Here is a 71620-nt window from a genome sequence, read left to right as displayed (position 1 = left end):
AATCATCGTCCGCACTGACATCTCCTTTGGCCGCGTTTGGAACTTTCCCTTCAACTTTGGAAAGAACGTCTTCAGCCGGCAGGTTGGTCAGGTCCAACCTCTCCACCCAGGGGAGGTCTTTACGGAAGTCAGCTAGACACTGTTTCAAACCCTCCTGCATCACAACACACACCCAAGATAGTGTATGTCCATATGTTAACTAAATATTAATGTAACAATGTAACATTTGTTCCGTAATTACCTCTTACGTTTTCACGAGGGCATCACAAAACTCTGATTAGATCATACCATAAGTGTTTTCTGTCCTACATTTCCTACATGTCATAACTAAGCACACCAAAGCTGGACATGAATTCTGACATTCAAGGTTTGTTTTTCTGAGTCCACTCACCACATTGTTGACACACTTTTTGGGTTTATCCACCAGAACGTTCATCCCTGGTTTCAACAACCCCTTTGAAAAGGCTTCTTGAAGCTAAAGAAAACAGAAAGTATGTACTCATATATCTCGCTCTACATCCAAACACACTTACTGCCCATGTAGAGGCACATCCAGAACATGCAAAACTAAAGCAACAGTAAAATCAAAAGTAGCGTTGTGGCAATAGCACAACAATTTCCCAATAATTCTGTACGAACAAAAAGTACTTTTTTGAGTCCGACACAGTAGTTTTACAGTTGTTAGCTTTAGCTGGCTAACGTTAGCCATGATAACAGTTAACTCACCTCATTATCTGATAATTCGCTGTTTTCCTCCTCTGACTCCTCCGCGAACAGCGCCTCCTCCTCTACGGACTCCATAGTCCTGCTATCGATAATCATAAGATGAGAATATGTGATGTACGAGCCTTTAAACGTGAAGAAACCAGCTGTGAATGGATGTAGTCACTGTTCTTCACATGTATGGAGCGCTTCACGTGGGGAGGAAGTGACGACGTTGAATGTTCTAACAACACAGTCCGCCGGTGGAAAGAATGTGTAGGATTCAAAGGTTCCTACATGGGAGCAACAACGTTTTGAGGAACTTAACCATCCTATTAGTTGTTATTATATTGAAGCTCTTCTTTCACTCCTGGACATATCACAGTTATTGAAGGACTGCAAACTTGACATATCTCACTTAGAAAAAAGAGATTATATACCGAAATATATAACATAAATTAGTCAAAATAACTTCACTTCAGGTATGTAATGTCAAGAGATTCCTCCTGGAGGTGCTGTCGTGCGTCTGAGAGGATTGTAGCGATAGACTGACGTTCAGTAATATGTAATGTAATACAGACAGACAGACAGACAGATAGATAGATAGATAGATAGATAGATAGATAGGATTCTAATTTGCAAAGGAGCAGCCAAGACCTTGTCAGATTTGCCAAGAGCACTATACAGATCAAAGTCTGGGCAGAATCTACCTATAAATCTTTGTAAATGAAGCCTCGTGAGTTTTACTTGCCACCTCATCAGGAAAGAAACTATCGATATCCCTTTTCCAAAGCTCTCTCTGTGAGTCAATGTCTGTCACATTGACATAGCACGATTGAGAGAAATATCTGCAGTAGTGGCCCAGTGTCACTGTAGATTTGGCCTGTAGGAGAGATCAAGACAGGAGAGACAGATGACCTGCACTGCTTTCACTAATAGTCATTTCTGCACACATCTACCTTTGTTTCATAAGCGATTCTGCTGATCGAATGTTTACTTTTTTTCTAGCAGCAGAACGGCCCTCACTTGTGTGTCTAGTGTGTGTGTGTGGGATAGCTCTTTCTTTATTCCATACTGATCCTGTGAATGTCATTGACCATTGAGAAGTGGAGTCAAGGTATATATGCAAAGACCATCCACCCCAAATGTCCCAACAGTAAGAAGATCAGAGTTACTGTGTACAATCTGCAGCATCATCACCGTACACTGTTTCAAGAGGAAGGATGGGAATCACAATCATTCACTTTCATCTTGCATAAAGACAGTTTGTATTCATCATTTGTAGTCACGTAGCAGTCGTGTGTAGAGGACTTGCAGTTAGAGCCAGAGTGTGCACATGCTGAATGCTAATGGTGTGCTTTGGCCAGTGCCAATGAAAGTAACTTGATCTCATATGAAATGTCACTTGAAAGGGATTCATCTCAAGTGGTCAAGCCAGGATCTCAACTCTACCAAGGGCTGTATCAACCATTCAGAGTTGTCAGCCTTGATAGTGTACATCTATCCACTTGGCACATTAAACATCAATGATTGTGGCTAGCACAGTCAATATGTTCTGACATTTATTGTGAGAGTCACCATGTAATACAAGACAAAAAATGCACAGCAGTGTAAAACTGTATAAGAGGCCATTTAAAGGGAAAATCTAAAGCCAAATTTCAACAAGCTTTTTATCATTACAATGTGACTAGTATACACATATGAACAATGTTAAACTTCTCTCCATTTTACCTACAGAGCCCCTGCTCATTTTCAAACCAGAGCTGCTGATCATTGAAACAGTGGAAAGACTATCCAAGATGGTTTTGTTGAGTTTTATTTTGATTCTGTCGGGTTTGAATGAAGCGTGTTTGACATGAGTTAATAGGGTAGTTAAGCTTGTATTAGTTCAGTTAAAGAGAGAAACTTGAATTCAGAAGGTGTGTAGTTGTATTTTTCAGTTTAATAAGGTGAGAAGGTGTGAGTAAACAAAGCTAAGAGAGCTTGAGGAGTGCAGAATCAAAACAGTCATTCATGAGTCGCTTTTGGCCGGTGAACAAAGTGATCCAGATTACTGAAAAGAACCGGTCTTCTCATTGCAAATGTGGGTACTTCCTCGCCCCCCACAAACACACATACACACACACACACCTGCACAAATATATCAGTAACTGCTGGTTGTTGGGCTGACGGTGGCAAACTCTCAAACAGAAAATGATCTTTTCACCTCTCTTCAACATGAGAGACATTTGGTTTGGTATTACAACATGCAAATTTCATTGATCTTCGAGCTGAATGGGCTGGAGAAGTTCCTCTCACATTAATATCACGTAGACACAAGAGAGACAGAAGACTGGGGACTTCTGTGCTGGGTACCATTGTTCATTTGAGATGTCATCAGTCTTTTCTGTGGTTTATCCTCCTGGTCCTCAAAGCAGAAAGCTGACTGATCCCCTGAGAGTGACTTTCTCTCTATTCTAATGGAAATCAATATTTACGATTTGTACTTCACTACCCTTAATTCCTCCATTCTCTGCATGGTCAGATCCTCACTCTGAGACATCTTCAAAAGGAAATATACCGTAATTTCCATTTCTGTCATTATAATCGTCTGAGCCAGACAGTAATGCAGTCAATTGAATTCACATCTTGCTGTCACTCTTCATCTCAGAGCGACAGACGGCTTCCTGACAGCGGATTGAAAATAAGTTGGATTCACACTGTCAAGCTCCTCTCTTGGAGTTATTCCTGGCTGCTGGAGCTTGGGACAAAAAAAGAACACAGTCATGAATGTCTGGGCCTAAGTTGGATGAGCGGTTGAGCTCTTATGGCACTCAATCAGCCTGAGGATTTTTGCTGATGTGCAAGTACACAATAGTAACACAAATTAATGGGAATACTGTGTCAGGTCATCTTGTCCCTATCTTGAGTGGATGTTCGTTCCCTCTGCCGCCATCAAAACATCCCTGACATGACTACTGAAGAGTTTGCCCGTGCATATCACTCTGTCCCTCATTAGCCATATGCTGCTGTCATCAACGGGCCGCAAACAAAGCCATTAGGCATCCAATGTCCATCACCTCCGAGCACTGGGCTGAGTGAAAAGCTCACACCATGGCTGTCTGACGTCGCTTGTGGGAGTCATATGAATATTATGAGTGCTGGGCTTTATTTCACAATGGTATGATTGGCATGTTTTGGCACACTGCCAGGTTGTTGTGTAGGGGGACATCTGTACTGGCTGTTTTTTTCTTCTTTTTTTTCTATGCTTATCAAACCAACAAAATGAATATGTTTGTTAAGGTTGGAGGCAAAGCTACCTTAAAATCTCATTGGACATTGAGACTTAGAGGGGTTTCTGCTGATTTTTGCTCTTGAGGATTATGTATAATGGATTATGTAGTAAGTTATCTCTGGTGCTATTACCACAGAGTCAAGGAGAGGTAAAATGAGTATATTTAGTCAAATCAGCGTTCATGAATGGCCTTCCTGATGGTTTTTGGTGGTCTTCTCTGAGAGTGCTTAATGCTACTGCCATGGCAACTGACAGTAAGTGAACAATAGTGAAGATGAGCGGAAGAGACAAGAGGGGACAGTTAATGTTCATGTCACAGTCTCCTGCTCTCCTCTTTGAAATGAATCCACCTGGGCTCCATCAAGGACTCCTCCTCACGGCTCCACGTTTGGCTACTTCTGTTTTAGACCAAAACTAATGGGTGAAAGTGAAGCATCCGAGTACAGTATGAATATGCTAGTGATGTTGCAGTTTGATTAGTGTGAATTACCTTTGCTCCTTTGTAAATTTCATTTCTGCTGCTATCAGGGAACTCTCTGCAGTCAGTAGAGTCATTGAAAGAAATTGCTTTCTAGAAATAGCTTTATCTAATCTATTGTGACATTCTCCAACCTTCCATTAAAGCAGTGGACAAGTGTGATATGCGGTGAGGACATGCAAAGTACATCTGTGCAAAGATATTAACATATTGGAGGTTCAAACCCCGTTTCAAATAGTCCTTACAGCAACCACATTATCCCTGGCCAGGTGACAAAGTGCTTTATAATTCAGCCTATAGACCATCAGGTGCATACTGCCTAATCATTAAGTGCTTTGTGGAAACCTTGTCCACAGAGCCACCGAGTGTCAAAAGGAGAGCGAGTGGCCCCTACGTGGGCATGCAGCCCAATGTGTTCCTCCCTTCCTGCAAATTAAATGCAGCCTAGTGTTCAACTCATATCCGAGTCAGATGCTATGTCTCAACTTCCTTTGGCCCAGCCTCAGCCTGAGTCCCAGAAAGCAGCTGTGCAGCCAAGAGGCTGAATGAGAATGAATGATCAGGGTGAAGGGGAGACAAGAAGATAAGCGAGGTGTTTATTACCAAATCACAAGCAATTAGCTGTAGAAAGCCGCACTGTTTCGACTTAAAAATACTTAAAATACCAATACCAATCTCAGTGCCAGTCACATCCTACCACGCTGTAGGGAGGGAGGCAGGAGAGAAATGTCCATAGTCAAATACATAGACTCTGTGTAATTCTTATCATTGGAAAAAAGTAATTTATGCATTGAATTCAGTCAAATCACAAGAGACAGCATTTTTATTTATCAGAGGTTCTCCAGATGCTCTCCTTTTTGGCATTTCGAACATTCCCTGGCAAAGTTTGCACTTCATCAAAAATCTATTATTAGGCTACATTCAAATAGCAAAATCCTACTTATTAGCAACCAGCCTCCAAGATTTGTAAACAGGATTTTTTTTTGTGTGTGTGTGTGTGCTTTTTGCTGTGCTAAGCCACTATTCCTCTCCTCGCCTCTCTAGATGGAATATTATATCCACAGCATTTCACAGTGCCCTTGGTGGAAACAGTGTGGGGGGGCTCATGTTGTTCCTAATGAAACATCTGCATTTGAAAAGAGTGGCTGGAAAAATGAAAAAGCAAAAAATGTAATAGAAATGGGATTTTTTCCGACACTTCATTTATAAAGTGCATTAAAACAGCACTCAAGTTAAAACATAAGCAGAGCGGTGTTTGCTGTGAGCTATGGGGGTCTGCATTATATGCACATGGTGAGCTGCTCCTCTGAAGCTGGACGTGATAAGAGAGCCCTTCAATCAATAATGGAAATTCAACAAAAAGGCGACAGTTGTGCAAGCTGACCACAGCTAGTGAGTTGCAAACACGTCCACAGAAAAAGATCCACTTTTCTTGATAAGAAAACCGATGAAGATAGAAATTAAGGACCACTAGCATCCCCTAAAGGCTAAAATGTTTATTACACCCCACAATACAAACCATCATCATGATCATGCCACTGATGTTGATTATGGTCTTGCTGGAGCAAAATCAGTCCACAAATCAGTCTGTCCAGTCAAGCTCTTTGCTTTATTCACCCCTTCATAAAGAAACACATACTGTACGGATGGAAGATGTTACATTTAGCTGAATATTTTTAGCAGTATTTTTGAATCATTCAAAGCAGCTTGTATTCTGTAGCAATGCCATGTATATATTGTCTTAACCACATATCTGTTCTTCTAATGCTTTATATAAGCTGTAATATAACTATACAGCATGGGAAATAATAGGCTTCATAAGGCTGCATGATTTGCTTTCATGGGAGTATTTGACTCTCCAGCCAATCAGTGTGTTATTCCCCCATATGGCCAGGTGTTCTATTGCCCAACTGAGGCATTTAATGTATCAGCACTTCTCTGAGACTTTCTTTATTCGTTCCCCTCCCATCATATTCTGTATCCTTGTTTAAATGAAGTGAAAATTGCACACTTGCAGTGCAGTGTCCTGGTGCATCACTGGGATAGGACACACGCTGAATACAGTGCAAAATAACACCCCCCCTCTGTGTCCCAGCAGTGAGCTTCCTGCATATCTCTTGCCTTTTCTCATTGTCACTTCTGTTTTTCTCTGCCTTTTCTTTCCACAACCAAACATTCTTTTGTAAAGGGTACACAAGCCTCTATCAAATTCAGCTGGTTGGGAGTTTTAGTTTTTGAGGAGAATGGCCTGTTTTTCAGTTATGTGAACATGTATACTAAAACTATTCGTGATGATGTGATAATTCAACACTCTGCACTCTCAAGAAATAAGTCCACCAGGATGAGGGTCTCATTCAGAAGAAAACATTTTAATAAAATCTTCAAGGACAGATACAGGTTGTTTGATAGATACAGCACAGGACTTGGGTTTCCTTGTTGGATCAAAAAACTGTGGGAAAAGTTTAGGTTCTTCTTTTGCTGTTTTCAGGTAATCAAGTGCAAAATTTTTCTACATTTTCTTTAACTCATTGTGACTGAGTCATGTTCCTTGTATATGTACACATACTTGGCTAAGGAAGCTGATTGTTATATTTAACATGAAATAGTCATAAAAGCATGAAAGCTTATTTCTGGCCCTTGGAAAAGTAAAATATCCACAGCCTTCAACCGCATCTCATGACCTCAGCAAAACCCCATCAGCTTATACGACAGTGACACGTGGCTGAATGCTTTAAAAAAGCAAAATGATCATGATCTACCCTTTGAACGTGATAGTTCATCTTTACAATCAGTGTAATAATCCCATTACAGTGTAATAGAAATACCAGGATATTTCCTGTCAATGGACTTTGAACCTATAGTTATGAAGCTAAATATTAGCATAAGGCAATCAATCATCAAGCGCAAAGGAAATGATGTGTTAAGTGTGCACCACATGCCATTTGACCAACACACCAATCTTGCAGGACTGGGTGTACTCTTTTAGGACAAAGGTATTCCACGTGGGTAAAGAAGTGCAGGAAGTAGCTGCTGAACTGCAACAATGGAGGTCGTTCCTGTTGGAATTCAGCGGTGTGTGGAGCTTTTGGGATTTGATCTAAAGAGCTCTCCTGGTGGACTCTAATCAAACGTTTAGAGGCGCCTTCGCTCCCTGCTTTCCTCTCTGCTGGCTACCTCCTCTCCCTCTTACCAACATCTCTGCGTCCTTCCTCTATCCTGACACTGATTAGAAGCGAAGAGACAAATTAATCGGGGGAGCGCCAGGTTGCCAGCTTTCTCTGACGGAGGACATCCACAGAATTTTTAAGGGAAATGCGACGTCAACTTCCATCAATGCTAAAGGGGCAGGGTGTGTGTATGTGTGTGTGTCCAAGTATAGGCAGGAGCAGCGCAAGGCCCATGCATAATCACCTTATCATATCCCTGTGAATGGAATAGTGAATTGATCTGATTAGAGGCTGGATGAGAAGAGAAGGCGAGGGGAGAAGCCTGGCATGTAGAGCAGCTCCCTCTGAAAGAGGAGGAAAGAGAAGTGAAGGAAGGAAAGGGAGGAAGAGGAGCAGGACAACAGAGGAGGAGGAGGGAGAACAGGAAGATGAGGGAGAGGAAGGTAGAACAAGCTGAGCATAAGTAAGTGAGGATGACAGAGGACATGAGGAGAATAGAGGCTAAAAGAGGAGATGAGAAAGTGGATGAGGATTAAAACAGATATTGGGTGAATAAGAAAGGCAGGAAGGAGCAAGAAGCAGAAGAGGAGAGAGGACTTTTATCTGGCTGCTTTGTAATTTTACCCATTGGTCAGTAATGTCACTCTCCATATTTTCATCTGTTTTTCAAACTGCTTCAGCCAAACAGTAATCACCACCGCTAACTGTTGGAGCTGATAAGACAGCGGCGAAAACACAGTGGCGAACTCAGCCTGTCTGAGGGTCGAGGGCTTAACGGATAAAAAGGCACCACCCTGCATGTGGTGGGGCTCCAGTGTGCAGGAAGTTGTCATTTATTTATGGTGAAACAGTTCCTCTAACCTATATGGCACCCATTAGTGAACTACATTGCATCTTCTCCACTGGACAGCACCTGAGAGGCACTCTATCACATTTTCTTACACATTTGGCCACACAGAGAGCACTTCATATGTCATGTTTTATCCAGCAAAGGAGCATCTGAGAGGGGCACTGTTGCTGCATTTTCATCAGTGTCACCAAACAATCTCTCCTCATGTTCCATTTAGGTGCTGTCTGGAGTTACTGATTGGATCACATGATCTTAATCAGCAGGTGGAGTTTCCCTCCTTGCAGTGGAATTTTAGATGCCAGGGCTCATTGCCATGTAGGATCAAAAGTTGAGTTCAGAGTTAAAATTCAAAGTGGGATGAACTGAGGAAGATTATGTGATGCTTGATTTTATCAAAAAACTAAACGGACTTTGAGGTGAGATTGGTTTAACTACTACAGTCTCCGAGAACAAGAATGAAACTCAACTTTTAAATCAACTAAAAGAAACATTCATTTTGTGTGGGTTTTGGCGACCCCTGTGGACAAAAGCAGTATGAGTACCACCGCGCAGTGTCATCTTTGACCTTGATCTACATTTGTTTTGGAAGAGAGTGAAAGAAAGATACAACTGGTACTATTTTTCTTTTTTAAACACAGCTGTTTCCTGGATGCATAGAGATGAGGTAGCTATGTGTGGCTTTGTAAGATTAATAACTGTAACATGACGACGGTCAAACTACAAAAAACTTTGTTTTAATATCATTCATGCACTAAGGTTACATCAAAGTCAGATTCAGTTGAGAACAATAGTTATCAACATTCCCTTGTAACGTTATATTTGCACAATAATAAGCCAGCAGCAAGATAATAACTCAGTAGCAAGGCCAACGTAAAATGTTACGTTATACTTTATATTGTTTCAGGACTGAGGTTGACTCATGTTTTTGTTCATGCTCTATCACTGTCACTTTTCATTTTTCTTTTTTTTTATTCTTCGGTCAATTACTGTCTTTTTCTCTTTGTGATCCTGCCCCAGTGTCAACCATAACCACACAATATGAAGTGAAAAATAAGATTCTAAAGAAAAATCTCCTTAAACTGAACTGTTAGCATCTACAATTCTATGACAACAAAGATCGTGTGATATCCTTTCCATGTCATATGCACAGCACTTTGAATTGCACTGGTATTGAAAGATGCTACACAAAAAAATTGCCTTGCATTGCCTTGATACGATCATAAGCTCCAGAACAGCGACGAACGCGGAGTTTGAGATGAGTGCTGTTTGCAAGATGAAACATGACCTTTGAAAGTACATTAAGATGCAGTTCTTCCAACGGCTGCTGGACACTGGCTCAAGATCAGATTCACACTTGAAAGTCAATGTAAAGGCACATATGGAAATGTCTCTGGCTGTTTCACGTAGCCATGGTGACTGCAACTTGCTCGCTCAGCTCGAGCCAAGATCCGAGGTCCACCTTGAGGTCAGAGTTTGGATTTTCCAAACCCATTTTATCATCACAGACATTACGTCCATGTTTTTCTATACAGTCTACGGTTTCACACCCTTCATCTTTTTTCATCGTGCTCAAAAGCAGTGAAATAGGTGTTTCATTACTTAAATTCAGCACCTTGCCTCATTATGTTTCCCCCTTTCCTCCGTGATTATATCTCTGACAGCACACAGCTGCAGCCTGCAGTGTCATTGGAAAACGAGCGAGGGAGGGAAAAGAAGCAGCACCATTTTAACCCCCATAAGTCGGAAAAACACACATCATCGTGCATATTTATGTCAGCTTTTTGCATCATTCCATCAAAAGGAAATGCTCACAATGTCCTTCTCATTTTATACACATACACACACAATTCAGCCTGACATATTTAGTGTCTTTTGAAACGCTGGCATCTTCACTAGAATTTAAAATAAAGGTTTGTGAGTTTGAACAATGTTCGGGAGCTCGGCATGAGTTTGTAATGAGTGATCCATCCTCCACTGCTGTTTCCAAGGTCAACAGTGACCTTCATGTGATGTAAATACATGAACACGGCGAGACAGAGCTGTCTTAATTTACATCCCTGAAATGTTTCATCTCTGGACAGTTATTATTATTTAGAGCGAGGAAGCGCTGTGGTGTGGAGCAGGAACTTTGCTGAGACGCTTCAGATAGTTGTGTTACCATATGGCCAGTCTTCACGTCAACACAAACTCTTGTTTATCAGCTTAACATCTTAGCTTGTCCTATTTTCCCTCTGAAAACTCTGGATCCACCACAGACGGGTGTGTGCGCGCACACGTACAACACACATCACCCAGTCAGCAATTCTCTGGGAGGCACGGCAGTAGATCATAATTAGAGCCAATCAAAAAGAAGCGTACAGCCTGTTACTTCCTGCCAGCCAGCCAGTTAGTCCATCTGGCCATACTTAGGCCTTCTGTGCTCTGCTAACTCTCTCACAACAGCTAATAGATGGCTTTCATTCACTGGGAATAACTTGAATGCATGTCCTGGCAGCAAATTTAACACACACACAGGGACTTGACACCACACTCGAGCACAAATCGCTGTGTGTGTGGGGTTGTTTTTTCTTTATTGCTACCATTTCATTCCCATTCATTTGGCATTTCTACCATCTGTATGTATGTTATGTATGTGTGTGTGTGTGTGTGTGTGTGTGTGTGTGTGTGTGTGTGTGTGTGTGTGTGTGTGTGGGTTTGGGTGGGTGTGGATGTGTGTGAGAGGTGTTTATTGCAGATCAGAATGAAATGTATTTCTGATACTGTATGTGGACCTCTGACAGTGTGACTTATGGCTGCGGCCGACAACATATTTCCTCTCACACCTCTTTTCTCTGGTCTCTTCCTCCTTTCTCTGTATCTGTCCCTCCATTTGTCCCTCCCTCTCTCTTTCTTTGTTTTCCTCCTCTCTGCACCTTCTGTCTCTGTCTGTTGTCCTCTCCTTGCCCACTCTTCTCCATCCCATCTCTCCTCCCTTCAGTGTGTTCCTCCCCGCAAATAATTGCCTTCCACACTAAATCACTGTCCACTCATTTATCTCCCGTCTGCCTATTTTTCTGATTATCGCTCTGCAAATCTGGTTCCTCCATCCCTTCATGCCTCCCTACCTCTTGCTCCTGCTACTGTGTTACTGTATATCTGTATATGTTACTGTATACACAGTGTATATCTGACATATATCTGACAGTATATCATTGTGTTGGTCAGACCTGTGAGGGACTTAACACTTAGAATATTATATGCTTTTTAACTGTATGTTGGCATTTACAGTGCAAATTGTATCACAAATGCAGTACATGTAAATGTAGCTGTAAAACACAAATCCATGCTCATAATAATAATCCCTGTAAACCTGTAAATACCTCTCCCTACTTTAGCTTATCTTTTGGGCCACTTGCCTTCATTTTATAAACATTTTCTGTATCAGCCTAGAGTGTGTTTTTAATCTGTCTTTGTCAAAAGCAGAAAAAAAGGTGTCTTCTGTTTGTAAAGTAATTGTTGTAATCATTCTTGAACACTATTCAGGAACTCACACAGGCGCTTTCACTCAAGTTGATTTGACTTCTTCTCAGGATTGTGTGGGTGTGTACACACTGTGCTTGACTGACATCGTCTTCACCGTCCTGTTTGATTTGTTGCAGCAGGAGGGGCGGGAACATTAACACCTTGATTATCTAAACCTTGATCATTCTTAGTAGTTCATGAAGCTTAGAGACCTCAGCATCACTCCTCCCAACTTCAGCCTCAGCAGAGGTTTAATGAGGCAGGGTAAATGAAAACACCTGTGTGGATGTCCAGGCCCTTTAAAATGACCAGGTGCTATCACTTCACTCCCATAGTAGTGGCTTTGCCAGTGTGGACAGAAAACCTAATGCAATATTTCTGCTTTTCAGGCATTTTTTTTTAAAATGTTTCAGCCAATTATAGCAACACTGTGGTCATTAAGGTCTACATTTACTCAGCGGCATTTAAGGCTGTCTATCACTCTACCAACTTTTAAAAAAAAAAAAAAAAAAAAGGGCAGTAAATAAGCTCTCTAGTGACCCATTGTTGCTTGATTTGACCAATAATGTGTGGGTTTGCCTCTTTTCCTGTCTGCTGACAGACACACAAAGTTTAACAAAGTTATGAGAGTCCCTTTGGAAGTTATCCCTTTTTGTAAAGAGTGTATACCATTTTCTGCCAAACGAGCAGACAGAATGATGTAATATAACACAAAGTCTGTCCCGTTCTCTGAATAAATCTGTGTATGTTTGTGCCTACAGGAAACGGATTGTGTATGGAACGCGCACACAGAACGCACAGCTACAGAATGTGCCAGAAATGGAGAAACCACATAATTAACAAAAACAAATGCAGACAATACTTGAAGCACTTTGTTTTTAGATTTTAGAGGAGGGCATCATTTGCATGATGTGATGAGCATTTTTCCCGCTGGGCTTGAAAGCTCAGATGTGAGGATGAAAGTGTAAATGAACATTAATGTAATGGTAGAAAAATCCATATCTGTAATTATCAGTCCCAGGTAAATGCCAGGCTGCAGTGCCAGCTGTGGTGCTAATGAAGATCTCTTACCATGGACAATATGAGCTTACATCAACACTCCCTAAAGCCCAAAATAGCTTTGCTTTAAGCAAATGACGCAGGTGTCGAAAATAGTGGAAGAAAAGGTTTTTTATCTTATTCAGATGAAAATAATGGTGAAATTATCCCATTTTCACTCCACAAGTCTTGACTGAACACTTTGAGAGCCTCTGCCTTACTTTGCCTTGAAACAACAAAAGCTTTTGTTCGGCCATTTGTATCTGAATCATACCGACATGAGCTTTGTCCATTCCTCAGCTTAGCAGTCTGAAAAAGGACATTGAGGATCGAAAGCTGGACACTGACAAGATGAAGGCTGAGCAGCAAAATATCAGACAGTCTCTGGAGAGAAGCATCCAGACTCTGATGAAAAAGGTCCCTGAGGCAGTTGAGACCTTTTATGACAGTGCGAGTAAAGTTTCAGAATTCTTTACAATTACGTGAACACCTGCAGAAATTCCTCCTGAAGCATTGAATCACAGGTATGCCTCTAAAGTGCTGTGACACTGTTAGTGCAATACCATAATGTCTAATGAACAGAGAGACATTGGAGGCTGAGGAATGTTTGACGATGATTTGCTTTATGGCTCCTTTTTGTGACAAAGAATACTAATCAAAAATATGCTAATCAAGGTGGCTTTACCCCCCCACCCCTTCTTTTCTGTCAGATCAAGTTGCTTGGGATGCAAGTCATCATTTTTTTCTAAAAGAAAAAACGACTGGAAAGAACTATCTCATCTCATCACATCTCATCTCATCGGATCATCTCATCATCAATCATATTTGCACAAGCCTTTCTAAATTCTCCATAAAGTCTTCTCCTTGTTTGTGCCCAATGAGCCACAGTCTCATACATCACAGCAGGCAAGGTGACTGAGCTGCAGTCTGGGTCATGAATGATCACACTGAATCAGCAGCACACAAAGACAGACAGAAGTGGAAGCGAATGCATGCAAAACATGCCCTATTTTCTGTGCACCCTACTGTGTTCATTATGGATTTATTGTAAACAAATCTGTGTTCTTTGCACCTTTTCTATTTGTTAAGCTTTGCGAGCAAAAACTTAAGAGAAATAGTGGAAACACTGAAATACAGGTTGCCAGATATATCCAAAAACTTTATGCAAAGTGAAAGGCTATCTGACTTGAGGGGAAAAAAATGAGGTAAAAAGAGAGAAAGAAAAAAAAAAACACTGAAAAGGTTAAAATTGATTCTGGCATCAAGAAGTCTATTTAATCAAACTCTTTTTGCAATGCAATCGTGTTGTTCAGGCTCAGTGCTCGATACAGCTCATTAATATTGTCCCAAAACTTTACCCATTCATCACAAGCTTTGTAGAAGTCAGATCCTCTGTAACAAAGCTCACTGCTGTCTGTCTTAGCAGTGTGTGTGACAGTCTGGCATTTGCCCTCCCTGGAAAGAGCAAGTCCATATTTCATCACCACCACGGTACCGTCCAGCAGACGGACAGAAATTTACATCCCATCTGTGGTCCCTGTGTGTCTGCGGGTTCCTTTGTGAGCCAGTAAAGGTGGAGGCAGGAGAGGAGTGCGGGGGTCATTGATAAGTTGCTTTTTGTGTAAATGTCACAGATGCTGAGTATATGAAAATATTAGACCAACAGTGAGGTTGTGTATCTGAAAACTAATTGGAAGAATAAATAAATTTGACTCTGAATATGAAGAGCAAGAATGTCTGTGTATGAGAGAGAGAGAGTTTGTACACTCGCCGGCCATTCATGAATAAAGATTTGCTTGGAGTGCAGCAGCTGCTGTTCACATGCTCTGTTGTCACACTGGTTTGTGGCTGTCTCTAATTATAATCCATTTGAACACCACTGCTTACATTTCAATTGGGTTGCATTTGATCATATCACTGGATTTGGAACTGCCGAGAGCTGTGTTGGTAAAACTGAAGTGATATTCATTCTCTTTCATGACATATCAAAGCCTTATCTTAGCAGGAGAGCAACCAAAAACACAACTGAACTTTCATAGGATAGATACACAAAATAGTGTACGGTATGCCTGTTTTAAATGGAGATTAACTATTGGACATGGAGCTAATATTCAGTTGCCGTCCTCTTGATTTGATGTATGTTTGCTCATTGTAACTTCTAAAATGTTAAAGAAAACACAGCGAGTATGACAAGCACAAAGAGATGGCTATATGTGTGTACATTTACATCTGTTTTGTTTTTTTTTTGTCCTCACTGCACACAACCGAGGTGATGTGACTGATTCCTACTTACAGGAGAGGTGTGATTCTGATTCATAATAAAAGAAAAGGGAGCACAGTGTTTCGAGGCTGGACCGGTGTACAAGAAGACACAAAGAAAAAAGAAAAAGAAAAAAATATGTGCGATCCCGAGAGAATTACATCAAAGAGATAAAAAACACAGAGAGAGTGATTTAAAAAAGCCTTTCAGGTGCATCAATCCTCACTTTGTGATGGTGAAAGCGAGTTTTGGTGGACATTAAGAGGTTTTTCTCAAGTGAAACAAGACTATCTGCTATGTAGTTTATTGGCCTGCTGACTTTATGAACTCACAAAAACTTAATTTAGTTTTACTCAAAAGCTGAGCTGAGCCTGAAAACTCTTGATTTGCAGTCAATCTACGTTCCTCTGCTCACCACCTCATGAGCTTTGTTTAATGACTGAAAGAATGAAGATAATGAATACAAGCAGCTGATGGAACTTTAGTTTGTAGGCTGGCTGGACTCACCTTTAGGCCAGGTTCAGATCAACCAATGCCCAGTGTCAAAAAACACACTTATTATTGCTTTGAATTGGACCAGTCCAGCAACACAGAGGACAAAAAAGTTAACCCTGGCTCAAGTTTTTCCAGACTACAACTGGATGCCATTCAACAAAGTGTCGCAGTGACCAGTCAAATATTTGAAAGCACACAAAGGAAGAGCTGGGGTGCGTAGCTCGGAAGAAGGAAGACGGTATGAGTTACCATCACGACCCAGATAACTGGCAGGAAATGCACCAACGGATTATTTAATGTCAAGGTTCCATTTAATTTGCACTCTTTCAGGGTATGAAAGTATTAACTATATAAAAATGAAAAAACTAAATGCTGTAATAGAACCAAACTGATAATGTATCAGGAATTCACGTTATAACTTTTGCTTCATTTTCCAGGTCACATCTGTGCCACAGGTTGCACAGCATTGATCCAAAGTTTTTCGCTGTGTCATCGTCTTTACATATACTATAAGCTACTTGGAATGAGTGTTTTCTTAAAAGTCTTAAACTGATAATAATCTAGATTCATCGTGAAAGAATTTTTCTCTCCCACTGCTGAAAAAGGTGCTTATAGATTCTTGGCAAACATCTGTCTGATCGTTAGGTAGAACAAAAACAAACTATTATTGATCAAAAGAGCTCATTTTGCAGCTCTTATTGGGCAAAATAAACCTTCTGCTCCCCTCATCATTGGTGATAGTTTTTAGTGTCCTGCCAACTTGGGCACCTTTAATTTAAATGGAAATGAGACACTGGTCTGTATAGATCGAGGATCAGGTGCATGATCAGTCCTTGATCAGCCTGTGTGTGTGTGTGTGAGTGTGTGTGTGTGTGTGTGTGTGTGTGTGCGTGAGCACACTCTTGTGCCTGTCTTTAAAAAGTAGGGACCTTCTTGGAGGACATTTTGGCCAGTTCTCTCTTCAAAGTGGTGTAGTTTAGTGTACAGCGTTTAGGGCAAGGTCGGATGATTTGTCAGCTACTGCAGAAAAAGTTAAGTTGGTACGGATCAATAAAAAGGGCTGCAACAAATAAAGAATCAAATTACATCAAGACGATGTTTGTTACCAAATGCGAGTTTCATTTGCAAACAGAGGGTGGGGGTGTGTGTGCAGGTGCATGGGTGTGAATCTGGGTGCATTCATGTGTGTGAAATGAAGAGTTATTGAAGTGACGATATTCATTCCTGCGTGCATCACTAACCTCTTTCATACATCAGTGGCAATGTCCCAGGTCATCTCCCATCTTCTGCTCTCCTCTCCTTTCTCTGTTTTATCACCTGAACAAACTTAACATAAACTAAATTACCCTCCAGCGCAGGACATTCCTTCAGCCGTCTTAAAAGTTCAATACTACATCTACAACTGCTAATTGACTATTTTTTGCGACGACAAAACATCTTTTCCTTGCATTACAGGGAGAAAATGTGATGTTTTCTTACAGCAGTGTCACCACTATTAACAGATTGCAGTACATCTGCTCACGACAACACTCCCCTTTTCTCTCAGGTAGTGATATAATAAACACAGATGGAGTTTTCCTGCCACGGGGAGCACCTGGAGAGAAACATGGTGGCTCTGAAGAGGAACATGATGAAAAACAAGTTGACACTCAGAAAATGTCAACCTCTTGGCACTTAGGCACCGTGCAGGCAACAGTGAGAAGCTCCACTTGATATACACATGAGTCAGTTTTAATAATTTCAAAACCTGCCTTGCCTTGCGTTTCAGTGACATTATCAAGGTTCTGCTTTAGAAAGAGCTGATCACAATTGAGTGAAGGTCTTGAAGAGTTGAGACAGGTTTTCTGTTAATTATTTATGTTTTATAGTAAATGAACTTGACTTGATGTTAGTGAGATCTGAAGCACAAGTTATCAAATGCTAACAGCTTTGCAGTGCTGGAATGATCATGCAATGATCAATATAATGCACCAAAATGACAAGTGTGTGTAGTCTGCAGTCTAATCACTATGATCTATGTGAGAAGCATTTTAAAGAATACATGACCTTTTTGCAATTTAATATTACTTTGAATAAAACACGGTATACTGCTGTGAGAATACATCAGCCTCCCTCTTTGGGGCCATTTGATGGCAGCCACTTTAAATTCATTCACTGTTCATATTTGGTTTAGTTCAGCAGGGGGCCACATAATGCAACTGGAACATTTTTATTTTAATCACAAAAACAAACAAACAAGTCAGATGCTAATGTAACCAAATGACGGACTGTTTTCGTCAGTCACAACCCACTACAGCCCCCTTTGCCTCCCTGAGTGAGTTTGCTGGTTGGATCGACAGAAGCCGTCGCTGTGCTGTGCCCCAGCAAGGCTGAAAGGGACGAGTGTATCATCCAGTACCACCAGCTGTAGATGCAATAACATTAACAGCGACATTAACTGATGTTTTGGTGCTAAACCAGCGCAGTAAGTCGCTCTTCAGAGCCTCCTCAAAATCAGATATTCAATCACAACATGCAGCACAAGAGGCAGTGAACTGTCATCTGAGACACAGACTGAGACTGGAGGCTGGGGTATACTCCAAAAGAATTAGTTCGTACAATGTGTTTCTGAGACCACTTCAGAAGGTAAAAGTGTTTATAGCTGTTCCAAACGGCCACACTCGAAGTCAGAATGAAGAGCCTGCCATCATCGAGACGGGTGAGACGTGATACTCATTTGAGTATGAGGATAATGGTCCACATTTTCAGGCAGTCTCCCCCAGAAATTCATCGTGTTGCACTCCTTAAACACATCATGATGTTTGTGGACTACAGTCTTGAAGCCTCAAGTTTGGAGTTCTAAGTTTTCCTGTAATTATCCCCGAAGAGAAATTCATTCTCCTCATTTAACCCCTCCTCGGTATCAGCAGCAGTGGGCCTGGGACACTGGCACTGGCAGTAGAATTAACCTAACATACATGTTTTTGATAGGGGGGGAAACCAGAGCACCCAGAGGACAGCCACACAAACACGGGGAGAACGTGTAAACTCGACACAGAAAGACCCTGCCCTGGCCAGGAATCCAGTTCAGGACCTTCTTGCTGTGAGTCGAGAGCTGCTATGGATACACATTACTATGCCTCTATCCTGATTCCATCTGACTGAGAACCTGAGGATACATTGTGGAAGTGACGTGTCAATCACAAAATAGTCATACCCTAAACCTGGCCTACCCTGCTTTGTGGTCTATTTTACTCTAAATGGGAAAACAATTTACAAAATGAACATCATGCTGTAATGAAGAAGACTTGGAACTAGTGATTGAGACCCTAAACTCATTGGGAAACTGTCTACAAGGTTATAAATCAAGTGAGAAGTAGGGTCATATTCTCATAATCTTACGTACAAGACAAGACACAAGACTTTTTTGCCATGAGTGGAGTCGCCCTGCTGGCTATTGGAAAGAATGCAGCTTTAAGGCTCTTCCGCATTGACTCCACTGTTCAGAGGGGGAGTAACAGTCTGTGCTTTCTACATGTAAAAAATGATTATGATGATTTGTGCACAGTGTCAGACAGAATAAACAATTGGTGTGAACGGCTGTTCTATTCAACAACTTGTTTTGCAGCTATATTTACATATCAAACATTGTGAACTGCATCAAAGACAGACATTAAAAATAGATAGAAAAGTAGGGGACAAGCTGAGGATAGTATGGAGTTAAATCAGAATAGTGCTCTCATATAGGAGATCTAAATACATCACAACACACTCGTCCATATTCTGAGCATAAGAGGGACCGATACCCTTCATCCTGTTAATGTTGGAGCCTTGTTCCTTTTTTCATTTTTTGAATAAAACATATTGGAATCTACTCTATAGGACACTAAAGGCATAAAATGTTATTTTACATTCGGTCGGTGTGGTGCATCTCCAGGCTACAGAGGTAATTGAATGTGAGGTACTCCTGGCACAGCCAAAACAAATCAATCAATAACAGCCATTGTGTCAGAGATGCCATGTTTGATGTGTTATGCCACATTGAGACTACTTATTAGAAGAAACAATTAACTGTGAAGCCATTGTTTCTCTGAAATGATGAAATGGCTTACATGTTATGTGTCAGATACACAGATTGGTGTATAATCTAGGAATAAAAACGTGGGGTTCTGTCATCCAGCTACAGTTCAGACACAGTCGTGCTCTCTCATTCTCTGTCACATACACAGTATTATACCCAACACAACTACACTGATTACTTTTTGTTCTTTGGTCTATAAATAAGACTTCTCTGTCTGTATTTGCCATTCTGTGGTAGCACCACAATGTGCAAGTGACTAACTGTGAATCAAGCACTTGATCTAATTTTGGATCGTGGCCATGGTGAGGATGAAAATATCAAACCTGAAGATGTGGTGGAGGAGGAAGCAATTCTGAGTACAATCCAGATCTACAAGAATCAACAGATGACGAGGAATGTGCCAACACATCAGCTCAACACAACAACGGTCTGAAACTATTTGATAATCGATTGAGAGTCATTAAACATTTCCAAATTCCATGATAAAGAAAACAACATGTGTGTGGGTTAAGTCAGACAAAGCAAGACATTTGATGACTCACTTAAAGGACCAGTGAGGAGGATTTACTGACATCTAGTGGTGAGGTTGCAGATTGCAACCAACTGAATACCCCTCACCTCACCATCCCCTTCATGTGTCCTGCCTGAAAATCACAAGAAAAGAAAGAAGAAGAAATGGCAGTGCAACATGGCGGACTCTGTGGAAGAGAGATCAGTTTTGCCATATTCTGCCAATGGATCCCCCTAAATGTTATGCACTGGACCTTTAAGGAAAATCATGAAATGGAAAGCATCCCCCCCCCCCCCACACACACCTTTTCTGGCATTTCATACACCAAATAATTAACTGATTAATTGAGAAAATGGATCAGTCATGAAAACAATCATTAGCTGTGGCCCTAATCGCATTCCGCAGCTCATGTCCATGAATACCCCTCCAACATCACCATGCATACATACATCAACATCTTTATTCTCCCTATTCAACAAAATGAGATGCATAAAAATATATATCCATAATACTAAACAGCATATTAGGAATATAGATCGTATGATTATGATCTCATGGAAGCACAGAGGTTGAATAGACATTGAATAGGACAGACTCTATCTATAGATGAGAATAGCACTGATACAGTTGACAAAGAAATCTCTAAAAGTGCTCAGATTTTAAAATCTACACTTCTGTCACAACTGGGTCCACTCCATCTGAAGCCGAAGAAGATCATGATGCATTGAAAAGCTCCAGAGCAGCCACTACACGGACCTTGTTCTGTCAGCTTCTGTTTCCAAGGTCAAGAATGAACTTCGAGTCTTCAAATCACAAATAAAGTTTACATAAGTGTGGAGGGACTAATGGCAGAAAAACAATAAGGTCACCACGTGTTTCGACCTTACTGATTATATTAATATCATATCACTCAATCGGTAATGACTGTAGGCGTTATTGATGAGCTTTGCGCGGAGACAAATTGCGTCTCTTCCCTCGGAGACAGGATGGGTTAAATGACTTCTGCTCCGTAGAACAGATGAGCATTCAGCCCCATCGGCGGATATCATCATCACAGTGTGGCTTTTATATATTAGAGCTGTCATACTCCGTGTCATGCGCTGCGGTTCCCCACGGGGACCCACGGCGGTGCGAAGGTCGATCCACCGACTCTCTGTCCCCTCCCATCGGCGTCCCCTGCCGCCGTGCGCGGCCACACCTGCATTAAACGGGGGAAGTCCGTCCGGTGGAGAGCGAGAGAGAGACTGAAGGGAGCAGAGAGCGGAGGCAGGAAGCGGAGCACCTCCGGCGGCCCCCATCGCTTCACTGTGGACCCCTGATCCGAAAAGGAAAGGGGGTAAAGGCATGAAGGCAGTGACCGGTGGCACTGAGATCTTGCAAGCGTGGACGCAGGCTGGGAGTGGGATTACAGGCGAAACAGTCCGGCACAGTTCGGCACAGAAGAGACCGAGTCTGAGCAGCTGAGCGCACAGGTAAGATATGCCTCTGATCAACTAGGCACACACAAACAGAAAGAAAGAAGCCTCGTTCCAACTTTTCTTTAAATCAAACAGCTTTTCCTCTCATTTATTTGCTTTCTTCACTGTTAATTTAAACTTATTTTAAGGTGCTAAATTATCCCCGTTCCTCTTACTCTCCCATGAAAAAACTATAATAAACAATATATGTAATATAATGGCAAACCAATTACTGAATTATAAGAAAGCATTCTCCCATGAATGCATGCAGCCTATATTTGGGCATATCCATAACCTACTTAGAGTGGAAAAAAAAAAAAAAAAGCTATTGTGGCATAATATCATTCAAATAACTATGGCTAAAACATAATCACCTACAGCTCAATATGTGTGGGTGTCTTCCCATTTTTGCATTTTGTTTTATTCGTTTAGCTATTATCTATTTTTCAGTGCAGACAGATGATCTGGTTATGTGTATTTGTTCCTGTTTTCATGTGTTATTATTTGTGTTCTTGTTACTTTTTTGTTTAACCCACGTCTTACACCATCATGATCTTCAAAGTCACCCAAAGTTTCCGGATGAAAAAGCGACCTCTGTTATTTGTAAGGGCTTGCTGGAAGGCTCAACTGTGACAAAAACTGATAAAAATGTTCAAATGCAAAAGCCACATTTTGTTCACCAATCATTGTGCAATGTTCTTACCCCTCATTCTCATTTGCAGCTGAACAGTAAATCATTATTTAAGCAACACACAAGCAGACTAGGCTGCAGATTCACAAGCATTAACCTCTAAACACATCTTTTCTTAATGAATTTAACCGTGGCTTCCGGGAGTATCTATGAACGACAGGAATCTGCTTTGTGCTGGCACTTCTTCCCAAGCAGGGTAATATAATGTATGTTCTGGACTTTCCTGAAAATATGAATTGCCTGTTTTACTTTCATTGAAAACAAGGAAGTAAAACATTTTGACATTGTATCACACTCTAACCTTTGCACCGGCGAGATGGTGAGAGCCCATGATATGCACTGTAGATCATCAGGACAGTGTCATATAGTCTGAGGTCATGGTGGAAAATTCATAAACCGAAGAGAGAGGAAGTGTTGCCGATGCTGTATTCAACAGATCAATACACTGACCAGGCGCAACCCTCTGTGCCACTTTCCTTGTCTAGATCTGTTGTAACTAATCTAAAGACCACAGATGAATCACGACAGACCGTCTGAAGTAGGTAACATGCTGAATATACTTTTCTTTTAAGATGAGGTCTAACTCTTAAAAACAAGTCAGGGTGAAATCATGTGACAGACCACATTAGAAAAGAGCCTGGAGTCAACACAGAGCAGAGAAAACGGGAGGAGGAAAATAAAGTGATGATTGCTGATTGTGTGTGTGGATGACCGTGCAAAGTGAAGGAGTTATATGAGAGCTCGGTAAGTGAGGTGTGTGTTTGTGTGTGTGTGTGACATGGATCCCAGACAAAGAGTGGAGCGGAGAGTAGGCCAGAATCTTAAATATCCCCAAGAGGCGTTTTGTTTCACAGTCAGCAGATACACAGTCAGGTAGCCTATGTAGTGTGTCATCAATAGCAGCTGTACTGACTGCGTCCACCTCTGTCCCCGTCTGTAAAATGTGTCCACCTATCAGCACAATCAGTTTGGTTCAACCGATTCAGTGTAGAGAGAGTTGGTGGAATATTACGTGGATCTTTATGTTCAGGAAAGTCATTCTCTCTTGCAGCCTACCCATCTCAAAATGCTAAACTAAACTGCAGGCTGCTTTTTGTAGTTTATTTTAGAGTCTACAGCCACACAAGCAGCTTTAGAGGCTGTACTGTGCTAAATCACTAGGCTAACATTTACAACGCCATGCTGAAATTTAGCTGCTATAATGTTTGCCATGTTCTCTATTTTAGTTTAGCTCTTGAGAAAGCTAACGTTTGCTAAGTAAGTAGAATGAAGGCTGATTGGAAAGTCATCAGTTTTGCAGGTATTTGGCTGGCCAGGACCAGTTGCTAAGCAACCAGGAAGCTACAGATCTATAGGCAAAGTAATAGTCTGGCACTATGACCCCTTGGCGATCCAGTTGATAGTTGCTGAGATATTTCACATGAAGCCACAAATATCAACCTCATGGTGGCACAAGAGAAAGACACAGGGGATCACCGAAGCTAGTAGGCTTGTAGGCTTTAATTTCTCTGGAACACGAATGTACAAAGTTTCATAGGAATCCATGTGGATGCAAATATCAAAGCGCCAGTCTCTCCACCTAAATCATAAGATGCTGCTGCAGTATAAAGACGTCAATTCAGGTAATCAACAAAATAAGATGGACAGCCAAACATCGAGATAGCCATCTCATTCATTAAAATCATTATCACCAGACAGCCAATATCAAATTAGAATATGCTGAATATCACTTCTGAACCCACAAGAGGAAAGGAGGAGGGTTACAAAAAAAAAAAAGAAAAGGTAGCCCCTTTCCCATCGTCAGCAGGAGTGAAGCAGAAGGGGACCAGCATGTTAATTGGTGATTTGATTAGCGCTTTAATATTGCAGCTGTGCACGACAGACGAAAGCAGCCGGCTGTCCAGAGGTTTTTCTTTCTGAATCAACAGTCACTCCTCTGATCCAGGGACCAACACATCTTAGTCATTATGCACGTCATTCAGTTAATTTCCTCCAACTCCCCCCTAAAAAAACCCCCCCAAATTTGCTCTTGTTTGGTAATAGAGACTATTGGATAGAAGCAGAAACATTCAAGACATTTTGAGTTGGGCCCAGCATTTAAGAGCCCCATTTGGCTCCTGCCATTGTAAACGGGCTGAATGGGGCCCAAAGCTTGTGCTAAACTCAACTAAATTGGGCTGGGCTACATTTTTGCCAGCAGCAGCGTGAGAGGAGGAAGCTCTATTCAAATGCGCTAAATGCCAACAGATGGAAAATGTTTTCTGTGCATTTTCATGAATCATATTTTGATTATCTGGGCCTATATTGTTAATGTGTGTTTGTGTCAGTTAATAATACCGAGGAATCCTACTGAGGATGATGAACAGGTGGATTTCTGATGCTGGGAATGATGGGGAGTAGATGTAAGAGGAAATGAGGGGGTAATGACACAACCATCTCGCTGAGAACACAGTGCAAACAGCACAGCATGAAAACAGGTGCAGCACGCTGTGTATATGTGTGTGCTTGCATGCATTATGCCACAGGGGCTTTTGAGTCAGGCAGCATTACCTGGAGCCAGAGGGAAATCTGTGACAAAGACGAGTAATCCCTCCCCCCCACCCCCCCACCCCATACGCACATCTCTCTCTCCGACACCAAAACGCCAGAGCAGACAGCAGACGGGAGAGATAAGAAGTTACCCAGATAAAGGAGCACTGGTGGTGAGACAGATGAGGAGAGGAGAGAGGTAGAACAAAGTAAGGAAGGTGTGGAAGGCTGAGGAGATAAGGAGGGAAAACAAATGGCGATGAGAGAGTGTGTTTGGATGTGGATAAGGTGTCGGGGGGCAGGTCTTGGCTGGTCGTGCCGGTTGGGGTGATGCTGTGCCATAAGCAGAGAAATGAGCTCTCTCTGAATGAAATCAGGAGCCAGAGCATAAGAGGGAGAGGTTTGTTAAAAGTCTCCAGAAATGTCATTGGCCGTCTTCAGCCAAGCTAGCATGCAGCATGCTAACATGCTCACAATGACAACACAGATGCAGGTGTGATGTTTACCGTAATTATTTTAGCATCTACTAATTAGCACTACAAAACACAAAGGACAAGTGAGGCTGATGGGGATGTTTAGATCTAGCCATAAACCGAAGTAGATGTAACCTGATGATGGCGGTTAGTGAAGAGTCAGAGGATCCCAAAAAAAAGGATCAGAATTCACCCCGAGGGGGACATGCCTTTTCCAGTTTTCTCTGCAATCATCCCATAGTTGTCCAGCCATTTCACTCAAAAGCACCAATGTGAACCTCATGGTGGCACTAAAGAAAAAGTCAGAGAGTCACCAAAGTCATTAGGTTACATCCTTTGGGGACCATGAACGCCTCAGCAAAATTTAATGGCAATCCATCCGATATCTGTCGAGAGATTTAGACCAAAGTAGTGGATCAATCAGCTGGCCAGCCAGTGTTGTCATTTGCAGAGTCATGCTGCTAACATGGCTAAAAATAAATTACTGGTTTGTGACGAAAATGGCTATGGCTGCAACATTTAAATGATTCCAGCTGAGGGGCACATCTGTGCATCCCCTCCCTTCTTAGAATTTAAATGGCTCTCATTTTGATTGGGCTTGTAATTCGGACAATATGCTAAAAAACTATAATCAGACATCAGTTTCTGGAGGTGAAGCATCTTTGAGATTGGAACAAAGTTGACATTGAAGCTGTAATTCACTGGCAGAACAGGTGAAGACTAAATACAGAAGCCCTGCTATAGAGAGCCATAGGGGTGAGTTTACAGTATGTGCAGCTGATGTAAAGGTCTTCCTTTCTCTCTTTCTGTCTTAGGTTTTCCCTTGTGATCCCTGACAGAGTGAGGACAGTGACACTGACTCGGCCATTGTCTCCTCAATGTTTCCGGACAGAGTGAGGCTGCCTGGGTGCCTCTGCTGTCCATTGTGACTGTACAGAAGAAAGAAAGGTCCAGCTTGTCTGCATAAAGACCTATTCAGCATAATTTCTCTTTGCCAGCCACGCTTGCAACCCCAAGAACAGCAATGAAGCCTCAGCACTATCCCTAGCCCCAAGCCTACCCCTCTCCTCTAACCTCCTTATCCCTATCCCACTCTCTCAGCCCATTCCCTATCCCCAGCCCCAGCTTCAGCCTCAGCCCTCTGCCCCAGTCGGAGTCCCAGATGACAGCTCAGAAACATCCGTTACCCTCCCACTCCACACGAGCCTTCTTTCCTCTCCCTCCAGCCCCTGTGGCGCTTGGCACCAATGCCCATCACATAGACAGATGGAGCCAACCCTGACCCCTCTCCTCGCCCGTGGGGACGCCAAGAGATTCAACGCCTGACTAGAGGAGGGGGTGTGTGTGTGTGTGTGTGAGTGTGTGTGGGGGGAGACAGGAAGGAGAGCGGAGGAGAGTATTGCTTTGTCACCACGGCAACACATCGCCTTGTCTCCCATGGAGTCCCCTTCAGCCTAACCCGAGGCCCGCGGATGAAAACGCACGCAGCAGGAAATTCAGCAGCAGGACCAGAAGGACCTCTTTTTTCTCCCCCTAAATTGCGCCTGACATATTTTTGCTTTGATTATTTGGCAGAGATATCTTGTTCCACATTTGTGTGGAGAGAAGATGCGAACATTGACAAAATTCTGAATACCGGAAACATCATTTGAAAGAAACAGGAAACCACAAGAAGACTGATGTCAAAATTCGGAAGGAAAGCCTGCTCCACAGCCTGAAGTGTTGGCTAAGTTTTTCTGAATGCCACAAAAGTTTCTTTCTGAGCCGCCCACTTCCTTTTCCCTCTGGCCTCTGTGATCTAAATGAATTACAGTAAGAAGAACTGCAATCGCCTGGTAAAAATATTGCCATTTTTACTTGCAAATCAACACATGGGAGGGATTTTTTTACAGTAAGAAAGACTTTTTTTATTGGGCTTTCCAAACGCGAATAAAGCAGAGCAAACGTTTCCCTACCAGCGAAAAGGAAATACATGTGGGACTCCAGTCAGAGCCTTGCTGGGTGCGCATGCATGTCTTTATCTAAGCTGTAACATTCAACATTACACCTCTGCTACCTGGTCCAACATCCACTTCATGTCAAGGCATTTGCAGATTCATTCTCCTGACTAAAAATCCCACCACAAACCCTGCAACTTTTATGAGAAGCAAGATATTGGCTCCTCCATTTTCACTGGATGTTGTTGCGGTCTTCTAAGCTACTCTGCTGACCAGCATTCTGATTAGCATATAATGTGAGACAACCAATTTTAAAAGAACCACGAATCAACAATAAAATGAGACACTAATGGCCGGTGAAATGAGTTCAGCGGGCTGACATAACAGAGGGGGGAATACCGGAGTCCCAAAGCTTCCCAGGTAATTGGAGTGCAGTATACTGTTTTTTACTCCAAAGCACAGCTCCTCTGGTGACCTTGCAGGCTGAAAACCTAGATGAGGCAGACACAGAGAGAGGAAGAGAGAGAATGATACTCAATGTCCAAGGTTTCCGATTATCTTGGGATTTTCATCATTACTCTCTGTGCATTTGCACAACATACAATGTTTGGACCGTTAGCGTCAACCTGTCGTCAGTCGTTTTAGTTTTCGACTGCAGGGCCGAGCACACAGGACACACTTATTATTCCTGTCACTTAAAAGGAACCCATTTAGGCTTTTCCTCAGATATAGTATCTGTTTCAAATAAATTGTGATAATGATCACTGGTGCAGCTTTCTATAGCCACTGTGAGCTACTTCAGATGGTGAAATAAGCAGATAGTACTGTCGGTTTTTGATGGGTACGTTACTGTCAGACTCAATTGTCAATCCAAAATGCCCTAATTGGGCCAAATGAAGGTATAAAGTGGATCATCAATAATGCTGCTTCTCAGTCGGATACAGTGGCACATCAACAGATCCATGTTTTATGAATATGCAAAAACACTGAGGGAGTTGTGTGAAAATTCACAGCTGAGGTGTGAAGATTCATCGTTAGACATAATGTACAGGAGGTTTTTAATGCACAGGTGTAGAGGACTGAGATGTTTCATTCTTGACTAAAAGGCACCTTTAGATGGTGCGACAACAGCTATCGTACCAGTTTATCGCCTCAGCTCCTAATCAGCCTCACAGTGCAAAGTAAGACCATCATTTTTGATTCACAACCAGGTTTCTCTCAGACTGTCAATCCAAAGTCGCGCAATCTAAAGGTGCCTTTAGCGACTTTAATTCCAGATGACCAGAGCGCCGTGGCCCCTGAAAAGACTGAGTCATGTGGAAAAGTGTAAATTGTTCGTCTCTGTACCTGTTTTCTGTTATTTAAAAGGAAGCCAGTGGAGAGTGAAGCTGTGAGTCAGTGCTTTTGTAAAGATATTTATGAGGCCAATATGACACGGATGATATGACGGAGTCTAGAGGTCATACAAGTGATAAAGAGGAAAAGCAGACACAGTTCAGCGTGTCTGTGTGTGTGTGTGTTTGTGTCCGTATGGATCAGAGTGTTAGCAAAACAACATGGATTAAGACACGTGTGTTGTTGAGGGTACGATTTCATCTTCTGGTCTTTGTTGCGTGCCATCGCCTTTTGCTCGATAACCCGTTTGCGTCCCTGCTTCACTTTGCTGTGAGCTGCCTAATGAAACAGAAAATAATCTTTCATGAACTTGTATTGTATGAGGGGAGATGATATTTCCAAAACCTTAATAAGACAGAGAGGTGGATAGTGGTGGAGTATCGCATGTATTGTTTTTGTCGCCTTAACACCTTTTGGCGCCTCAACTTCAGACACAAAAAGCATATGAACACACACCTCAATTACTGTGCTATTTCTGTGGTGCTACCTGTCAGTGACACTGAGCTCAAACCAGCTGGGATTAATTAGTGACTCAACAAACACACACACACACACGTGCACACGCACATATACAAATGCACCTTCATCTCAGTCTTTGTGTGTGAAATTTACACAATCACACCACAAGTGACTAAACACACATGCCAACACATTCCCTTTTCATATGTTCACCTTTTACTACTCATTTACAACTGTTCGCCCCTGCACAACACACACACAGACACACAGACACACACACACAGACACACACACACACACATACACACACACACACACACACACAAACACACGTGATCTCCCATCAGATACAGGATGTGAAAAGCTTCCAGAACAGCATGTCGCCAATAAACACCCCTCCTTCTCTGCTGTAATTACCTCAGTCTTGATTTCACACCTTGTGTATGTGCTTCATATCTCCCTGTCAGTGTTGTTGCTCTGCTTCAGCACGAGGCAACACCAGTCCATACTAATAGGAAATGTGATCTTACATTTAGTTTGTAGTCTTTTTGAAACAGGCAGGAAAAACCTTACAGAAATTTATGTCAGTTGCTGCCTGTAAACTTGTGTCTAGAGGTGCCACAAGTAAAGCAACAACAACAAGATTTTCTATTCTGAATGTGAGATCATGTTCTGCTTGTTCAGATTGACATTTTTTTCTTTTCTTTTTTCGCAAAGCAGTGTTTGTGTTAGCAAAATCCACGACCAGCGAGGACAAGCTGTAACTCCTGTCAGCGAGTGTTGGGACGCGTGGGCTTGTGCCGCGCACTGCTGACTTTGATAGAAATAAAGCCGCTGACAGGTTTTAAAAGACAAGCTGTCGACAGCCATAACCTTGAGGATTGTTGTTTGTGTGTGTGCATCTGCTGTATATGTTTACATGAGTGTGTTACGGGGATGTGACGTGGTTACAAACTACGGTGGGGAGATTAAATATGCTGAGGTAAGGTAAAGACTGAAGGAGCAGAAGAGGGGGAATAAAATAGGATATATATGCAAAGAAAGAAATTGGCAGGTAGAATGAGAGTTTTTAATAGTTATGTGGCAAAACATATAACAGTGCAACAGTACAGCATGGACAAGGCACATATTTGAGAGAAAAGAAAATTAAATGGACCCAAAGCCCTGGAGAGTTCAAATAGGAGGATTCATTGAGTGAGCTGGTGTGGGTGTGTGTTTGGGAGGATGAGAGACAGAAAATTTACATTTGTGCATTAGCAGTTTGAGAGAGAGTGTGTGTGTGTGTGTGTGTGTGTGTGTGTGTGTGTGTGTGTGTGTGTGTGTGTGTGTGTGTGTGTGTGCATGCGTGCATGTGGATGGGTATTGTTTATTCTATCGGCAGCTGATGCCTGTTTTATCCAGCCACCTCGGTAGTGGCAACTCATTAGCATAGTGATAATGAGAGATGGAAAAGGTTGCCAGTGTCAGCACACCAAGTGTTTTACACAGTCAAAACAGCAAGTTTGGATGTTTGGAGAAACTCTGTGTGTGTGTGTGTGTGTGTGTGTGTGTGTGTGTGTGTGTGTGTGTGTGAATCTTTGATTTGATTTTTATTTACCGTGTACCTTTAGCGCACAATCACCAAGCTGAGAATTACCATTGCACTGACCTCTGTAGGATGTCTCACCACACCCAGCATCACTGTAGGGTGTGGTCTGTTGCACCTGTCACCACACCTTGAGGGTACAGTCACACATTCATGAAATTAGTTTAACTTCAGTGAACTCTGATATGAATTTCACCTCAGCAAGCGATGGTCATTTGCCTGCATTCGCGCATGTCTGACCATACCCTGATGACAAGGTGCGCTGAACAAATCCTCTGGGTGCACTTCTGCCTCGCTATAGTGAACTGAGAACTTCTATCACTGGGAATTAGCACAACAGGACTTTTAGCTGGAGTGAAGTTACTCTTTAACTCGTCTTGCACAGATCAGACCTTTCAAGGTATGTAAGACAAACAGAAATTAAAGCTGCACTCTTTGTTCAGAGAGCCTTGAACGGTCAAAACAAAGAGGGTTTAAAGTCCAGATTTTGTCTTTGTGTAACTTGATGTAACCAAGCTCAGCTTGACACCAGAGAAACTGGCTGGTTAAACAACCATAGAGTCTGCATTGTGCTCGGTGTGGGAATGATGGACAGGAAGACTGAGTTTATTTCTGTGTTGTCATTTCCTGCCTGCTTAATAACAGAATATATGTGCTGATCCGTTGTATAGTTAGCTTGCCAGGGTTGACTCAGACGCACATGATAAAAGATCAAGTTATTTTAGCACAACTGCCAGCTAGCTTGTTTGCCATGTTATGTGACCAATTTAGCATCATGACATGCATTACATCCTTTTATTACAATTCTTAGCAGCATTTCAAAAAGTCAAAAAAAAGCAGCATGTTCATAGATGGGACATATTGGCATGGACTTGTTAAATTTGTGCATCCTACCTTGGACATATCTCTCTCTTACACAGCTGCCAGTGACAGATAGGCAACTGATTAAATAAAACTACACTACTTTATGTATATGGCAGATGGATTTACGTACAATACAAACCCTGTTACAGCTACATCTGTCTTCTCTTCCAGATGACTGCTGCTCCCCTGCAAAACCAGACTGGATTCTTTGCTTTGGATGTCAAGGCTGTACGGAAGGCCTGGACAGATAAAACTACAATACACTGAGCTCAGTCGAGTGTTTAAGTACATTTCATGTATTACTTTCCTTTCTTCTGTATATTTGCCACCAACTCCAGCCACCTTTGAGTTTTTCAGGATAATATACGGAGCAACCCCGTAAAACTTGCTGAACTCTCTGTGGGTCCTGACACACTTGTAATTGTTGGTGAATGAAATAAGGACTGAAAGGATTATCACGTGGATTCTGTCTTCTCTGTGGTGGCTGCGACCTTATTCAGAAGGGTGGGACTTCAATCAGGATGCCTGAACTGGACAACTTTGCCCCCCTGAGGGGTCCCAGAGGCCCTGAGCTAGGCCTAAATGGTCCTGCAGACCCACTTCAGATTCAGCACAGCATCCTGGAGGAGCAGGTGGAGCTGTGGTGGTTTAGAGATCCTGGGAAGTCTCTGCTGTGCTACTGCGTGTCTGTACTTCTAATCCTGGGATGCGGGCTGGGCGGCGTCGGCCTTCTGTCCACCACCACCAGCGTTTCAAGCGAATGGCGGCTGGGAGCTGGCACTGCGCTCTGTCTGCTTGCCCTGGGAGTCCTGCTCAAACAGCTGCTCAGCTCGGCTGTGCAGGACATGAACTGCATTCGAAGCCGACGGCGGATCGACATGCTAAAAAGTGGTGGTTTATCGGACCTCCTTGTGGTCTTGATTACCGGGCTGTCACTGCTGATTTGTGGAGGGGTTCTACTACGTCTGGCCCTGGCTAACCACATGCCGAAGCCTGGCCAAGCCCTTAATGACATGTACATCTCTGGAGTGGTTTTGCTTGCTGGAGGGGGGGCAGCAGTTGTGGGCGTTGGGATATACTCTGTTGTGGTGGTCCTGCTTGAAAGGACAAGGCACGGACGAAGGTTGGTGGATAGGGTTTTGAATATCTTCACTGTTTCTGGACACATGGACCGTCAGGCTCGCAGAGAGACTACCTCCAGTCTGGCTAATCTCATATGAGATGTAACCCCGCTAGAACTGTGCATTTTGGCCCTTTGCTCTTCATGTCAGAACATTTAGCCTCAACTAAATTAGAGCAGCAAATATTACAAGACATCATCCCTTACATGCCTCAGCTTTGTCACTAGCTGATAAGACTGTGTGAGGCAGAATGAGTTTGTAATATGTGCTTGGTGAAGATGTTAGCAATAAGCAATCAAATCTAAGGTTCAAAGAACTGATGAGTAACACACTGACAAAGAATCACTGCATGGCTATGCTCACAATACAGAAAATGTTCCAATGCAGATTTTTTCTCAACCAGTCACCAGATGCAAATTCAGATGCTATGGCATATAATTTACATGTGAGAGGTATTTGAAAGCTGAAATCAGCATTTTATGAATGTTCTATAAGTCTTACTCCATTCACAACAGTACAAATGCCAAATTGTTGGCAGTTTGGCAGAGGCAGTGTTAGTGGGCAGGACACCAATGTGAAAGCATAGAAAAGAAGTAAGAACAAAAATGTGCTCAAGTGGTGTTTAGGGAGATTCCGTGGATTTAAAAGCACACATAGCAGCTGAAATACACCTGAAACTGGAGGGAAAAGTGTTGGCTCCCAAGAAGAGAAGAGAAATCTTTTGATGTAATTGTCATTTGATGGGTGCAGCAGGCTGGAAGTGAACACAAAGGCCTGTGGTGTGAGCATAGCCTACAATGAAATGGGTATTTTTATTTTTTAAGCTCTTCTCCACATGTTTAAACTCAAAGTTGTAAGAGGATTATGTCTACACAGATACTGTAGAGAGACAGAAACCTATTTTATCGAAGGTGACACAAGGTAGTCGTTAAAGGGGTCATACAGAAATTGGACTGTCGCACATCCAAGATAATGTATTTGTCAAAGTGTCCTTGGGCCACACATCTGACCACTACCTGCTCAATTATTGTAAGATTTATGGATAAGAGCACCAGCAGAAAGGCTAAAATGTAAATGGGGGATTCGAATGACTGATAGATGGGACAACATAAATATGAAATGAAAATCATCTTTTTACATTTTCTCTGTGATTGATGCTCTGCGCTCACTCTGTCCACGTTAGCTTGACGTGAAAATATTCAGCTGACAAATCTGAGGATTCTTTGACTGTGGGTCAGACTGAGGATGTCAGCGGGTGAGACGCTGAACTGAACAGCTAATTGGAATGACTTCTCCCTGTGATTCCATTTCTTTCCTCATTTTAATAATAATTTAACATCACACATGAAGTCGGACTGTGATCTGTTTGTGACAGACCCTGTCAAAACCTCACGAACATTTGTCGACGTGTACATGAGACAAGACAACATGATTGTTGGAAAATTATATCACAGCACTTTAGAATGTATGAATAATTTGTGTTTTTGTGCGTCAACAACACATATTTTCAAGATTAATTGTTAATCTTACAGCACATTGTTTTCTTTAAACCAGCTTTAATCTATATTTTTGATATTAATACTGAATCAAATTACCCTGTAATGTTAAATTTTAGCCTGTTGTTTTTATTATACAGGATGTTTGAGTCTCATTGTTCTCATCAATTCTGGTTAGCAAACATTTTCAGGCATAAAGCTCTGATAAACCCCACTGTACACCACCTACAACACCACCAACGGGCAAACAAAGGTACAAAGTGGCTGATGAACTGGCTAGCACCCTGCTAGCAAATGATCCAAATATTTTCCTCATGAGTCGGTTGGTACCAAATCAGAGCTAAAGAATCAATGAAGAGCTACTGGACTTAGCATTCGACAGAAACAGAGCTCTGTATAAATGCCAATGTGTCTGCTAATGGTCGTGGTCTATGAGGGCAGTTTTATGACATCTAGTTTGCTCCCCGTGGCAGTGGATGGACATCATTGTCTACTCCAATGAGTAGAAGATACCCAGGGCTGCACTGGGCTGCAAGCAGTGGACAGTCATAAACTAAAGAAAGCAAATAAATGTATTTCCCAAAGCCAACAATTTCTTTAAATTTGCATCATTTTTGAAAGGCAAAAAGTTTTGCTCCAAACCAGAACTTGCCCACTGGTAAGCTAAGAGTACCCTCTGGAGCATTCAGTGCGTGGCGGTCTTTCTTTTTGTGTGTTTGGTGTGATTCAACATGTCCACGAACTGTGGCCAAGGCAACAGAAGTTCGTTGAGAGAGCAGGTTGCAGTTGTGTGATAGTGTCCAGAGGGTTGTTTCTCGATGGAGCCTGTACTTAAGGCATTGTTGGACAAGTCTGGGGGGACTTCAAATATATGACATCAAATCGTCTTAATGAACCTTTGCAACAGCTGTGTTTGTCAACAAATTCACCATAAATAAGATGACATGGTGCTACTGTAGCTATAACTCAGCTCCATGTGGCTAAAATTTATTTGTGCAGCTTTAAGATGGCTAGCAAGAGTGAAATGAAGGATAGTTGCAATGTAGCCATGAAAACGTTTGGACAGTATTTCTGCCAATTTTGTGAAGATGTGACATAGGCTTACATTAAAAAAACTGGGATCCTTTTACAACAGGTTTTTTCGGGAAATCTGAAACCAGGGCCAAATTTATAGAAGGAGTAAGATGATGAATCAGCAGTGCAATTCCTTTGACTTGGGTTAGATTGGTATGCTTTTAATGAGAGCAACGTCAAGTTATTTGAATCCCTGAAGCACTTCTTGAAAGAAAGAAGGGTGCACGTTATTTGATTTTCATAAATCTGATTTATTCCAGCATCAAGTTGAATAATCTCAGTGCACTTCTCTGAATATGACTCATGGTTCACAAACAATTTGTCTTTAAGCATGAGGCTGTAGTTGGGGGTGACAATTGTAGTCCCAGCACTTCTGATTTATTAGATGCATTGCTGGCTCAGATAACAAGTCATTATCATTCCTCACAAAGCAGAATGGGGGAAATAACTGTTGGGGGAGAAACTCAGTGAAATTAAATCCATTACATCAACATGGCCAGTCATAGAATTTCAATGCACTTGCAAAAGTTTGAACTGGGCTTTCAATATGCTTCATCATTTTCACTCCTATAAGTGACTGTACAGTATGCTGATATTGCTGCATTGATATTACTGAGTCTCATTTGATTCCAGAAGTGTTAGAACATTCAATTTCAGAGCAAAAAAGGTCCTTTTCCGTGGGGAAAAAAGCCTTTGAGAATCATTCCTCACATCGCCTCGCAGAGGAACCTCAGAAAAGGTCCTGCATTGTGTCTCATTTGTGTGTGTGTGTGTGTGAGTGAGTCAGTCACGCCTCTTTATCTGGCTGCACATACGCACAGCCTATTGCCTTGAGACAAAAGGGGTCACACAGTTAAACATTGTTGGAGTGATGACGGACAGCAAACTGAAGGCACAATGCACAAGGCAGCGGCCTGTAGGGGCTGGCATAGACTAGCACCACTCTCTCTCTCTCTCTCTCTCTCTCTCTCTCTCTCTCTCTCTCTCTCTCTCTCTCTCTCTCTCTCTCTCTCTCTCTCTATCTGTCCCTTTAACACACACACATAGACACACACAGATAAAAGGAAGTCTCACACTGTGTTTTTATTACAACACGTGCAGAAATCCTGTAATCCTTACTTACATGAATCTTTTTAGTTGACCTACAGTATAAAGTAGCAGCAGCAGGTTGTGTATTCATGCATGACAGCAAGAGGTGTGCAGGGAGGCAGGTCTGATCCTGAGGAGAGAGGAGTGTGTGGGAGGAGAGGATCCTGTCAGGCGAAAACAACGAAAATATTTCAACTCAAACTATTTAAACCAGATGAACTGTGTTCTGATAGAACTTACTGTCAGTCCTAGTGAAAATGGATATATTTTCCTTAAGCAAAAATATATTTTTTTAGTATTTGAAGAGTATTTAAAATGTGTATGAGTGTATGTCTACTTGTATCACAGTGTGCTTGTGTTTTTAAAGTGATCTGCTCGTGCTGCTGTGACCCCGTTTGACAGCGACATCTCTCACAGTCATGGATGTGAAAGGATTTTGTGCAAATGAAGTCTGCTCTCATTTTAAGGCATATTGATCAGTATGTAAGAACTGGCCACCTGTCGAGGTCACTCCAGACAAATAGGGGGCAGCATATCATCAGAATATCCACTAACTGCTGCTCACTACACTCTTTGGTGTCCTGTACCAGGACCAAACACAGACTCTGAAACTGAAGATTTGTGACTATGTAACATTGAAAACTGTAAAAATGATGATGGTGAAACAAAGAAAACTTTGTTTTAGTACTGCTCATACACCAAGGTTACATGTAAGCTGACAACTAACAGATTCAGTTGGTGTAATTGTAACTTGAAGTTATCATAGAGGGTCAGTTCAGGATCGGTTTTGATCTCTCTCCATCTGAATGAATGACCATGGCTGACCAGGTTTTCTCAATGCCCCTTACAGTTTTGTTGTTCTTCGGTCAATTCTTGTCTTTTTCTCCGTGCACATCCTTGTTCAGTATCAGCCCTATCTAACTAACTTTTGACTAAAGCATGAATGAACTTCCCAAAATTTCCTTTAAAAGCATTGCACTCACCAAACTTGCAGCTCCTCAATCTTTAAAGACCTTGAAGTGAATAGTTTTTAATCAAACCCTGTTCCTGTATGTGACATCTGGGGTTAAATGAGCTCAAAGCACATCTGTCCACCAATAAGTTAAAATGATGATCTGCCTCATTCCAATGCTTCAGTTCATATTACTCATCTGTCATAATTTGCTCAGTCAAGTTCTGAACTACATAAAAAAATGCAACAGTATTCTTAAACAAGATACAAAAAAATGTTTATTTCCAAATATATCCCTTTGCTTCCTATCGACACACAGTATTTGATAAATTAATGACAACACATGACAACACACACTCATTAACAATCCTCATTGGTGCCTGAAAAATGTCCCGACACAAGATAATGGAATGATTGTAATGGGAGGTTTTGGACTTAAGAGCAGAGATGCAATAAATGGACACAGGCCTGTTTTGCTGGTGGCAGTGCAGCTGAACCGATGTGCTGCAGTGCATGCACAACAGAGGGAGTGAATTACACCACAGACTGCTTTGAAGACATATAGGGGCCTGCAGAGGTCGACAAAAAGAGTCAAGGAGAAACAATTACCTCAACATATTGTCAATATTCTCAGACTCTGCAAAGAAATCCATTCAGGTTATTTTACCTCTCCCCCCCTCAACCCCCTGTTCTGTCCTTCAGACATTTTCCACAGGGGACTAACTAGTACAGTATAAACAACAGATAAAAATATGACAAAAAATTCTGCACCGTGCTCATTCCTTCAGTCTCCGCCTCGTAGCTGCAAGCTGATTTCCAGCACAAGGACAAGGTTACAGGCCCCGTGGGAATGCGTCGATGGTATTATGTTACACTGCCAACGCCTCCGACAATATTGTGCCTTATTAATCATTGATCTGGTCGCTGGTGTTAGTTTCAGTGCACTGGGGATTATATTCACAGTGCAAAAGGTGGTGATACGTAGGCATTTTTTTAAGGCAATGAACACTTAATATAGAGGTTCAAGCAAAACATGTATGTCATTGAGCGAGACGAAGATTAACAACTTGTACTATAAAGTGGAAATTAGGGACAAAACAGGATGAATAAAAACCTGTACAGTAAAAGACGCTGACGATGTCGAGATGCGGTGTAGTGGTTAAAATCCAGCATGGAGCGACATGTAACTTTCTCGAAACTTGCAATTTAGAAAAGTCACCCCTGTGCAATGTTATGGCCCTTTGAGAAATAAAAAAACTGGTAATGAACAATCACAGTTACTGTATATTGGCACTACATAATCTGTTAAATGACATGTTACACAGTAGAAAGCTACATGTCCAAGAGGACAAGCCAAGCACCAAAAAAGATAAAGCTTCAAATTCATAACAGTTCAAAGTTTTCTCTGTCTGAGGAAAATGTGTTTAAAAGTGACGCCTTGCTCCCCAAACTCTGCTCTAAATTAACCTCGAGGGATATGACATTAAAAGCAAAGGAAATGAGAGCTCGGCAGAACCAGACGGTGTCACAAAGTCATCAGTTCATTATTCACGTATTCTAACATATTACTGGAGTCCTGAGGAATCCTTAAAAAAAAAAAAAAATCACAGGTCAGAGGTGATGCAACAGCCTTTCCTGTCGGCGCTGAGGGTGTCTTAGAGGAAGAGATGATGTCTTATTTCCGTTCAGAACGGGGAAAAATGTCAAGTCTTCCTGCACTTGTCCTCTGCTGTCCGTTGCAGACAGGGAGCCGGAGAAACGGAGAGGAAGACATGAACAGAGAGAAAATATCCATTCGTCTAGCAGCATCTGTGCCCTTTAGTTTGTCCGGAGCTGGTAATCTGCCAAGAAATGTAACAGCGGAGCATTAACACAGCTTTCTTCCCCTCATCACCTCTGCACGTCACATCACTGCCAATTTAAGCCCTATGAAAGCCCCAAACAAGATCTGCACCAATACGAGCATTCTGTGAAAGCAGATCACCAACATTTAACACATTCCTTCCTTCATTCTGTCTCAGACTTTGAAGAGTCTTGTCAGTATTTGCAAAATCTCAATCTTCAATGGACAATATCTGATTTACTGAGTTATTATGTTGCATATCCAGGACTGGCTAATAAGGAGATAACACTACATGGTCAAAGGTATGTGGTCAAACCCGTGCACGTGTTTTTGTGTACTCATGGTGTGGGGCTGTTTTTCATCCTTCTGTTACAATTAATAGAAAAGCACAATGATATTTGAGACAACAGCGGGTTTTCAGCTTTGTGGTTCTGGGAGAGAACGTTCTGTGCTGGGTTCTTTTCCAGGTAAGAAAACCTCATTTGAACTCACATTGACATTGCTAATAAAACAAATAGCTAAAAGTCCATCCTTAGAACATCACTCTAGTCAACAGTGTGTTGTGTCTTACACATTTACTCAGTGTTTCTAGTAAGAAGTGCTGTGGTGGATGCCAATTCGATTTAGAATATGAACAGTAAACCCCAGGAAAACATTCATTTTTTTCAGAAAGAGATTGGATTGAGTTAGAGAAGCTGGTGGAGGTCGGTCCTGAGATGACGTCAGGTCTCTGTGGAGAAATGGTTTTTGCAGCTTGTGTTGGAAGAACCTGACAGGCCTGCGCAGAGCCCTGACCTTAAACCCATTCATCAGCACACGGACCACCTTCAAAGATTTGTGGTCAGTGAATGTGCAGTTTGTTCACTTTTTTCCTAATCAAAGTGATCAATCACGTTCAAATGGATTTGAGTACGTACGTCATACGTCATCACGTCACCGTTCAAATGCACTTCAGTTCAGTACAAAACCAGCCTGTACAAGCACTGCACATAAGACTTACAGCTCAGCAGCCTCTTATTAATGACTGACCTATCAGATTGTTTCGGTGGCTTTCGCAGTCTTTTAAATAGGTTTAACAAGAGCTGACAGCGAGAGAAGAGCTTCACTGCTAAAAGCTGCTGATTCGGTCAGTGATAATGATGATTCAGTCTGGTCAGTTCACTTTGAAAATTCAGCAATAAGGATTGATTTGCACATGTACTGAACACCTCTGCAGCCATCAGTGGCCAACCTCACTGATGCTCTTGTGTTTTAATGGGATCAAATACCTGCGGCCAGGTTCCAAAATTTTAGAGAGCACCTTTCCAGAAGAGAGGAGGCCGCTGCAGCAGCACGTCAGAGTCCGTGGGTTTAACATAGCTGTGTAATGTTTGGGCGTCCACAAACTTTTGGCCATATACTGTCCTCAACAGTTACTTCATTACAGTACACTGCAGCGCAATACAACGCGTAACTTCAGGTTATGCAACACCGATCCAAAATTGCATTTCTTACAGATTTCTGCAAAAACTGCATTTTCATTTCAGGACATCAGCTGAAAGGTGCAGCTGCAGTGTGATGCTGCCTGATCATATTCTGACCACTGACAGTCTGATGTTCTTACTGCTGTACCGTGCGGCTTCTAAATGCCTGTTCATCACTCATTAATAAGTCAGCACAGTCAGTGTACAGTATCGGGGTATTGTTTAATCAGTGTGAGTGTGTCTGCATGTAGTGCTGAGTGAAACCTGATCATCACCGTCTTCTCTCCCCCGCCCTCCCCAGGTTGCTGATGGTAACGGTGAGAGAAAGGTGATAGCTTTCTCTCCGGTGGCCCAAACTTCATCACTCTCCTTTCTCTCACTCTTACTCATCTCCGGTTCTCGTCCTCCTCTTTTATATTCGTCCATCTCCTTTGTTTCCTTGCTGATGTTACAGCAAGGCAACAGTAACCTTGGCATCAGGTGAGAGCCACCCTGGGAGCCTCCTGGCACTCTGTGGCATCGTTCAACCTCTGCAGCCTCTGATTCCTACCTGACACATCCAGGTAATGAATATGATGGATGTTATAGAGCCAGGTTCATTCTTAGGGCGGACGGCAGGTATGAAACTTAAGGATTTCTGGCTGTAGTCCAGTGGAGGCTGTGGGCTTCCATCTCCATATCATTGAAACCACTGAGCTAGTACAGAGCATTTGCTGCAGTCTCATCAACATACTGTAGCTTTAATGTGGCAATATGCAATGATCTGTCCAACAATCAAGCATATGTTTCAGGTAAAATGTCTCGTTGGCAGGTTGATAAAAGTTCAAAGCTCCCAAAAACTGAAACATCTTTTGAGGTTTGTATGCCATGGTGTCACCCTTGAGTGTGACAGATGTGATGCAGAAGGGTTCACTCCCAGGGCAGCGCTTGCATCTACAGATCCCAGGTGCCAGCTTTGTAAAACAAGTTTTACTGCATTCTCTCGACTTTGCAGTAGCCCTGTTCAAATGTGGACAACCGAGACACAAAGAATTTCACGCCACAAGCTATCAGGCTTGTAAAATTTCTATCACTGGCATCCTGTGTGGTGTCAGTCTGAGCCCCTGAGGCCATGGCTCATGGTGATGGAGCCCGGTAATGGATATGATGGATGTTTTACTGCTGGGTTCACTCCTAGGGCACACACTGAATAGTGTTGCAGAGAGACTGATCCCGACACTGCTCTCGTGAGGAAAACATCAAATTTAACCTCGTGGCAACCTTCGATTTGCTAATGGGTTTGGAATTTGGACAGAAAAAAGGAACAGCTAAACTGGAGTTCGTAAGTCAGACACACTGGTGAAACTGGGTATTCCTTGTTAACGGTCGACTCTTCATAAATAACACCTGAGAATGCTTCTTTTTCTGAACTTTGACTTGTGTTGGAGAAATGTTCTTATTAGGAAACAGGGTTTTAAGGGGTTTAAAACAAAGTCACAAAAAATACTAAGTTGGCAAACTTAGTATTTTAGCACCACAGTCCTTGACCTCTTGTTAGGTAACATAAAAAATGCTATGCAGATTTTAAGTTTTGGAAGAAGAGAGTTATCAGAATTGATTGTGTGTGTGTGTGTGTGTGTGTGTGTGTGTGTGTGTGTGTGTGTATGTGTTGTTACCTCCACTTTGCGTGATGTAGCGCACCCATGGTAATGCCTGGTAACCACTCTTCTCTATGATCTTTAGGTAACGCACCTAGTGAACACGGACAGGTTAAATATAATTATTTCACTGTTTCACACACAAACGCACATCAACATCTACTGTACATAGCCTGTATGCGTCACTGTGCTCATGGCAGCCCATGATCTTTAATTTTTCAACAAATTGATGGACTATCTGTGGCTTTATAGCTTGAGGAAATGCTCCTCCTTCTAAAGCTAACTTAACCATTTAAGAATGATGACTTGATGAATTACAGGAAATAACGCTGTCTGCTTTGTCTCTGGGTTAAGCACTTGAAAAACATTTACTTAACTTGCTTGAAAAAGGGTTGTACAATAAGATGAGGAATAGGTTTTCGATTGTGGAGAGTGAGTTGTGATTTGAAACTACAGAAGTGTCCCACATGGACAGGACTTAAGAAGTTATTTATTTGGTCTGGCATGGGTGACAGTCATTTCCAGTGACTCTGAAGTGCGATCATGCATGAATGTCAAGCAGTGCATTGTTGAAACAGTGAAAAAACAAGGAAGTAGGAAAGAAAGGACTGTGTTCCAGGTGTTAATAAAGAGTCTGACCTGAATCCCCGACACAGTGAAATAGGGGATCTCAAAGTTAACTGTGATTGGTCTCTTCGCATCCAGCTCCTCACTCTCCACACTGGGTAGCCCAAAGTGCGCCCGCATCATGTACTCCTTACCACCCTAAACATGCAAAAACACACACGAGAAATGGCTGCAAAACATCTGTAAAACCTTTCATTCAGAGTGTGTTCACAAAGCCTTTCAGATAAGAGCGTTCAGACTGTTTGATGAGTTCTGCTCCCAGCTCTCTCACTCTAATTAACACAGGGTTGCTTTGTCCAAAAACAAAACAGACTTCTATTCACTGCAACATGAGACAAGTCCCGTGTCATACTAAGGTGAATCAGTTATCAATTTATGGGATTTAGCATCCAGCAAACATCTAGGCTATAAACACAAAAACAACTGGTTAATCATTGCTCATAACAGTGTACCACATCATCCGAGCGGAGCCTGTTAGTTTGTAAATCACGTTCCCATTTCGACTGTAAAGACCCTGAAACAAAGCAGGCGACATCACCTTTTTCCAGCTGAGCTGTGTGTACAGATGTACACATTCATACCATGACAATCGCTAATGGACTTCTTTCTAAAAGCTTAACATGCAGATACAGGAGGGGGCTGTTTGTCAATCAGGGTTGTCAGTAACTGTACAAAGCTGGATTGTGGATTAGGGTGTTTTGTCAGTCTCTTATCACAACAAGCCACTGCTCCATCTTTGTTTCCTTGAACCTCCATCAAACATTACAAGTGAGGTGTGGTTTCCTGAGAGAATATGCAGTTTAATAGTGTCCAGAGGTCAACGGAGAAACATGTACTGTCGAATCATACATGAGCTGGATAACAATACGTCACCAGTGATGGCAATTTTTAACCCTCCTTGACAGCCTGAAGGTGTAATGAATTAATGAGGGGATATGAGAGTGTGACAGATAAAAGGAACCACAGCTGAATTAATGCTCTACAAGCTTTTTAAATTCCCTTTTGAAGAGTTTATAGTTTGGTGACAGCAGAGACTGACGACGAAACTGTGAAAGGAACAGCAGAAAACGGAGAGATAAGATGTGAGCCTGAGTGTTTGTGTGTGTGTGTGTGTGTGTGTGTGTGTGTGTGTGTGGCGAGGCTGAACTTAATGTGACAAATAGCTGCTGTCTAATATTTGTCAGTGTCAAAAAACAACTTCATTTTTTGACACTGGGGCTGGTTCAAGCTTATGTACATATCAGGTGTCAAGCGCGATGGGAGAAGTGCTCTGATCTTTTTAAGTGAATGCTGCAGTGCAGAGATACTCAAAGAAAGCTACAAAGAAAAGTCCTGCATTCAGAATCTCTCTTCCATAAAAGTACCCATGATGACTAGACAGAAAGGTCCATTTCAGAATAATGTAAATATTACTACTGGATCATACATGAGTTTAATGTACCCAGTTACCTTCCACCACTGTGCATTATACTGACGCTGCTGTGTCTGTAAAACCAGATCATGGTGGAACAAGATACAAGCCTGATTGTGATGCTGTGAAAACTGAAATAGAAACAGAATTTTTGTACATCCCACAGTTTTCCCAGTCTTAAGTTGCTCCTATCCCAACTTGTCTGAAACATGCTGCTGGCATAAGCAGTAAGCAATAAGCAGATATTTAGAAAAATCAATGAAGCTGATGAGGTCAAACATGAAATATACTGTCTTTGTACTGTTTTCAGGTGAGTATAGGTCAAAAAGGAGGAGCAAATGATCACATATTTATCTTTTAAACAGCATCTCAGCTCTTTTGGAATCAGCATCAACATCCACTAAGTGCATCTCAGGTTATAAACTGTGACATGTCGTTGATTTGCCGCACTAACGGGGAAAGACTTGATGTTCCACTGCACCGCGCTCTTCTCGGGCACCCACTTGGTGCTGCCTGTGCTGGTCTTGAACTTGGGTGAGTCAGCATCACTGGGCACTGGCACCAGAATGGACACATTGTTGGCGGTGGACCGACTCTTAAACTGACTCCGAGCCTGTGGAAGGTGACAGAGGACAGAGTTTAAATGTCACCTGAGGCTTTTAGCTTTAAAAAAATAAAAGCATGCACATCCAAATTCAAATCAAGCAGGTCTTTATGATTATGCACAGCTTGTTATTTTGAGTCTGCGCGGCCGTCACTGCCTCAAACAGATGGTAAGCGGTAATCCACCTGAGAAGCATGCGTCATAAATACTAAATAAGTTTCAGTGAAAGGACTAGATGAGCGGATAAGGACATGGTGCTGTGCGTGTGTGTGTGTGTGTGTGTTTATGTTTGCGTGCCACTCATCATTACCTTCACCTTGATCTCCACACGGCTGTGAGAGAACTTCTCAATCACGCTCTCGATCCATATGAGAGGCTTCACCTGTCAGACGGAGAGAGGGAGCGGACAAGGTCAGAGGGGCGAGCGCAGAGCTGGACTGCATCACTACGACACACATCACCAGAGTGACACAGTGGAAAGGACAGAGAGAGATTGTGTTTGTACAAGGGAGACGATAACTGTTAAGAGGGCTCACAGCTCACATATATTTCAGGCACAGCAGCCCCACTCGAGTATACTGGACACAAGGTCAGTGGACAGCATGTGTACGAGTGGATCAGGACGAGTGGCGACATGGGCCAGTCTTAGCTCACTGAACTGCTATTTATCTTCAAACATGAGCTGTCACTGTAACTGTCCACTTCACTCTCTTAGCAGACTGATCATATCTGATGCTGTATTGACACCCTGTGGACAAAGAGTTATATTATAGTTCATTATTGTGATATTTATGGTTTTCTCTGCTCGAAACCACACAACAAGTGTAAACCTGCTCAGTCTTCCAGCAAAGACTCCCACTGACATTAAGCCAACAAGCCAGTTTCTCGTGTTGAATGTGTGTGTACTGTGTGCATGGATGCAGGAATATGAACATTCTGGGCTGTGATTATATTTGTGTGCACACCGGACTGTGAGACAAATAGGGAGTGTGCTCCTGGTGTTGTTGGTATGTATGTGGTATGAGTGTGTGTGTGTGTGTGTGTGTGTGTTCAGGAGACACACTGGTTGGCATGTCCTACTCACTGTCGTGTTGAGGCGGTACGACATGAGCTCGCTCTCGCCGTCGGGGGGGATGAAAGAGATGGTGCGGTCGTTCTCGAAGCGTGACAGGCGGACACACTGATGAAACTTCACATCCTCCAGCTCCACCGTCTTACTCTTCTCTCCTGACACAAACACACAAACAACACACACACACACACACCCACACACACACACACACACACACACACAGATACACAAAAAAGACTGAGAACCTTCCAAGCAGTCTTGGGGGAAATCAAGGTCAAGGTAATGATGACTGACAAACATTCACTCAGTCGCTCTCTCTCTCTCTCTCTCTCTCTCTCTCTCTCTCTCTCACACACACACACACACACACACACACACACACACATACACACACACTGTACACACAGTATGCTACCAGATCCATCTGCCCTCTTCTTGTCCCCTACTGAACAGTTATTTAGCTGCCACACATAAACAGGTACACACACACACACACACACACACACACACACACACACACACACACACACAAACACTGCCTGTCTTCAAAACCTGCTGCCATCATCTTGTCCCCCACTGAAGCCCATTCAGCCGCCTCACAAACACATCCACACCTGCACTAACACAACAAGTAGATAAAGACTGTAAAAACACACATCTGTTACTGAAGTTAAGGGGGACTCTGCCAAAAAAAGAAACATCTGGGTTGTCATCAAAGCTTCCGATTTATTTTTTGTGAAATTAATCTACCGATTATTCATATAGGCTTATTGTTATGGTCTTATTTCATGAAATGCACCCCCAAGAAAGTCTTTATGCCACTGGGAGATGTCACATCATTTTCCCCACTTTATTGTTAGTAATATGACTCGTGAAGAACACAACCAGTTATGTCAGCTGAGGTGTTTCAAACGGGGGACATATTAATCCTTGGTCTAGAAAATGACAGAAAATTGTGAAAAATGGCCATCATCATTCAGCACAGCTACCATCTTCAAACAAATCTGCAATATTTTACAATTTATTGGTTTAAAAAAAAACAGAAAAGCAACAAACCCTCCATCTGAAAAGCTGAAACAAGTAAATATTTGGCCTTCTTGCTTGATAAATAACTATAAATTTGTTGCTCATTAATGCTATCTTGATTAATCAATGGACACAGAATTAGTCCAGTTACCAAAACGATTACCAGAGTGAGGCTGGTGCTTTACTCTTCATCTCACTCATATTTCTAAAACTCTGCTGGAGTACCACAGAAGCACAGAAGAACCATATACAACACTCAGCAGACTGTGTCAAGTAGATCCTTTTCTTCGTGAACAAAATTAGACTTTTCCGGACAATTCCCCTCAAAGGTGGAGCAAGAGTGCAGTGCTGGTGCAACGGGCAGTTAAAAGCGTGACCTCCTTAATGGTGGCATCTGTAGTCTGCTGGAGAGCGGCTGATGTTCTCCTCCTCTGTGGTTAATGGAGGGTGCTGAGTGGTGGAAAACTGCTGTAATGACTGTGGGCCTGTGGGCCTTCAACTAAATCCCCCATTCAACAGTCAGCTAGAGCCCGCCTCACCTGCTCTGAATGCAACCCTGGACCTAAGGCCTGTCGGAGAGAATGCCTGTGTGTGACTGTGCATGCGTGTGCGCACGTGTGCGTGTGTGTGCATGCATTTGTGTGCAGCTTCCTTGTTCATTGTTCAGTCTCTTAAGCGTGTGTGCATTACGTGAATGGGTTTATGTATGCTTGCTCGCAACTTACTCGTTTCTCTATTGATTTTGCCTTTGTGTGTGTGTTTGTGTGTGTGTGTGTGCTTGTGTGTGCGTGAGACACTTCCTCATGCATGAGAGGGAACTGGTCGAGGTGAGGTCTTAGGAGAACACAACAGTCTTGGATAAGTAGAACAGGGAAGCCCTTTGGAACATCTTCTGTCTTTCTATTTCTGTTTGTTTTTATGCCAGTAAGACACACGCACGCATGCACGAACATGCATGTGCACGCGCGCCCACACACGCACACACATAAACAGGTGCATGCTGTGTTATCAAGACAAGAAAGAAAGGTCATATGGGACACTCTCTGTCATTGCTAGGACCTCAGGGGCTTGAAGATAGGACAGAGTGTGTGTGTGTGGATGTGTATTACTCACGTTGTGGGCACATAAATCTGTTTACACAGTCACCTTGTGGGGATTCTTCCTTGTGGGGAAAAAAGGCGAGTCCCCGTAACGTAAATCATCCCATTTCAGGGTGAAGACTTGGGTTAAGGTTAGGGTAAGTCTCCAGGAAATGAATGTAAGTCTATGTAATGTCCCCAAGAGCGATGGAAACACGATGCGCGTGTGTGTGTGCACAGGTGTGTACACGCCAGGTGAGGATTGAAGATACGGCAGCCTCCCCTGTGATTCACCTTTACAGCTGCTCTCACCTGCTTCTGTGCTTTTAATACACAGCAGGAGGGACCTCATCTGTTTTCTGTCTGCTGTCGCACAGTGAAAAAAGAGACACAGGGAACCATTTTGTAAACGTTTCCGTCCAGGCCATCTTAGAGGGTTGTGATATCACTGAGACGGGCAGTCTAAGAGACACTTCAACAAAAACGTCCTAACATGGAAAGGCTGAAGGGACAGAACACGACTTAATTTAACTTCTTGATGGTCGATTCGTCATTGAAGTCACCTAATTTGGTGATTTCTCTTTTAGGACAATTAATTAGAAAATAATAAGATTAATCAGCACTAAGAATAATTGTTAATAGTCCTCAAATGTCCTCATAACAGACAACTCTGAAAAGTAATTAGGATTCAAATTTGTTGTCACTCAGGTGTTACATATGACCTGATCTTTCAGAGAAAAAGTCATTTGTCATGACTTACTGATGTCTAAAACAACTGGCTTTTTGCACGTTGGTGCACCAGTTTTTAATTCAAAAATATTACAGATGTGATATTTCTATCAGTTCCCTGTAGTGACCATTCTGGACTACTGCCAGCAGAGGGCAGTGTTCAATGATTTATAGCTTTTCTCACATTTTGGCTGAGTCCAGCTGTGATAAACTGTGCAGATCAGGCAAATATGATAAACACCAAATGACTGCAAAATGATAAACTGCTGAGGATGTGAGTGCAAAGCCCATTTTAATATTTGTATAAACATTCTGTGTGTGTGTGTGTGTGTGTGTGTGTGTGTGTGTGTGTGTGTGTGTGTGTGTGTGGAGGGGGGGTTGCTGTATCTGTCAGTGTTTGTTTGATCACAATTTCTTTTGATTTTTTTCTGAGGTTATGTTATTTCCCAGACTGCAACACGCAGCAGTGGGATTGTGGGCTTCATACATAGGATATCTACAGACCCTCACCTTTCATCTGCAGGGCTGTAGCCTGGGGTGCGGATTAACTCAGAGGCAAAGAGGCTAGACAGTGATGGAGCCTCTCCCCTTCGGTAAGGAGCGGCAGGGGGGAAGAAATGTAGGCAAAAGAGAAGAAGGAAAAAAAAGAGAGGAGAGCGTGCAGGGATAGACTGGGGGAGATGGAGCAGTGGGAGACATTAATGGGAAAACTGGGAAAGCAGGAGGAGAAGAAAAGGAAGATGAGGAAGGATGAAAGCTAAGATGAATGTGGGATCTGTAGAGGTGAGGGGTTTAGACAGAAAGAGGAGGAGCAGGTGGAAGTGCGAGGGGATGTTAGAGTTCATGGAGCAGAGGGTGAATAGGCATGTGCTCACCCATCAACCAGCAGCATCTTTACAAATCATTTTCACTATTCAAGCATTATTCTGGCAAATGTATAGGGTGGATTATTCCACTGCGAGCTCAACGTGTGAAATAAAGAGCAGCGACTGAAAGGGAAGACAGATAATGAGATGAACTTATGAACCTGAAGCCGTACAAGCATACCAATATATTAAACAACAAAAGACTGCATTGTTCAAGAAGCAGCAGAATCTGACTGTCAGACTAAACAGTTATGTTTAGTTGCTTTGCATTTCAGTGATTCCAAATGAGGAGCACATGTACCCCAGGCGGTGCAGCAACAGTTACCAGGGAGCACACAGAAAGACTGCAGCTCAGCCAAAAACACAAATTAGGATTTGATTCCAAGCAGCTCTGCTCATCCGTGTGGTAAAATATCATACATGCAAACCTGACCAAAACTGCAAAAGCAAAATCTTTCCATAATTAACAGATCCCAGTACAGTCCACCACAAAAGAGGACATTTGGAACACGAGAGGCGGAGTAGAAGAACAGACTCTGGAGCTTGTCTGACAGAGCTGTGGGGTTACGTTCAACAAAAAAAAAAAGTTTGGCAACCACTGACCTAAATAAAGGCCAACATACACCAGCAACATTTTAAAACCAGTCCCGCTGAAAGTATTTTAAGATTTAACTGTACTTCAATTATTCATGCCGACTTTGCAGTTTCCTATAAGACGTGTAGAACTTCAGAGAGTGAGACTGACTCACGGTTACTTACTGCCTGTGATTTCAAACAGCACTTTGTCATTGAGGCCCAGTCTGAGCTCAGGCATCCCCGACAGGACCACTTTGAGCTTGATGGTGCCCACTATTTCACTCCGCAGGACGCTGCCATTGGCACTCACCTGTAAACAGAAGAGCAAAGCATGACGTTAAACATGAGGAGCGCTGGTTCACAGGGCTGTGGGGCTGAAACTAACGATTATCTTATTTACGCTAGCAGATACGAATGTGCACTTTAAGTTGCTTTATTAAAAAAAAGAAAATCCACAGATCAGCAGTAAGACTCCTGCTCATAAACTGGTAGAAGTAAACAAACCGGCTGATACCCAGATCAACCTTTCAGCAGATCCAGACCGACAGAGGGCCGAGCCTGAAAAGCTCTCAGCATGCAGTGTGAGAGATGTAAGCCAGGCATTGATGTGGAAGAGGATGAAGAATCTCTGAGAACGTTAAAAAAAAACACTCCCTGGTCACAGAAAAGGAAGCGGCGACGGCAGCTCTCCAGCAGTGTTTCACTTTCCCTTTGGCTCAGAAAATCCTTCGAACTGTTGTCCTTGAGGTGTTGCTTGAAGGACGTGAAACTTCAGAGGAAAGTCACTTCCCTTCGTTCATGTATACAAATCTGTTCTGTCTCTTTAGCTGCAGGAAATCAGAGCCTTTGTCTGTATTCCTCAGTAAAAGGGTTCGTCGTGTCGCCTAATAACATCAGAGTGAGTATTACTTTGTGTGTAGTGTAGCTGCAATGTAAGGTTAGAGGGAGATGAAGTCACTCCTCACTGACTGTTGATATAGAGACTGTGTCCTTTGTAACTCAAGGAAAGAGGGAAACTGCTGAGAGAAGTCAAAATTATTTGCACGTCCAGGATGTCTGCAACTCTTTCTGTCTCTTTGTGGAGTCATTTTTTGCTTTCTGAGAAGACTTTTTGTAAGATGTGATGTTGACAAAGCAAATTCTGTCCTCACCAGCAGATTTACTGACTCAATGACGTCCATGAACACTTCGTTCTTCCTGTACTTGATGCCCTCTGACCGCCAAGACACGGCGTTAGTGACGGTGGCGGGAGGTCGAGGGGCCCCGACCTCTAATTTATGACCCTGCTGGGTGATGTACCTGAAAGAGACAAAGGGAGAAAGAAGTCGTGACATGTGTCAAACCGGTTCCAAATTCAGCCTTTAACCCTGCTGAGTGGAACACATGAAAATCCATCAGCAGAGTGTTAAAACATGGTCACAGTCCTCATTACAACGTTTCAGCAGGAGACCATATTTCCAATTTTGGAGAAATAGGACTCTTAATTTGAAGAAAGCTAAAATGGGATATGGCAGCAAAACAGTATATGCTTCTATTTTGCAAAATGAACCCCAAATCTCTTGAGGAATGTTGTTATATTTTGCATTAATCACCCCTCCCGACTTGAAATAAATGAGATATTCCAGTGTGAACGAATTAAAGAAGCTTGGTTTTCATGTTGTATGAAGATTATTCATGGGTGTAATTGGAAAACAGAGATTTACATAAACCCATTGTGACTGCAGCCACAGATAATGATGTGACTAACATGTATTTGTTTACCATACTAAACTGTGTTGCTTTTCTAAATAAAACCCCATCATCGGGTGTCTAAAAGGGCTTTGAGCCATCAGGAGATGCCAGAACAGCTTTAATAGGTTTGGATTCTTCAAAGATTTGAACCTTTACTCGGGGTCCTTTCTTTAAACATCTGCATTAATTAGTTTTTGTTGACGGTGGAAAATCTTCTGTCAGTGTTTACGTGGGTTCAGATGCACTGATGAAGACAGACATGTGAGGGGGTTTCACTGTGTTAACGCTCATCAAGCCATTTAGTGCGCAGACAGGCGGCTGTGTGGCTGCCTGTCACTTCAGGTGGGACACTTTAATCCAACATTAGATATGCATCAGTTGAAAATGTAGGCGCCTCTTGTAACATGACAGATACAGCACAATTTAGGAAAATTGGGATGTTGCACAAATGACAGCTGGTAAATGCACATATCCAACGCCTTCCTCACGGTGCGTTCAGACAGAAGTGAAGCAGAGCTCAGAGGGAGCACAGAGTCTTTCATAATTACTGCTTAAACCTGGATTCATTTATTTTGGGGGCCCATTTGGGAGCAGTGCAGCAATCTGTAAACACACCGAATTATCATCACCTTATAAAAATGATCTGGCAAACGTTTTAGCATTTCGCGTATTGCTCTTAGTCTGTATACGAAACACAGAACATTATTAACATTTACAGTTGTGTTTCAGGCCCCCTGGCAACTTACGTTCAATATTCACTCTTTCAGCTCTTAGCTTGGATTTGATGTCCACTAACTCCTGAATGAAATAGGTGAAATGTGTAACTCTGTCAGCCGTTCAGTGGTGGGAGAGTAGCATTCGTTTTTTGAGCCTTTTCACTAATAAATCTACTGTTTGTGCCTGGAAATGATGTCGCTGAGAGCAGGGAGAGTGAAGTAAAACAGAACCAAAAGACCCAGTGACCATTTGATCCATTGTTATCATAAAAATGTTGATCAGTGCGGCTTTAAAAAGTACCATTCCATTAGTAAATAATGAATGTAAGTGCCCTATTGTCCACTTGATTAGGCCTGGCCGTGACTGTAGCAAAAACAAATCAGCTCACTCACATTTCTACGTTCTATTCATCATATTTTGTCTATCTGTTGATCCATCTATCTATCCCCCACAGTTCACTGCACAGCACAGTAGGCTGGTTCTTAGAGATCAAGCTGGAGCCAGTTTGTTTTAACAATCCTCCTGCTGTGTCCAGGGAGACATAATGACTCGTCATGAGAATAAGAGGGAGCTGTACTCTAATAAACAACATGTGACCAGGCCTGTTCTTAACCAAACACCTGCCGCGCACCACTGTTTACTCCTCACTGGCCTCATTTCCACCACGTAGCTGTTGTCTAATTTATGCCACCCAGTGATCCCTTGACTTTAATGTCCAAAAGAGTTCTTCAGGTTTGGGGGAATTATTTCTTTACATGCTTTTATAATGTACAACATTATTCAGATATGTAAAAACAAATATCTAAAATAAATGAAATACATATTTACATTTCAGTTTATGTATGTTGGCAACGTGGATTGTGTAGTACAAGCAACAGATGAGATGTATTTGCAGTGCATGACTTCTTTCTTTGGCGCTCACTAAAAATCACTGCCGTACTAATGACTGCCAGATGATGTGTGCAGTGACCTGAGCAGACATTTAAGGAAACAAATGGTGCTTTAGACACTTGTTATAAACATTCTGAATCAGTGCTGTTGACCTGAACTTGGACCTACTGTGGAGAAGTAGCTAAAATTCACATTCACGAAAAGACAGGATGCAGATGTTTTGCAGTGACGTGCCTTTGATCAGCTCCAGTTCAACTCCCTCAATTGTGCAAACCGAAATGTGCGCCAATATTTCATACAGCTAACATAAATACACGGATTGACAGTGATCCAAACTGAGCCGTCTCTGAAGAAACCTCGTGTCCTCCCTCCGTGTACTTTCTTCTGACGTCTCACCCCTTTCTCCCCTTTTTTTTTGTCAGTTATCCCTCACCTTTTCTTCTCCCCCACAGGCCTGAGCTTCACCCCAAGAGTCACTGCTTACTGACCCAGTGCTGCTGTCCTCACGCACTCTTCTTTACAAAAAAGAGGACAAACTGCAAAGCCAGTGAACATAGTAACAATGCCATTTTCCTAACTGACAATTCAATTATTTTGCAGCTGTATCTGTACTCTGCAGCCCCCCCCCCCCCACCCCAATAAAAAAAAAAAAAAACTGCCTGCAACTAGGAGAATGAAGTGGCACCACAGCTAAAATTGTGTTAATACAGACAAGCTGGCACAGTTCAATTTTTGGTACTTATTTTGGAATCTTTTAGCGCCAATGTCACGTATGATGTCTCATGCGTATGTATGCATTTCATTTCAACAGACTAAACACAGCAGCAGGAATGGCATGTGTTTCATATACAGTTTCTATTTTGAGAGATGGGCTGCATGCAGTTACACTCAAGTCAGACAGCGTGGGTATTAATAATGTGTCTGTCTTGTTCCAGACTCGCTCCCAGATTTCACTTTCTGGTAATCAAAACTGCAAAAATCACTTTGTCACACCAACATGGGCTCTTACCACAAGGAGGAAAAACAGGAGTCTAAGGATAAAGAGTGTATAGACGGTAAAGCTCATAGAGGTTTTTTGTGGTTTTGGCTGAAACTGACTTGATCTGAAGGCTTGAACTTTTCAGGAAAATTGAGCTATTTGGCCTTAAATCTCATCTGTAACAATAATGGTCTATCTGTGTCATTCATTCAACTGGTCAACGTGTGTGTGTATATGTGTGTGTGTGTGTGTGTGTATATATATATATATATATATATATACACACACACACACACACACACACACATACATATACACACACACACACACACACACACACACACGTTAGGTTTTCATCACTTTTGGGGACATTACATAGACTAACATGATGATTTACATTATGGGGACCTGCATTTAGTCCCCACACGTAAGCCAAGTCCCCACAATGTGACTGTGTAAACAGATTCATGTCCCCACAGCACGAGTAATACATGGGCACAAACACGCTTGGCCTCGTCCTGTTCAGTAGTTTGTCTGATGGTACAGTTTGTTAAACTGTATCTTCTCCCTGAAGGCATCAGCTCAGTCCAAACCACGTTGTGGTGCCATAACAGATAACAGATTCAGTGGCTGCTTTCTAAAACAATAAGAGAATGCTTTGATCCACTCTATGAAAACTGAGCCTGGACACTGACGAGTTTGTGAACAGACATGCGTAATGAGCCAGCTGTAACCGAATCAAAGTGAACACATGCTTGTATATAGTTATCTGCTCAACTATCTTCCCACTGGGTGCGATCACCAACAGACCTGGGATCAAAATACATTTCCTTAGTTTACTCTACATTAAATACAGCTTCATTACACCAAAGCTACCCCCAGAGAAATGAAGCCAGATAAGATACAGCGAGCAGTTTACTACATGGAAACTCATTTTTTCACAATGAACCCTCTTCATTCCGAGTCGGCGTTATCTCAGTGATTAATAAAACTGTCAGTCAAGCGGAAATGAAATGATAAGTTCAACTGCTAATTAAACAATAAGCTGCAGTCTCTGCTCGCACTACTCCAAAACCAATATGGCAAAACAAACAAACAAACAAACAAACATGTGTTCCACATAATAAGAAAAGTGCGTCTGTGTGTGTGTGTGTGTGTGTGTGTGTGTGTGTGTGTGTGTGTGGAGGGATTACAACTCTTACTGGGGGAATGTGCATTATCTTGGTGTGGAGCAGGGGTCCTTTCACATTGTCATTTGATGCATCATTCTAAAAATATTGATTATAGCTGCTCTAAATCGAGCTGCCTGTTTGGGCTAAGCGTCACGAGCCCTGAAGCCAATCAAAGCCTGCTGCACAAACGCCAAACACAAACACTGACTCTGGTTTTCAGCTCCACTGTACATTCCCTCTGTAGTGTCAAGAACAAAAAGTGCTAAATAAACAAGTTTTAGATTGATTGATGGATTGAGGCAACATTTTCTCCCCGGTTTTCTGTCCCAGTTCCTCCCACCTCCTTCAATGCATGTTGACACATAGCAAAATCTGAAAGTGCTCAGAGATGAAAGGCGGTGACAAGTGGGCTCGGGGTCGACGCTGGGTTGTGTTGTTGCTTTGCCATTTGTTCTGTTTTGCCCCGATTCTCCTCAGAAATGCTAATGAAAGGCTCTGGAAGCGGGGGTTGGCAGCAAACTGACAGATTAGCATAACAATAGCAATCATAACAAACACACACACACGTGCATGAAGGTTCATATGAAGACACACACACACACGAATGCAATAACATGCATATGCATCCCTGCAGTCTCACTTGCTCAGTCTTTGCTATCCACCCACCCACACACAAACACACACACACACACACACACACACACACACACACACACAGACACTATACTTTAACAGGTAGTTAGTGTTATAATGTAAAACAAAAGTGTGTTTCTTCAGTGCTCGGGACATGGAAAGGTCAGAGAACTAGAATAGCCCGCAGACAGAGAGGCACAGTGAATGTGTGTGTCTTTTCTGTGTGTGTGTGTGTGTGTGTGTGTGTATATACACAAAAGAGAAATGACACTTTTGTGTGTCTCCTTGGAGAAGAGAAGAGCAGGGCTTTTCTGTCTGAGAGTCTCGAGTGTGTCCAGCTGACGGTGTCATTGTGTTTGAGTGCCAATGGGAGCCTGGCAACTATCAGCCCGATTCAAACACCAAACACACATACTGTACAAACACATGTACATCCAAGCCTTGGTGCACAAGGGGCACACACAATTGAATATCAATCACTTATTGCCATGAACGATTTTGAACATTTCACATGTAAGGTAAGCTGATCATATGCATACACAACCCCTGCTGCCATGATACTGTGAAGCCAACATTGAGCTTTTCTCTGGAAACAAATGCCTCTCTGAGGAGCAGTGAGGAGCAAAACAAGCCTGTGTACACTGTGAACACAAAACACTTGCTTCAGTTGATTTCACTCAGTGAATAAAGTTCGTCCAGTCGTTCACTTTTTAGTCACCAGCTTCTTTGTTGAATGAAAAACAAAAATAAGCCAATGGCACACAACAGAGTCATCATGTACTCCTACTCCCGTCCATGCAGGTCGACATACAAAGCTGTTATCTCACTGACAAACTTTCATGTTTTGTTCAGATGGATGATTCGGGTACCACTTGAGCTAATGTGTTACATTAAAACCAGACTGGAGTGCAGCAATTATGGCCTTTGAGAGTTTGAAACTTTAACCTTCTCAGCCTGATTGATGTTATACTTAAAATGCCAGAACGCAGCGCTGACACTCTTGATCTAAGTTTTGTCAAATGTAGCTAAAATTACCTCCTTGTGGTTGTCTGCCTCTGCCAACCAGCCACAGTGCATTTACATCCATCCAATCCAGCTGACCTTTGACCTTTTGGATATAAGGAGAAAACAGTCCTCCACACAGGTTGCGTCATAGTTTTCTTACTCTTGTAGGATCTTGCTGTCAGTTGTCTGAGGGAAACCGAAGTCCATCACTTCGTCCATCAGCTCGTACACGGTCACAAAGTTGTCACGGATACTCTCCTCCTCAAGCTCCTTGAAGTACTCCTTAAACACCTGCAGACACAAACAGGCAGACGCATCCTTAAACTAAGTTTAAACTGCAGGTAATCACTTAACAATGGTTCAACCAGGCTGGCTGGGTGGATAACATGACGCTTTGAACACAAAAAGCAAGTACAAGCTACAGATTTGGAGTGTCAGGAAACGTACCTGGACGATTTTGTAAAGAAAGGAGTAGACCAGAGCAGCGTTGGCATTCTTCTTAGTCATCGCCACCACTGTGGAAGAGACTGTTAAGAAATAACTGTACATCTACCTGACAGACACAGTATCTGAGCTACAACAACCTGCAAATTGTTACGAGCCACACACGGACAAGATGGGGAAACGTAGCGCGCGTCTTTTAGACACTGTGGGTGGTTGAGATGAATGCAGTGACATACAACGTTAGCAGAACGCATCACAGTCGCGAGCAATTGAGAACATGGCCACAGGGAGGTAAAACGGCTCAGTTGTCTAATGCGGTGCACTGGGAATAGAACTTACTCACAACAGCAATATCATGCTGAATTAATAATGTGGAAGGAAGTTTGACTGGCCAATCTCGCGGTAGGAAAGGAGGATATACAGTGCAGAGCACATCACAGTGAATCTGTGTTCAATTCTTCAACTGGCTGTGAAACACGGTGTGGTGAAACAGAAGCTGAGAAGCTGCCTGCTGCAGAGACCTGAAACACAGGACTTCCTATGGAGCTGGAGACAGCTGACGGAAGAGGCCATTCAGGTCTCAGCTGCAAACGTTTACGAGGCTATAAAAGAACTAGACTTCTGTAAACTGGTGAATTCACTTACGTCTTCGGACAGAAATACAGTTTAGGACAGTAAAGTCTCATTTTGAACATTATTCAGACACAAACTCAAATGGATACAGTAAAGGTTGCTGTGTTTGATCCACAGGAAGTGTGAGGAGCCATGGCTGACCATCGGTGTCATCTCGGCCTCCTCTTCTGTCTTCATCAGGATGGGCATGAAGTGGTCAATCTCATTCATGTCCATGTTCCCCATGTAGTTCCGGCAGATGAGCACCTGGATGCATAATGTGAAGGGGAGAATACAGAGGCAGCAGACATTATTATAGAGGCTCTACCCAGTCATTAAATATTTATAGCTTTTGGCTGAGATACCAAAGCTGAGCAGTCAAGCTTAAAGATGCTTCAAGAACCACTGGCTGACTAAAAACCCCAACCTCATGGAGGAGTATGATATCATTTTGCAGGGTCATCTCGCAAGGAAATGTGCAAACTGTGCTTCCATCTTGGATATCTGAGGATGAATGATGAATGGCACCTTCTCCACATCAAACAGGAGCTTATGCAGACTTGTGCAAGGCTTGGGTGATTCTCAGGTTTGAAATGACAGCAAACAAGGGTGTGCAAACATCATAAATGCAAATACTGGTCAAAAATTAGAGGACATACAGTCTAATCCCAACATCCCTGAGCTGTACTAGCATCATGGCTATATGGACGGCAATGCCAGTCTGTTGGCTGTTCCACCACTTTGGTTCAGACTCAACGTATCTCAACAACTATTGGATCAACTGTCATGACATTTTGTACAGACATTTGTGGCCCCCAGAGGATGAATTCTACAACCCTACTGACTTTGGTGCTCCCCTGACTTCTGAGGCTGACCTTTGTGGTTTTGAGTGAAATGTCTCAACACCTACCAGATGGACTGCCATGAAATTTTGTCCATACAGTCACACCCCCCTCAGAGCGAACAACCTTGGTGATCTCCTGACCTTTTATCAAGGGCCAACATCAGGTGTTAGACCAAATATCTGCAAAACTAATTCCCTTTAGCCTCAAATGTATTTTGTCTTCAGTGCTAATTAGTGCAAATGTTAGCATCCTAACACATTAAACTGAAATGCCACTAGCATGGCTGAACACAGACTGTAGATTCTCGGTCTTATTTCCATAAAGCCACTTGCCCTTATGTGTATCTGTATGTGCAGCTTTGCTTCCTGCATTTTCCACAATGGCTTTAAACAACCTTCTTAAAAGAGCAATCACCTGTTTGTAGCAAAAGATGCGTGAGGGCTTATAAATATAGCGAGCTGGATATGATTGGTTGAAACTTGCTGAGCCCCCTCTTACTTTGAATCTAAGAGACTGACATTGACTAAACATGCAGTTGGATCACATTTTACAGACAAACTCCATTGTGGACACACTGAAATTGATACACACACAAGAAAAGGGATAACACATGTCAAAACAACAAAAAGATGAACAAGAAACTCAAGTTACACTGCAAACAGGAAGTCATGGATTGACCATGGATGACAAGATAATATTCACCAAAACTGAACGACATGATCATGTTTATCTGTCAGAATTTTAATGTATCTTTAAACTATTTTCATCATTCTTTAGCTCTGATCGCTATCAGGCATCGGGACAGAGACATGAACAATAGAGTAATAACAGATATAGTAATAGAAACAAACACAGGCACACACAACCACACACACACAAACACAAATATACACACACAAGATGACTCAGCAGTCTTGCTGGAGTCCGGACACACAGAGTGAAGTAAAGAAAGAGATCAAAGCTTCAACGCTTGAGGGATCTAGATCACACACACACACACACACACACACACACACACACACACACACACACACACACACACACACACAAACTTCCCCATTCTTTCATAGAGGAGCCTGCTGCATGGGGGTCACATGGGGCAGATACAACAAAGGCAGGAGGAAATAAGAAATTTAAACAGGGAAATGGCAGGAAGGTAAAGTAATTTGGGTGAGAAAAAAGGAAATGAACAGGCCACTGCTCAGCTTCTGTGAGAGCGGACTGAAACCACAGAGCGAAGAGTTCAGAGGTCAGCGGAGACAGAGAATGAGCTCTGGACGAATCTTTGTTGCAATACCGAAGACCCCGGGAAAAGCATCCACGAGGTTTACTTTGTAGTTCTGGAAGCTAACTTTGATAGAAAACAGAGGCAGACAGGCAAAAACAAAGCTGCATCCAGCACACGCGCTGCACTAAACGAGGGCCTAAAGAGCACGGCAAAGGGATAAAAGGCAGAACGCTAACACTGCTTATTAGTGCCACCGCGAGCAGTGCAGTCGTGTCCACACGCTTGAAACTTCTGAGTTGGTTAGAAATTAGATGTAAAGAAACAAGGTTAGTTTCTGCTTAAGACGACACATAAATCACTCATCAGGCAACGTTATCACTGTGTTCCCGTAACCTCCTGAGATTAAATCAAACACATTTAAGATGACGACCACAACAAGTTCATTACTGACTGCTCTATTACCCATTCAGCTGTTTCTAACTCCCCACCCCCCCATACATCGACGTGTGTTTAACCTTCTTTTGCCAAACAGCCACATGTGTGTTGAGAGCCGTTTCATTCAGCCAACTCTACAGCTCACAACCGTGTGTGAGGATAAAAGCACAGTGAGATGTTTGGGGGTTCACCCTGTCACCGCTCAGCTATCTCAGCTACAATCACAATCAGGATTTAGAAAAGCTTATTTTTTCACCTTTACGATATGTGAGAGTCTACGTGTGATTGTCACGTCACGTCGGTTCAAATGTGTGTCAGCTGAACTCTGCAGAGGCAGAGCACTTCAAACAGAACACCTCACACAAACAGTTAGCATATTCCATGCCCCAAAGCAGAGCGCAGCTACTTAATAATCCAGGTCTCATTAAATTCTACTGCGAATGCATTACTTCCAAGTTAAGACACTGCACTGTCTGAGAAAAACATATTCAGGTGAGTCGTATTGGCATTTCTGAATACTTATTATAAATATTATTACATGCACATCCCCCCCCCATTACATTGCCTCAAATCTAAGTCAAAGGTGACATTCGTATATGAGAAGTAGCTCAAAGGGGTTTCTTTAAAAAAAGGGTTAGAGTAAAAGATTAAAACTTCATGAGAAAAAAGATTAGAATTAAATAAAAAATAACAAACATTTTAGCAGCAAAAGCAGACAGAAAAAAGGGGGTAAAAAATTGGCATTTTCTACTGTAGTACAGCAGAGTTTGTTACTGTGGTGATCCATTAGTGTCTGTTAAGTGTAGAACAATCCCAATTTCTGTTGTTTTACTCAAATTTCACAAGAAACAACATCAAAATCCTTTCTGTTCAAACCACCAGTGGCCCTAAAAATCACCAAGGGACGCTAACTCTCAAAGTATACGTCCATTATCCCTCTGTGAAAAACATCCCAGAATAATAATGATGATATTTGAGAGAGAGAGAGAGAGAGGGCTGTTGGGAGTTAACAGGAGCTTACTTGTAGATGAAATAATGGCACATTGATGAGAACGGCAGAATGCAAAAAGACGCCGCTGACTCGGCCTGTCAATCGCACCCATTTAACACTGAGCATGCTCACAGAGCCTCTTTCTCCAGACGGCAGCTCTGCGAGGTTGTCACCACGTTCACTGTCTGAGTTGAGTGTGTTAGCTACGGCTGCAGCATAACACTGAACAAGCTAAACCTTTGACCCGATAACCAGGCCGAGCGAGCGTGGCGGCCATGTGCCCGAGTACCACAGAGCTGTGTCTCGTCTGGAAGCCCCCGCCGTGAAGATGAAATGTGCTGCAGCTCATGACAACCCAAAACTTCTGCTTGAACACGTTCTCTTATTAAAAAAAGTCTTCTGGGAAGCACTGGGAACATGCTGATTTCAATAGTCTGACATTTCAGTCTATATCGCCGGTTCCAGCAGTCAGCAGGGTGGCGTCTAGTGGCCAGGAGCTACAACTGGGAAGGGTGGAGGTAAAGGGCAGAGGTGCCAGCTGTGTTTGAAAGGCGTGCACCAGGGTGACCGCTCCACCTGCACACGCCTGGTTTCAGTTATGTCTAAAAACATGCCTGTACGATTATTTATTACTAGTTTAGTGCATTTTTGATAAACTGGCTGATTTTTCTGCCTTGTCTGCTGCCACAGAGGACAGAGGACGCCGCCTGGTCGGGACAGAGGGAGGGAGAGGGCTGAAGCCCCAGGGCAGAGATGGACAGATAGGAGAGAGAGAGGAGAAGAGAAAAACCTTTAATCTGTACAATCAGACATGCAGGCTGTGTGGGACTGATCCTTCTCCCTGATGGGTGCTGTCAATCATGTGGTATAAGGCTTCCTCAGCATCAGCTATTCCTTTTCTTGCCCTCACATAAATTAACCCTGTGAGGTTTAGATGTAAAGCCTGATTGAGAGAAACAGAGAAAAACTCAGTGTCCTCTTTTAATGAACTCCATGCTGCTGAATGCTTACCTAAAAATTCATTTAAGATTCTGCAGTGTGGCTGCAACTGTTTTCACCATCAATTAACTGACAATTAGTTTCTCAGTCAATCGTGTACAGTTGATATCAGAGCATTGTGAAAATGTGCTCTTTGGACTTGTGCAGATCCTCTGGTTATGTCTCCAAATTGCCTTTTCTGTCAAACCAACAGTCCAGAACGGAGACATTCAATTCAGTCTGCTATTAAAGCAGAAAACCATGTGTGGAAAATGAATCAACAACTGTTCTGAGAGTCTCATCTAAACAGAAAGCAATCAGTGGCCCCAGCCCGTCAGATGAAATGTCTGCTGCTCGTCTTTGGGTTTGGGACTGTTGGCTGAGCGCAACAAGCTGTTTGAAGACATCCTCTGAGCTGCAGGCGATGAAGGTTTTTCACTGTTTTACAGAGTGAACCATTAATCAAGAACACAATCTGCTGATTAGCTGACTTTTAAAAAGTCACTGCAGCCCTAAATGATAGAGATAGAAGGAGCAGAGGCCGGTACCAGATAATATTTGGCATTTCAGCTTATTAAAAGAACGACAGTACACGTTTATCAAACCTGCTGCTGGTTCATCGCTTCAGCTCTGGACACGGTGGCCTAAAAGTGTCTTAAAAACAGTTTTGTCCCTCAGTATGTTCAGACGTCCCTCTCACAGGAAGCAGGCCTCTGTAGTTTTTAAGGGGGTAACCTTTGGGGGCTGCAAAAAGCAAAGTTTGACGCTTTGAAGTAGGACACATCTCAGACATTGGAGGCTGCATGGCTGCACAGGAACAAGCGCTCAGTGTAGACTCGACATGAGAGAAACGGGTTTGGCAGGTCGAGCCTCTTCCTGACCTCTGTGTCAGCACTGACTGAGGAAGTGGAAATATTCTACCGTATGATGTACAGAGGCAACGATAAAACGTGAAATTATCTTTCAATTGCGTGTCATTTCTGGGCTTTCTATGAGCGGACGCACTCTTCTCTGGTAGCAGGTGCCTCGCTGATAATCTTACTGTCAACTTCCCCTCTCAACAACAAGTCGCCACAAACTTACCTTTCCCTTCAGGTCGAGGATAAATATCGCCGACGCCGACATCTTGGCGGAGAAAAATCCTCGAGTGGGACAACTATCCTGGGTAATATTTGGATGTACGGTCTGATGTGGGTCACTTACAGGGGGGAAAGACTCGCTCCCATCATCCTCCTTCCTCCTCCCCTCCACTCTCTTCTGTCGTTGCGTCTCACTGTTAGTCGCTGCTTTTCCGGAGCCACAATCAAGCTCGCTGCAGTAAATCTCATACGACTTCCGGCGGGTAGCTGCTGGGATTTTATTTCATTTACTTTGTCACCCATAATTATCAGCTGTGTAAACCTACTGTATTTGAGTTATCTTTGAAGTGCGTGAACTTTACTAATCCCATTTGTGCTGCTTTTTACTTTTTACTAGCCTGCTTTTGTGGAAGGGGAATGCTGTTGTTTTTACTCCACTACATCTATTTCACATCTTACTGTGCAGAGTAGAGTTTACATAAATAAGTTGATCAGTTCATATAAAAGACTGCATTGCTGTAGATGAAAATGCACAGTATATAAATCAGATGAAATGAATTAAGTGGGCTACATTAATACATGAAAAGTGCTGTCGATGTGTCAAGCACATCATTGCAAATACCTCTGTACTTTTAAATACACTGCAATATTTGAGATCAAATTATTCTACTTTTACTCCAGTAGCTCAGTTACATCAGAGAATAACAGTTTCCAGTTTTCTATCATGTTAAAGTGTTAAACCACTACAATAATAAGTACCTAACACAATGTAAAGTACTTTAAATTTGTTCAGCCTTGACAATTAAAAATCATGTATTAAATTTCTTTCCAATAATAATCAAATATTATATTTCACCTTATCATAGAAACTTCTGAAAGGGGCCAATCTGCATATGTACATCCATCTTTTATTTTTTATTCGATCCTTCTATTTGAATGCAGAAATAGTACTTGAAATGGGTATTTATATTGTCGTATTGGTACTTTTACTTTAATTGCCTAAGTACTTCTCCCACCATTGATTAATAGAAGTGCATTATCATCTTAATGCATTTAATCTGTCAAGAAATCCTGCAGTTGAATCCCTGCACAATTTCTAACGATTTGAAATTCCGTACTTTTATTTTGAAGGCAGAACAGCTATTGTTCCGGTTTCGCTCCGGCTCGTCCGTGTGAATTTGACGCGCTGTTTTCCGGGTAGGAGGCTCGCCTGACAGCCTCACGCAGCCCTGTCAGACCGCTCTCATCAGCTGGATGGTCACACAGGCTTCAGGCCTCTTTTCGAGACACAGTGTCAAGCTTGATTACTGTTGTTGATACCCGTGTTGTTAACTTTAAAGAGAAAGGTGAGTGCGATGTTTCTAGTGTGTGGCCAATGAGGCAAACGACAGTCAGGACCAAATGGTAGAGAAACTAGTCCAAAGAAGTTACAGCACATCCATTGTTTGGAACTGAAAATAGACTTGAGCCATGCAAACAGTCCAGGTGACACTGTTTCATCTACAAGTGGATTTTTATTGAGGTCACTGTGTTCACAAATTGACAGAATTTACAGTAGACGAGTGCTGAATTCATGCACAGCTCCAGTCTATTGTTAACTCTCTAAAAATAGCCGTTAAGTGGACAGTAACTCGTTACAAGTAGGCTAATGCGTTTACCTTAATTGAGGCAGCCTACATTTTTTATGTAGCAGCAGTCGCACCTTTTCTGAGAACATTCAGAAATCTGTACAAGGCACACTGTGCTTACAGCTTTCAGCAAACATCCCAGTGTGCAGTGATGCTGTAACAGCATAATTGTAAAGATATTCATTTAAATTTCCTTTGAGGCTCTTTTCCTTTCTAAAGCTATTGATCTGTCTGAAAGCTCTCTTACAAAGCAAAGATGGTCACCAATTTGCAGAGCATCACTTTGCAGATTCCTCATGTTGCTCAGTTGCTACTCCGAGTACTTAGAGCCCTCTGCAAAGGCCAAACTGATCTTCAGTCATTATTATGCACCCATGCATACTGTATCTGCACCTTCGCTTACATTTCACTGACAAAGCATGACAGTGCAAAGTGAAATGTTCGGATTTACATTCAGCTCAACTGTGCTTATCTGTCTAATCCAAACAGAGATCATGTGCATGCTGTCGAATCAACTAATCGAAACTGTCCACAGATACAGACGTGATTGATTAATATTCATATTTACAGAAGACCCTTTGATCTCATTTGCACTCTTTAATAAAGAAAAAATGTTTGCTGCTTCAGGACAAAATTTGATTCCTTATCACGAACCAAGAAACATATTGTGACCATCACCGTTACTGCTGCCAGTGCACTGACAAATAATGCATGACAAAAGTGACCATTCATTGTCTTAAGTGTATTCTGAACTTCACTTTTATGGATCCTGAGATCACACATTGAGAACCACTGCCGTAATAATGCGCCTTGCACAAAGTCGTTCTGTGCTGTCTTAAAGTGAGGACGCTGTCAGCCGCTGGTATTTACATTTTTATGCTAAACTCAACCACTGTTTCCCAAGTACCCATTTTGTGATCAACAGTATGGATCCTTCTCAGAAACACAGGAAAGTAAAGAAAACTTGGGAGTGCAGTTGGTGGTTCAGGGGTTTACACAGCCAAGCAGGTGTAGAGAGACAGTCCTGTTAGGCGGTGGTGAATTCAATTTCATCCATCTCCTCCTCTGTGTCCTCCATGTTCTCCGCTGCTCTTTCAGCCCTCGCTCTCTCACTGGCCGGGATGTAGTTGTCCTCAATGAAGCCGTCGTCATCTTCCTCGCTCACAGGACACAAAGAGTGAGGGTTCACTGCACGGCCGCTGTGCATGGCAAATCCCACCTCCAGGCCTAGAAACACAAGAGTAGTACTGTATCAGGACCAGTGATCATTTAAGGTGAGTCCAGTATGTCATTCTAACTGACGGTGGTGTCGGTACATGAACAACTGCACCTCATAGGAGATTGAAAGCTGTAATCTGTGATGTTAAACTCATGTGCAGCCTAAAGCTGGTTTAACAGTAACTAATAAAACTGGATTTCTATGATCAGATGAAGTTTGACAGAAGTCTGTCTGAAAGCAAATCAGCATATGTGTTTTTACATTTTCTGAGTAGTTTTTACCATGAGAGACAGTAATTGTAGTTTTGTAGACTGTAGTTTTAAGGTAAAATGTTATTGCATTTTTTTTCTTCTTTCTCTTTTTTTGGTTGTATAATGACCATAATGATTCATTATTCTTGATGTTCTGGGCCACTTGGGAGCAGCACAACACTGACCTCACCTTAAAAAACTGTAAAGGTCAAACCATAGTTTATCTACAGCTAGTTGCTAACTTTGTCTGTCAGCCATTTGGTGCTGCTTCAGTCAGTTTATGAGCACAAATATTAGCTGGAAAACTAAAACCACGAGCTGAAAGACATTAAAATCATCCATCAGCTTACGAGAAACTAAAAAGGAGTTTGTCACACCTTTGAAATAACACTTTATTCAGTCATTTGATTGTTAATATATAATGTCATTTAGCATAACTTCAAGCAGTCACGATACACACTATGGCAACGAGGACACTTAGCTCTTTTATGGATTTTTTATGTTTATTTTTTCTGTGTTCTAATATTGATTCCAGGTTCAATACTGCCGCTAGCTCTGTAAAACAACAAATGCATCACCTCTTGTGTAACAAAGGGGAAGAGGGTTATAAAATATAGCAGCATTTTTACATAATGCACAAAGAAAACTAAGATTTGCAATATTAAGAAATGTTTTATGGGGAAAAACAAACCTGACTGGTCACAGTGGCTAACAGTGTCCGTCTCGCTCAGCCGTGTGTGCCTGTAGCTGGCCAGGTAACGCCGAACCACCTGGCATTTGGCCAGAAGGGCGACGAGGATGGAGATAGAGATGGCTGTGACCAGAACGGCCACCAGGAACTCCCAGTTGTGAGAGGTGTATTTGCCTCCTTGGCCTGACAAAGTGTCTGCAAGAGAGAAAACATGAATGACATCCTAGATACTCTGCTGTGATTACACTCTACTGGTTTGATCATAAACTTGTTTTCATCCTTGTCATTGTAGAAGGTCCTTTAATACCCAATCTCATCTCAGTCCAACCCCAAACTAGGTGGACCAAACCTTTAATCCTCTATCACTGTAAAAAAAAAAAAAAAAAGATCTATAATGACAATGAAAGAATTGTTTGTAGGTATTTTTTCTTTGAATCTTACCATTTTGTGTTGTTGTTGGCAGCGTTGTAACGAGTGTACCATTTGATGTTAGTTCCATCTGGCTTCGCTCTTGATTGTGCAGTCAATTATGGGGTGTGACTTTTTCTATGCAGCTCAGTTTGCCTCTTGTTGGATGGGACCATTAACATGAAGCCATGGGTCATGGGTGTATATGACACAAAGGTCATTCAAAGAAGGCTGGAGAGGAGAGTTTGCTTCCTTTACCAGCTGGTAGTTGGAAATGTACAAAGCTGGTTACTGTTGTATTGTCCTCAGCAGGCAGAAAGGAAAGGGGCTCTGCGGGAAATGTTGCAGGGCGAGCATCTGCCCAGATGAGGGAGGTAGTTGTCTGGAAGATCTCTGATGACCAGGAGGGACAGAGCTCCACTAGGTGGCAAGGTTGAGTGACAGGGACTCCTCCTCGGCTCAGTAGCAAGTGGAAGGAGGTGGCACTGTTATCATCCTGCCTGTGAGTTGAAATATGGGCAAGGGACCTCTTGTTGCAGTCAAAGGAGGCTTTAAGAGAGACAGCGTGAAAGACAGATTGTGAATTAAATCAGTATTTTACACACTTGCCTTCAAAAGCATCTTGCAGAAAGGAAAAAACAATCAGACTTTTCAGTTATGTAGAAAACGAGGAAGCTACACTGCCCCAGTATCCCATGAGCATTATGGCTTTGAATTCTTTTGGACTCTTTGTGCCAGTAAATGCATATTTCATAACTGAGTCAAAGAAGAAAAAGAAAAAGAGCACGAACAATCAAATGACCTAAATATTTCGCTCAGTATGTATGAAAAGTGAGTGTCATCATAAAAGCCAGACACTGTCTGGATCCTTTCAATCCACAAGTCATAATTGAGTACAAGCTGTCAGGAGCTCGGGAGGATATCATCCACAACAGGAAAAGTGTGTCGCAAACAGGAAGTCCCACATACTGCAGGACCTTCTTCCGTAGGTCTAGCCGACACAAAACACTGGTAAAATCACTAATGTGTGTGTGTGTGTGTGTGTGTGTGTGTGTGTGTGTGTGTGTGTGTGTGTGTGTGTGTGTGTGTGTGGATAAGAGTCTGGCTATGTATGCATCATAGCTTCCCACAATACAGATGCTATGTACTTAACGATTCTCAAAGGACAATGAAATTTGTATCTTTTCAACACTGTGGGAAATACACCCACTCCCCGAACTCGCATTAGATGAGAAGACCATTCTAAGCTGGTTAGCTTAGCTTAGCTTAGCACAAAGACTGGAAACAAGGGAAAACAGCAAACCTGACTCTGTTCAAAGATAAAACTCGCCTACCAGCACCTGTACAGCTTAGCTTGTGCTAAGCTAACTGGCTGCTGGCTTTGACTTTATGTTTACCGTACAGACATGAGAGTGTTGTTGATCTTCTCACATAACTCTCCACAACAAAGCCAATAAGTGTATTTCCTATTATATGGAATTATTCCTTTAATTACATTAATTAAAAAAAAGATCTCAGGTTCAGTTTGCTGTGTGAGCTGACCGCTGACGCATGCTCTGAGCACAAACAGAAGCTTGTCGCGCATCTCTTCCAAAGAGAGAGGATCTTTGTGTACAGCTATTTGCAAATTTGCCAGATATTTGCATGCTTGAGTCTGCAGGTTGGCTCCCTGTGTTTACACTAGAGCTGTGAAGACAAGGTCACTGCGCACTAACTGCAGTTTATATAGAACATGCCTGGCTAGCGCCTGTATTTTGTGATAGTTTTGTTTGATGTCTGGTTTATTGTAAGATGTTCAAGGTCATGGCTTCATGCCTCCCCCATTCACTGATCACGTTCACTGAACACCATCTACACCCAATAAAAAAGACTGTTCATTAGCTGTATTAATGTAAAATCCAGTAAATGTAAATGCAGAGTTTCTTAGAAGAAGGTGTTGGGTGCACAAATCTGAGTTAAAGGAAGAGCCTATTGGGACGATGCTTGTTTACTTTCTTGGATGAACTTAGAGGAGAGACTTGATACCACTGTGATGTTTGTTAGCTTAGCTTAGCACAAAGTCTGGAAAGGGGTTAACAGCCACAATCCAAAGGTAACAAATTCTGTCTCAAACTCAAAATCAAAGGGGAAAACAACGCCTCACAGCTCGTTGCCTGGCAACTTTACAGCAACAACAAGACAGGAAGTTACTGGGCCAAGCCAAAAAATAATTTAAATAATTCAACTTTTTTCCACTTTGTTTATTCTATGTATTAAGCAAATAACATGTAAAATAATTACTGAGCTTTGGAAATGGTGGTAAGCTTACTGTAGTCAGAGCCACGCTAGCTGTTTCCCCTCACTTCCAGCCATTGTGCCAAGCTAACTGACTGCTTTCTGTATCTTCATATTTACGGTAAAGACATACGGTTCAGTATTGATCTTCTCGTTTAACTCTCTGCAAAAAGCAAATAACCATTTTTAACCATATCCCCATGAATAACCCAAATTGTTAAACTATTCTTTGAATATGAAACAGTGAACTGGTGAATTAGTCCAAAATATTAACAATTACAGCCTGATATTAGTCTGATGTAGTCACAAATGCGGACTTGTCGTTCACGCTGATTGACTTTTACCTACTTCATTTGGAGTGGGAATGGGAGGCGATTAGCCTGATCTTTCTGTTAAAACATGCCTACATGTTTTGACAAAATAGCCAGATTAGGACTAGTGTATCTCTCTCTTTCTCATTCTCAGCGCTGAGGTGATTTTTCACAGCCAGAGAGGTCCGGCTGCTGAGCGCCAGCCATTAGGCCTCTTCCTTTTCGTCTTCTAAAGCTATTCTCCTCAGCAGTGTTGGCTGTAAACACACCGACAGGGCTGCCTTTATCTCTTCCTGTTCTGTCCTCACACAGGCAAAGCACAACAAAATATACACACCAAGCAGTACAGGACCGGCAGCTAAAGGAGGGAAGCCTGGGAGCAAGAAATCTATGTGTGTCAGATGTAGTGGTGTTCTCTGCTCTGCTGTTTGTGTTTATGTGTGAACATGCATGTGTGAGAGGCCACATTTGCATCTTTGTCTGCAACAGTCTGCGTTTGAATCTTATTTTCATAGAGAGGAGTCAGTTTTTCTTAGTCATTCTTTGTTTCCGTGCCCCAAAGTGTGAGTCGGGTGTCAGTTTATAGACACTAATGATAGCCAGAGGGTGTAAAGTGTTCTCTCTGTCATCAAACTGAATTAAACATCAACATTATGTTCTGCTCACAGAGTGCGATCGCATTCCTTTGAACAGACGAATTAACTGTG

At 42.4% G+C, this 71620-nt stretch overlaps 4 protein-coding genes across 6 annotated transcripts in view; 1 reads left to right on the top strand and 3 right to left on the bottom strand.

Annotated features, from left to right (window-relative positions):
• Window positions 1-933, bottom strand: part of ebna1bp2 (EBNA1 binding protein 2) — a 3556-nt gene extending 2623 nt beyond the window's left edge. The window contains exons 1-3 of the mRNA XM_076721614.1: window positions 727-933; window positions 392-475; window positions 1-154 (exon numbers count right to left, since the gene is read on the bottom strand). The exon at window positions 1-154 is cut by the window's left edge and continues 19 nt beyond it. Coding sequence (XP_076577729.1) covers window positions 1-154; window positions 392-475; window positions 727-822 — 334 coding nt within the window. The 5' untranslated portion in view covers window positions 823-933. The remainder of the gene's footprint in view (window positions 155-391; window positions 476-726) is intronic.
• A 20544-nt stretch (window positions 934-21477) lies between these two features.
• tmem125a (transmembrane protein 125a) lies at window positions 21478-35509 on the top strand. Of its 2 annotated transcripts, none has more exons than XM_076727283.1 (3): window positions 21478-21808; window positions 26302-27487; window positions 31898-35509. In XM_076727283.1, exon 3 carries the CDS (start codon window positions 32248-32250, stop codon window positions 32944-32946), a length of 699 nt encoding a protein of 232 aa, XP_076583398.1. In that variant the 5' UTR covers window positions 21478-21808; window positions 26302-27487; window positions 31898-32247; the 3' UTR covers window positions 32947-35509. The 2 variants fall into 2 exon arrangements, with proteins under 2 accessions (XP_076583398.1, XP_076583397.1); XM_076727282.1 differs by having other exon boundaries at window positions 26302-27843.
• A 2209-nt stretch (window positions 35510-37718) lies between these two features.
• On the bottom strand, window positions 37719-64311 carry ap1m3 (adaptor related protein complex 1 subunit mu 3). Of its 2 annotated transcripts, XM_076727041.1 has the most exons (12): window positions 64136-64311; window positions 58686-58842; window positions 57967-58034; window positions 57680-57810; window positions 51543-51690; window positions 50575-50701; window positions 46128-46270; window positions 45354-45425; window positions 44894-45052; window positions 43041-43166; window positions 42420-42495; window positions 37719-39299 (listed from the first exon to the last, which is right to left on the bottom strand). In XM_076727041.1, exons 1-12 carry the CDS (start codon window positions 64175-64177, stop codon window positions 39277-39279), a joined length of 1272 nt encoding a protein of 423 aa, XP_076583156.1. In that variant the 5' UTR covers window positions 64178-64311; the 3' UTR covers window positions 37719-39276. The 2 variants fall into 2 exon arrangements, with proteins under 2 accessions (XP_076583156.1, XP_076583157.1); XM_076727042.1 differs by lacking the exons at window positions 37719-39299; window positions 42420-42495 and having other exon boundaries at window positions 43045-43166; window positions 44943-45052; window positions 64136-64297.
• Window positions 64312-65789: 1478 nt separating this feature from the next.
• c3h1orf210 (chromosome 3 C1orf210 homolog) lies at window positions 65790-68483 on the bottom strand. Its single transcript, XM_076727066.1, has 3 exons — window positions 68362-68483; window positions 67921-68115; window positions 65790-66986 (listed from the first exon to the last, which is right to left on the bottom strand). The coding sequence occupies exons 1-3, from the start codon at window positions 68417-68419 to the stop codon at window positions 66787-66789; spliced, it is 453 nt and encodes a 150-aa protein (XP_076583181.1). The 5' UTR covers window positions 68420-68483; the 3' UTR covers window positions 65790-66786.
• Between the last annotated feature and the right edge of the window lie 3137 nt (window positions 68484-71620).

Source organism: Chaetodon auriga, chromosome 3 (assembly GCF_051107435.1).
Source record: "Chaetodon auriga isolate fChaAug3 chromosome 3, fChaAug3.hap1, whole genome shotgun sequence".
In the NCBI taxonomy this organism is placed as follows: domain Eukaryota; kingdom Metazoa; phylum Chordata; class Actinopteri; order Chaetodontiformes; family Chaetodontidae; genus Chaetodon; species Chaetodon auriga.
This window is presented reverse-complemented; position numbering and strand designations above follow the sequence as displayed.

What these genes read in the sequence shown, in the direction of transcription:
- c3h1orf210 (XM_076727066.1), bottom strand. Translation starts at nt 68,419, where the DNA reads ATGGAACTAACATCAAATGGTACACTCGTTACAACGCTGCCAACAACA. An exon ending in GCCAACAACAACACAAAATG is followed by an intron (nt 68,116 to 68,361) that starts GTAAGATTCAAA and finishes TCTCTCTTGCAG; the next exon opens with ACACTTTGTCAGGCCAAGGA. An exon ending in TAGCCACTGTGACCAGTCAG is followed by an intron (nt 66,987 to 67,920) that starts GTTTGTTTTTCC and finishes TTGTGTTTCTAG; the next exon opens with GCCTGGAGGTGGGATTTGCC.
- tmem125a (XM_076727283.1), top strand. Translation starts at nt 32,248, where the DNA reads ATGCCTGAACTGGACAACTTTGCCCCCCTGAGGGGTCCCAGAGGCCCT.
- ap1m3 (XM_076727041.1), bottom strand. Translation starts at nt 64,177, where the DNA reads ATGTCGGCGTCGGCGATATTTATCCTCGACCTGAAGGGAAAG. An exon ending in TCCTCGACCTGAAGGGAAAG is followed by an intron (nt 58,843 to 64,135) that starts GTAAGTTTGTGG and finishes TTATGCATCCAG; the next exon opens with GTGCTCATCTGCCGGAACTA. An exon ending in CTACATCACGCAAAGTGGAG is followed by an intron (nt 39,300 to 42,419) that starts GTAACAACACAT and finishes ATTTCTTGGCAG; the next exon opens with ATTACCAGCTCCGGACAAAC.